The sequence below is a fragment of the Piliocolobus tephrosceles genome, chromosome 9 (genome assembly GCF_002776525.5).
Source record: "Piliocolobus tephrosceles isolate RC106 chromosome 9, ASM277652v3, whole genome shotgun sequence".
In the NCBI taxonomy this organism is placed as follows: Eukaryota; Metazoa; Chordata; class Mammalia; order Primates; family Cercopithecidae; genus Piliocolobus; species Piliocolobus tephrosceles.
In genome coordinates this window covers 10597711-10668563 of record NC_045442.1, presented here as the reverse complement: position 1 = coordinate 10668563, position 70853 = coordinate 10597711, and the positions used below count along the sequence as shown (strand labels likewise).

The 70853-nt window shown below is 46.1% G+C and overlaps 3 protein-coding genes across 5 annotated transcripts; all 3 read left to right on the top strand.

Annotated features, from left to right (window-relative positions):
- Window positions 1-27029: 27029 nt before the first annotated feature.
- Window positions 27030-30458, top strand: HMX3 (H6 family homeobox 3). Its single transcript, XM_023224263.3, has 2 exons — window positions 27030-27504; window positions 28118-30458. Exons 1-2 carry the CDS (start codon window positions 27105-27107, stop codon window positions 28789-28791), a joined length of 1074 nt encoding a protein of 357 aa, XP_023080031.1. The 5' UTR covers window positions 27030-27104; the 3' UTR covers window positions 28792-30458.
- An 8725-nt stretch (window positions 30459-39183) lies between these two features.
- On the top strand, window positions 39184-41747 carry HMX2 (H6 family homeobox 2). Its single transcript, XM_023224262.2, has 2 exons — window positions 39184-39702; window positions 40626-41747. The coding sequence occupies exons 1-2, from the start codon at window positions 39435-39437 to the stop codon at window positions 41177-41179; spliced, it is 822 nt and encodes a 273-aa protein (XP_023080030.2). The 5' UTR covers window positions 39184-39434; the 3' UTR covers window positions 41180-41747.
- A 3573-nt stretch (window positions 41748-45320) lies between these two features.
- On the top strand, window positions 45321-56539 carry BUB3 (BUB3 mitotic checkpoint protein). Of its 3 annotated transcripts, none has more exons than XM_023224261.2 (8): window positions 45321-45562; window positions 45992-46186; window positions 46733-46802; window positions 48930-49081; window positions 51591-51749; window positions 53401-53578; window positions 53773-53989; window positions 56217-56539. In XM_023224261.2, the coding sequence occupies exons 2-8, from the start codon at window positions 45992-45994 to the stop codon at window positions 56224-56226; spliced, it is 981 nt and encodes a 326-aa protein (XP_023080029.1). In that variant the 5' UTR covers window positions 45321-45562; the 3' UTR covers window positions 56227-56539. The 3 variants fall into 3 exon arrangements, with proteins under 3 accessions (XP_023080029.1, XP_023080027.1, XP_023080028.1); XM_023224259.2 differs by having other exon boundaries at window positions 54984-56539; XM_023224260.3 differs by having other exon boundaries at window positions 45423-45524; window positions 54984-56539.
- Window positions 56540-70853: the final 14314 nt, after the last annotated feature.

Genomic DNA, 70853 nt, shown 5'->3' with positions numbered 1-70853 from the left:
TGAGTAGTTGCAATTACAGATTCCTACCACCGTACCTGGCTAATTTTTGTATTTTTAGTAGAGACAGGGTTTCACCATGTTGGCCAGGCTGGTCTCAAACTCCTGACCTCAGGTGATCTGCCTGTCCTGGCCTCCCAAAGTGTTGGGATTACAGGCGTGAGCCAAGGCCCCACCAGGATTTTTTTTGAAAAGCCACTCACTTCTCCACCCCATCCCACAGAGGGAATCACTGTCAACAGTTTCTGGTAATTTCTTCCAGAAAAAAAATAAATGCTTGCAATTGTATCATGTTCTGCTTACAGGTGTCAGAAATGTGAAGCTACCAGCATGTTTTCTCATCAGCAAAATGGTGAGTTTTTTAGAAACTTCACTCCTAGCCCAGCTTCCCTGGGGCAGCTCTCTGGTCTGTTTCACAGGCTGTGGTTCTGTGTATTTGTTTGTGAAGAGAAGTCTCATTGCTAAGGGAAGCAGCTGAGTGATCATTTGCTAGGGTCATTCCAGGCTCAATGCCCACGTTCTAGAAACATAACGTCACCCAAACACAGAGGAGGGCCCTAGCTGCCACTAGAGGAGATGGGGGCAAAAAGGGGGTCTGTGGCCATTGGGGGAGGCTCCAGCCAAGGCCAGATTTGAGCTGGAGCTGCAAATTAGTGAGGGAAGAAGAGTGCGGTAACCGCCAGGAATGAATGTGGTGCAAAGTGACAAAATCACTCTGGAAAGTTCTTTAAATCAACCTCAAGTGCAGATCCCTGCCCTGTTTATTTGCCACGTGGAACACTGACATGTTGTCTCCCAGCAGGCCCACCTCAGGTGTAGAGGATTTTCTTGGGCAGGGGAGCAGAGCACCATCATGAAATAGCTGACATTTAGGGGCTGGGTGGTAGGAAGAAGACAAAACTTGAAATCCAAAAGTCACATTCAACTTCAGTGTGATTCTCACACTCAGAGAGGGCCCCAGAAACAAGGCTTTGGAGGGAAGAACAGGGTCAGGTCCTGGGTCCCACTCTCACCCCAGGGCATACACTCAGACAGAACCAATTTCCCTCACTGTCTGTCTCTTGCAGCATGTACTTACGTTGACCTTATACAAGATGCAATTCCTCTGTGATGGAAAATAACCGCAGGTCATCAGGAGGCTGGGCCTCCTTGGGAGCCATCTACTTGTAACAATTCAGCTTTTACGAATTCTAATGGGTCACCAGATTTGCCATTAGTAATGATGACAATCCTTTGGTGAGCCTACCTAATGCCAGATGTATCCACCTAACTTATTTGCTGTACCAACAACCAGTGAGAAAATGGGGCACATATTCAGAGTTTTCCTTGATGTGTCAGCCACCTAGAAAGGGGGGTTTTCTTAGTTCTGTAGCCATTTCTACTTAAGGTGCTATCTCCTATGTTTGAGATTTACAACTAATTCTGATACAATTTCAGTGGAATTGGGATGGTTATGGCTGTTTTTCTTTGATGGAGAACCAAAACATGTGACTTGAGTGAGTACTTGCCTTTTATTACCCATCCCTGTCTGTAAAATATCTGGTTTATGTGCCAAGGAAAGTATAAACATATGGCACAGTTTTGGTTTTTCAGTAACTTGGCTTAAGCCAGAGGGGGGAAAAATCTCATCTTGACACTATTTATGAAACAATTAATGTTGTCAACAGCCTTTCCACCTGCTGAGTTACACATAGCCTTCTAGACTATGAGGACTCCAAGAAGTGTCAACAATTCTAATATGAACTGTTGAAGCAAATCCATTTGAAAGGACTTATTTCTACGACTTATAAAACCTGATGATAGATAGCCCTTCAACTGTAGAGCACAAAAGATGCCTTATTCTCCAGCAAAATCCCCTCATCATAAAGCTAATATCCAGGTAGCAAGCAATGATGATATGCCATCCATTTCTGCAAATGGTATCTCACTTAATCCTAACAACAGCCAGGTGAGGTAGGTATTGCTATTGTTATCTTCTGTGTTATAGAAGAAGCTAGTTCTCATTGAGGTTAAGTAACCTGTTCAACCTCATGAAAGTACTTAGAGACTGAACAAGGATTTTGGAGCTGATCTTTGGGATCTAAGGGAGTATATGCCCCAAAGGCAGGTCCCCCAGGAGGACCTAGGGTGAACCTCACCTAAATAAATCAGACAGTTCCAAATTTCTTTGTTTAAAACTCAGATTCTAGAATTCAGTGTTTTTAAAGACAAAATACTGTGAAATACTTTCAAAAACTGTTCAACAGTTTCTTATAAATTTAAACGCAACCCTTGATGTAGTTTGGCTGTGTCCCCGCCCAATTCTCATCTGAATTGTAGTTCCCGTAATCTCCACAGGTGGTGGGAGGGACCCAGTGGGAGGTAATTGAACATGGGGGCTTCCCCTTATAAAACCTTCCCCGTGTTTACTTCCCCTTCCACCATGATTCTAAGTTTTCTGAGGCCTCCCCAGCCCCACAGAACTGTAAGTCAACTAAACCTCTTTCCTTTATAAATTACCCAGTCTTGGGTATTTCTTCATAGCAGTGTGAGAATGGACTGATACAACCCTACTGTATGACCCAACAATTTCACTCCTACGTATTAGTCAAGAGAAATGAAAGCATATGTCTACACAAAGACTTGCACAAAAATGTTAACAGTCATCCTAAACAGAGAACAAACCAAGTGTGCATCAACAGATGAGCAGGTGAACAAATAGAGGCACATCCATACAAAGGCATACTAGACTGCAAAAAAAAGGAGTGAACCACTAATACCAGCAACAACTTAGATCACTCCAAAAACATTCTGCTGAGCTAAAGAAGCCAGACACAACAGAGCAGATATCAAATGAGTTCATTTAGATGAAATTCTAGAACGGGCAAAACTAATCTACAGTGACAGAAAACGGGTCAGTGGTTGCTTGAGGCCAGGGGAGAGAGAGAGATAGCAGTGAAGCAGGAACTTTCCAGGGACCAGGAAATGCTCTTTATCTTGATTGTGGTGGTGGTTACAAGGGTATATGCATTTGACAAAACATTGCACTATGTACTTAAAATTGGTACATTTTATGGCATGCAAATTATACTCAATAATGTTGATTTTTTAAAACGCAGGATGGGGCGGTTATGTTGAAAAGTAGCACGATTCTCAAGGTTAGAGGACCTGACTGCATCAGCCTAGCAATTTCTTGGACTGGCTGCTTCATGCCTCTGAGCTCCACCTTCACCTTGCATTAAATAGAGATGAAGATACTAAGGCTGTGCTGGGTAGCATGAATTTTGGCTGCACAGAACAGAAATCCTATAGCAGACTTCCCAGAGGCATTTTCAACACCTCCACTTGTACCTGGTTGGCTAAAATCAAATAGCTTGACAATCCTAGCTGCAAGGAAGGCTGGGATATATAGTTCTTTATTCCAGGCAGAAATGTGCCCTCCTAAAAATTGGAGTTTGTTACAGGGAAGAGGAAAGAGGGTGCTGGGGGAGGCATCCAACAGCCTCTGTCCCAAAGATCTCTTCTTCCCAATTAACCTGAGGATCCAAACGATTTCACTTATCCGTTCTGTGGAGCACAGTGCACATAGTCACCAGGCTGGTTATTGATTAGATATGTATTGATTAGATCTTGTTGATTATTCCTCATCCGTAATGGAATGTTTTCTATGCAAAAGCCGTCGCTTTAGAATTCCACTAAAATAGCACCTTCTTCCACTGCTTTTGCACCAAACTTAATCACTCTCCCAGGAGTCAGAGATCCTGGATCATCCAATTGGTCAAATCTAGGTCTCATCTGCAATAATTATTAAAATAATAATAAATGTTGTAACAATGATCACAGCAGACGTTAATGAGCCCACCCTGTGTGCCCACCCCCCTGTGTGTCAGCCCACAGTGTGCCATCCCCCCATGTGCCAGCCCCCCTTGTGTGCCAGTCCACACTGTGTGCCAAGCACTTCATATGCATGTTCTCACTTAACTTTTTCCACAACACCCAGGTGTTTCGAGGGGACATTTACCACGTTTAGGCCACCTGACATGAGATACAGGGGAATCACGCCATCGCGTGGATCTTGGAGGTGGAGGCAGAGGAAGCTGAAGTGGGGCGAATCTGTTATCTTCCCATTGTTGGTGGCTGGGATGAGGCATATCACCTGGGCTTGATCTATTAGATGCTCCCAGCAGAGACTTTGCACCTTGGGAGAGAGGTGCAGGGATGCAGGCCAGTGGTGGTGTTCCCAGCAGAGGCTGCAGAGGCTGGTGGCCATGCTGGTGAGGGCCTGTGTTGGTGGCTCCCACAGCAGCCATGTCCTAACTGGCAAACCTGTCTGGTGGGCTCTGTGCCTGCTGCTGTCCGGACAGCCTTGTTTCCTGCTTTTTTCTGAGCCAGTTCTCCAGCTGTCCTCTCTCTTCTTGAATGGCCCCATGTCTTTCCAAATAATTTATTGTTGCCTAATCCCACTGCCACTGCTGCGGGTCCCACCGTGAGTATTCTAGGGTCTAAGCCGGGGGTGCTTGAGTCAACTCTATAAAGAGGTGCAAGACTGGTCTCCTTCACCAGTACACCTGAGTCCTACAGCCATGCTGCCTGGGCCCAAAGTCACTCAAATTCTGTGTGTTAACAGCTCTTCATTCTGGACTCAGTCTCTCTCCGTATCAGGCTCCAAGTCAGTCTGTGGAGTTTGGAAGAGTTGGAAGAGTGGGGCAAACACCATGCCATTCCGTGTCTCTTCTCCTCTGATCTCTCCTTCTAGTTGAACAAAAACAAAATAAAACAAAAAAGTCTTACTCCTCTTTGTATCAAAGCCAAAGCTTCCATCCACATCAACTTACTAAATAAGAGACCACCAGGTTGCCAGCTTAAAAAAGAGCACTGGGCACAGTGTAATCCCGGCACTTTGGGAGGCCAAGGTGGGAGGATTACTTGAGCCCAGAAGTTCGAGACCAGTCTGGGCAATATGGTGAGACCTGGTCTCTACAGAAAATACAAAAATTAGCTGGGTGTGGTGGCTTTGTCTATAGTCCCAACTACTTGGGAGGCTGAGGTGGGAGGATTGCTTGAGCCAGGGAGGTAGAGACTGCAGTGAGCTGTGACTGCACCACTGCACGCCAGCCTGGGTGACAGAGTGAGACCCTATTTTAAAATAAAATTAAAAAGAGCTACATTCTAAATCCCATTGTGCACCTAACTAGGAACCACCGTAATAATAAATACACTGTACCCATATGAACACACACTGGTGAGTGCGGTTCTCAGATGGAGTCTTCGGGAATACACACCCCCGCGCTTTGACTGAGCTGGCTGATCTTGTCCTCGCACAACCAGTTTAATTTATTCTTAGGCCGGGCGCGGTGGCTCACGCCTGTAATCCCAGCACTTTGGGAGGCCAAGGTGGGTGGATCACCTGAGGTCAGGAATTCGAGACCAGCCTGGCTCACATGGTGAAACCCTGTCTCTACTAAAAATACAAAATTAGCCTGGCATGGTGGTGCATGCCTATAATCCCAGCTACTTGGGAGGCTGAGGCAGGAGAATCACTTGAACCTGGGAGGCGGAGGTTGCAGTGAGCCGAGATCACGCCTTTGCACTCCAGCCCAGGCAAGAAGAGTGAAACTCCATCTCAAAAAAAAAAAAAAAAAAATTCTTAACCATCAGCTTCACCATTAAGTGACTTTCCAATCTACTATTATTTGTTCAAACTACCATCATTTTGTCCTTAGATTTCAAAGCAAATTGATGCTCAGCAGAAGCCCACACTAGATCTTCTGTGTTCATTTTGTGATTTTATTACAAATAGCATCCATATTTTATCCTCAAATACTTTCCTTTAAATGTTTTATTTCAAATGTACTTTGCTTTTTAAAAAACAGAACATTTTTTTCTGATTACAAAAATACTTGCTTATTGCAGAGAATTGGAAAATTATACAAAGTACTAAGACTAAAATAAAATTACCCATTATCCCATTATAAAAAAAAATCCCGAAAGTTTTATTATATTTTTCAGGTTCCCTGTCCCCTCCCCCAACACACACACACACACACACACACACACACACACACACACACCCCTTCCCTGTCTCTGTCAAACACACATTGACACAGTATTTTTCTTTTTAACTGTGTGAGAACTTTTCCTTGTCATTAAACAGACTTCAAAAATCAGTTCTGATGGCTTACATAACATTCTATTCCACTGTTCGGCTACACCACAGTTTATTTAACCATTTGCTTATTTACATTTTATTGTATTACAAGTAATAGTAGAATATATGTCTGTGTATTGGTAGGTATGAGTGTGTCAAGAATCCAGCTTTTTTTTTTTTTTTAACGATATACTGTATTCTAAAGGGAAACCTCTGGCTCAAAATATTTGGATTTAAGAGCTCTTGATCCGTATTGCCAAATTATTTTCTGGAAAACTTACACTGATTTATTCCCAATTGTGAGGTGTAAATATATCATTTGATTTTCATCCTCACCAGCATTAAGCATTAGTTTCTTTTCTTGGCTTTGCTAATTTAATAACATCACTGATGTTTTAATATGCATTTATTAAATTCATAAAGATTATGATCTGCTCATTATTTCTGTGACTTGCTCCTTATATTCTTTGCCTAGACTTCTACACCTGTTAAATATTTTTGTAATGGCTCATAAATCCTTATTTATGTATTTATTTTGGAGACAGAGTCTCACTCTGTCACCCAGGCTGGAGTACAATGGAGCATTCATAGCTTACTGCAGCCTCAAACTCTTGGGCTCAACCCCTCAGCCTTCTAAGTAGCTAGGACTACAGGTGCGCACCCACTCGGCTAATATGGGAGCTTGCTGTGTTGTCCAGGCTGGTCTCAAAATCCTGGCCTCAAGCAGTCCTCCCACCTTGGCCTCCCAAAGTATTGGGATTACAGATGTGAGCCACCATGCCTAGCCCTATAAATGCGAGATATATATATATATGGACGGAGTTTCACTCTTGTTGCCTAGGCTGGAGTGCAATGGCGTGATCTTGTCTCACTGCAACCTCAACCTCCCCAGATCAAGCAGTTCTCCTGCCTCAGCCTCCCGAGTAGCTGAGATTACAGACATGTGCCACCACACTGGCTAATTTTTTATATTTTTAGTAGAGATGGGGTTTCACCATGTTGGCCAGGCTGGTCTCAAACTCCTGACCTCAGGTGATTCACCCACCTTGGCCTCCCAAAGTGCTGGGATTATAGGTGTGAGCCACTGCACTTGGCCTTGCTTTTTATATATTAAGGATATTGACTCTTTGTCTTATTTGTGGCAAGAAATTTTTCCAATCGTTTTTCTGTATTTATAGGCATATTTTGGTTGCATATTAAGACCATAATTTTTTTGAAAAATTCTAAACTTCCAATTTGATAATAGAAATAAATGCAGAACTTCTGGGCTTGCTATGCAGACTCTCGATTTACAGAATCTATTTCTTTCACAAAGTAGGTACAGGTTTAACTGACAAAGTAGTTCTTCATAGACTAACTTCTGAACTGAAGTGAATCTTTGTGAAAGACGTGGAAGTCAGCTCTATATCTACAATGACCTTCCCTTTTTGGAACTTTCTGTGTGTTTCCCTGTGGTTCTCATGCCTTCCCTCTCCACTGCCTTCCAATGGCCTTTGCTCTTATGTAAACTTCTTCCCATCTCACCTTAGTCTCTGCATTCAAGAAATCGTCCCTGCTTTGGGTGAATATTGTCTCTTATTTTCCTCCCTCTCTGTTAAATATCTGCTGTCAGAAAGGAAAGAGATGGCCCTTGTAGTCAGGCTGACCTGGAGTCAACTCCATGTTTGCTGTGTGACCTCAGACAAGGTCTCTGAGCCTCAGTTGCCCTCTTTGTAAAGCATGATTATTGCAGGGTTTAGAGTTCAAGGAAGTCAGACCAAGCACAGAGCTGGGCTCAGTTAGCAGCTTCTTTTATGAGTTTGGCTTCCTGAGTCCTTTTTCCTTGAATTTTAAAGACCAGGAAATGACATATCTTTTCTCCCAGAATTCCTCCCACTCTTCTGCCCTGTAGCTGTTATTCATTAGCTGGGTAACTTGCCAGAGCACTTAGGGGTACAATGCTTATACTATACTATTAAAAGTGAAGTTTTCTTGTATTATTTAATAATGATTTTTTTTTTTTTTGCCATTTTTAAATAATGGAAAATGTGTGAACTGTGTCTCTCCCCCTTATTGCCAGGTGCTCCAGTACTGTAAATTGAAAAATAACATTTTAGGGAGTAGTATTCCTTCTTCAGGTCATACATCATATATATGTCATCTTCATTGTTTAATTGATGCTTTAATTCCCCCATTAAGATACAAGCAGAAATAAATTTCACTTCCTTCTCTATAGATGCAATTTCATTTCGATCACATGTGTCCGTTGGAGCAATAAAACATCAATTAAACAATGAATTTCTGACAAATACATGGCATTTGATGCATAATTACCTCCCCCACCCAATCTCACTTTCTTCAAGGCAAAGGCTTCCTCAGCCCACTTATGTTCCAGGTTTCACCCCCTAAAATAGAGCATGAGCTTTTCACCTTTCTCCCCACCCACAGGACAGGAATCTTGAATACAGCCCACCAAGGAGGAGCTGGGCTGGCAGGGATCTTCTAATCATCTTGGATCTTCTAATCATCATCTTGTTATTGAGATGAGTCTTAGGAGGCAAAAGCCTTGCATGACCCCACCGCCACCCCACCAGGGTGCAAGCCAAGACTAGAGCTCGAGTGAGCTCACTTTCTGCCTCAGATTCATCCCAAGAAAGGCCAAGAATGCAGGGGATGGGGTGCATCTCGGAGAAGTGAGGCTCCCTGGGAGTCCCAGCACCTGGCTGGGAAGGTGGAGCATAGAAGCCCTTCTCTCCATTCCAAGCTCCCTAATTCATTCCACAAACAGGGTTGAGGGTTCTCTGTGTGTGGGGTTCTGTGTGAGTCCTGGGGACACTGGCTGTGCCTTTGGTGCCATGAGAAATGGATAAACCCAGTGCGGTGAGGGTAGGGGGAGAGGTGGAGCCCAGAGCCTGGGGAGCCAGGGGAAGACCTATGCAGGAACATGGGAAGCACGCCCCATACGGACTGTTGAATGGATTAGGACATTCAAGAGTCAGTGACTGCTTCACCACCAGAGCTGCCATCCAGTGCCTGGACTGGGAGCAGCACTGCAGCAAGTCGGCCACCTGCCCAAGCTGGCAGGCAGGCCCCAAGCTGGACGGCCGGAACCGTAATCCCAAGAATGCTAAATGTTTGGGGACCGAGGCTGCCTCCTGGAACCTAATGGAGGCTCCTTTTTCAGGAAAGGCTGTCATGATTCGACTACAGTGTCTGGTGGAGGGGAGTGGAGGAGGCTGGGGTGGGGGTGGTGAAATGGGCCGTGCCTGAAGTGTCATTTAAGGGGATGTTTAACTTCCACTCCCTGTTTCTGAAGAGTAATTTTCTGCAGAGACGGGAAGAATAATAGGAGGAACTTGGCTCATTTTGGCAAATTGCTCCAATTTTCCCACAATCTCAGCCCCCTGTCTCACCTGCCCCCACCTGTCTATTTGGGCCACTTAATGCCCTGGATTCAGACCTAATAGAGGCTGTTTGTTTGGCCCTGGCTCAAAGGCTAGACTTGTTTTCAGGACAGAAGCTGGAAGAAAAACCAATCTGGACATCTAAATCACAGCCAGGACTCATTACATAAATGATATATTTACACAATTGATCCCTTTTCTACTGGGTAATTAATTCGGCATCGGAACCCTTAACGATTTAATCGTCATATGTTTAAACTGAAATGGTCGCCACAAATTTCCAAAGACAAGATGCAGATTGAGGAGAGGGCCTTCTTTCGTCCTCAGAGTGGGGGTGGCCTCCCTGCTTTCAATATTGCCATCAAAAGGAGAAAAACCTGCTGCTAGCCCCGAAAGGGCTGACACGTCAGGACTGTGTCTGTCTGGGGGCATGCCCGTCTTGCTGGATTAGGCCATTTAAAGGAGGAAGGGGCCAGGTGCGAAGAGAACTGAAATCCAGAAACCGTAGGTGGGGCCCTGCTTCCACACTGGATAGGACAGGCCTGTGCCTACCCAGATGCCCTGAATCCTGCTCACTCCATCCCTCCTCTGCACGCTGGCACTGCTTGCTTCAGGCACTTCGGCTTCCCATGGCAAGCAGCTGTGACTGTTTTGGAGGACAGCTGAAGCCACTTTGCCCCAGTGACCAGAGAGCCAGAGGAGCTTGGGAGCTCACGTCCTCCAGGGCAGCCTTGACCACAGACCGCCTGAGAGCAGGAATAGGAAAGGTCCAGCGCCCGTACCTCTGACAGGGACAACCCTGAGGCATGACTCACCCATCAGAGCTCCCGGAAGGATCAGGATGAATCCCCACAACTGCAAAGCTGTGGCCAGGGGTTGGACAGGTTGGCTTCCCTTCCCTCCCTGCCCCGTGATCCCTGCCCCTTCCCAGTCTTCCTGGGGGCATTTCCTTAATAAACCAATTCTTCCCTCAGGGCCTGCTTTGGGGGAACCCAGCTGAGGACAGCTACTCTCTAGCTGAGAGATGCTGGCAAGGCTCTTACCTTCTCTGTGCCTCGGAGCCATCCTTCCTAACAGGGGGCACTTATGGAGTGTGTGCCAGGAAGCTGGCATGAAGGCACTTTCCACACTTTGTCTCACTTAATCCTCTCAGCAACTGCAAGAGGAAGCTACTTCCATTATCCCCATTTGACAGATGAGGAGGTGAGGAGCAGAGCAGTTAAGCCCTTTGTCCATATTCACACAGCCGGTGTAAGGGCTGAGTGTTTTGCATCCCTCCCCAAATTCATGCGTTGAAATCCTAACCTTCAATGTGATGGTATTAGGAGGTGGTGCCTTTGGGAGGTGATTAGGTCATGAAGATGGAACCCTCATGAATGGGATCAGTGCTTTTACAAAAGGGACCTCAGAGAGCTAGCCAGCCCTCTTCCCACCATGTGAGGACACCACGAGAGGATGGCCATCTGTAAGCCAAGAAGAGGGACCTCACCAGGCACCTGGCACCCTGATCTCAGACTTCCAGGCCCCAGAACTGTAAGAAAGAAAGAAACAAACCACAGGGTCTCTGGTACTGAGTTACAGCAGCCCAAACTGACAAAAACAGCTGGTGAGTGGCAGTGATAGGATTCAACCCCAGGCAATTTGGCTGCAGAGCGTACCATTGACATCCCTCCCTCATGCACAGCACAGCCCACGCAGCAGAGATATGCTGAGGACCAAGAGAGGGTTGTGGAAGCACTGGTGACTTACAGAGGGCCTGGGATCACTCCAGGACAACGGAGGCCCATCTAGCCCCTTCTCACCTTAATCCCTAGAGAAGAAAGGCGAGAGTGTCGAGGTCTCGGGCATATTGCCACTGCCTCGGTGCACACCTCATAGTTCTTCAGAGAAATGAAGTCACATGCCTTCCCCACTTAAGTCCTGCAGCCTCTCCTGCCTCCAGAGATTCCATGACGCATGGACACCTCTCCTCCACACTGCCCCACTCACACACATATACACACACAGCCCCCAGAGTGGCCAAGTTGACCTGCTCTCTTTGTGGATTCAAAACATTTGTGAATAATCAGGAGGCTGAGGTGGGAGGATCACTGGAGTCCAGGTGTTCAACACTAGCCTGGGCAACATAGCCAGACCCCTGTCTCCACAAAAAATTTTTAAAAATTAGCCAGGTGCAGTGATGTGTGCCTGTAGTTTCAGCTACTCTAGAGGCTGAGGTGGGAGGATTACTTGAGCCCAGTTTGAAGCTGCAGTGAGCTATGGTCGCACCACTGCACTCCAGCCTGGGTGACAGAGCAAGACCCCATCTCTAAAACAAAAACAAATACAAAAACAAAAAACAATAACAACAGCAAAAATCATCTGTGCAACATAAGGGAGTAGAAGGTTTGTCCTAATGTCATGACCAACATTTGGTGAGAGAGAGAACAGGCAGGAAGTGTCTGCACCATCTCAGGCTTCTTGGCTGGGTCAGCCAAGGAGGCAGCGGTGGGGATTTGATGGACCAGGGAGCCCTTGGCCAGCTCTATCTTCCTAGATTTTTTGTGACCCTGCAAACCCAGTTAACTGCTGAAGTGAAATATCCCAAGCTTTTGGCTTCATACCTATGGGCATTGTCTACCAGGGATATGGTATAGCACAGGTGTGTCCAATCTTTTGGCTTCTCTGGGCCACACTAGAAGAAAAAGTATTGTCTTGGGCCACACATAAAATACACTAACACTAGCAATAGCTGGTGAGCTAAAAAAAAAATCTCATAATGTTTTAAGAAAGTTTATGCATTTGTGTTGGGCAACGTTCAAAGCCACCCTGGGCCATGGGTTGGACAAACTTGTTAAGTTTTAAGAGCATGGCCTTAAAATCAGATAACGTACATGAAATATTTAGCACCACAACAGGCTCCTGCTATAAAACACACAAGCTACCAACATCCTAAGGGGGTTGTTAGTCATATACACTTTAGTAAGGATCAGTACAACTCTTCCCAAATTGAGATTAAGTTCTTAAACTACCCTAACAAGAAAATGGAAGTTTGAGTAGGTGAGTAGAACCAAGTTCAAGAAAGTCATCAGGGGCAGCCCCCCTAAACTGGACACTTTCTTGCTTCTCTTTCTCCAGACCTACTTTTTCTGCTTCATTATGCATACGGTGAATAAAAGGTGTCCAAACATTTGCAGCCAGTGGGCACTGTCATGTGTTACTGGGGATGAGAGAGAGGGAGAGAGAAGGAAGATCAATTCCCAGGAAAGGAGGTATCTCAACAAATTGAGAGCCATTCATGCTGGAAGTGAGAGCATAGAGGCCATGGGCATGAGGGAAGGCAGTGTGGCTTGCAAACAGAATGCTGTACAATACTTGGAGCTCGTATCCCTGTGCCCTACTCCTCCCCTTATAGCTTTGCTTCCTCGGGCAAATCGGTCAACCTCTGCTTTCCCAGATGCAATCCAGCAGAAATATTAAGATGTAAGAGTACTGAATGAGATCGCATTCATTTAACATGTACCTCACACTACGCCTGCCCTCAGTAGATGCCCAGGACATTTTGATGAAAGAGCGATGAAGGAAAATTTCACTTTTTTGCTTAAGGCTTACCCTGATCAGTAGGCTTAATCTCTAGGTTTGGCAATCTGGAAATAAAATCTATAGTTGAAGTCAAATTATGTGGGAGGCTACACACTAGAATTATTAAATAAGAGAATTGTTCTGTAATAGTACAGTACTTTTACAATTGCCCTTTTAAGAAACAGCATACCATTAATTACCATTATTTTTTCCAAGTCTAAAATCTTGTTCATCTCATTTACTAATTTGTCTTCCCCACCAGAATGTGAATCTCAGGAGATCAGGACCCTCTGTCCTGTCCATCTGTCTCCCAGGGGATGTGCTAGAGCTGGGCACTCAGAAACTACTTGATAAATACGCATTTTAGAGTGTGTGCCCAGGGTTGACTCATAGTGACAGTGGAACACCAAGTGGTGATGCCGTAGTGACCTGGTTGACAAAGTAGGGACCAGGTAGAGCTGGACACAGAAACATCACAAATCCCTACAGTTTTAGGACATTTATATGTTTTAACAGAAAAGAACTGCGTTAGAGTTTTGAAATTACAATTTATATGCACACATATGTATATATATAAACACACCAGCAGGTCATTTGTTCAGCATTATGCTTGAAACTTCAGAGATATTATTAATCTGGAATGGGTCAGGCCAAGAATATTCCAGATAAATTACTGTCCATTCTACACTATTATTTTCTCTTAATCTGATTATTCTCTACTCCACATATTTAAAACCAGATTCATCATGATTACCCTCTCTATCAATCGGCTTGTGCCATGTAACAAACCATCTCAAACTCAGTGGCTTAAAGTAACAACCATTTATAACTACTCTTGTGAGTCAGCTGATCTAAGCTCAGTTCTGCTGCAAGCTGAGTGTCCAACTGGCCTTGGCTCCTTACCAAGGATTGGGCTTAGTTCTGTTCAGTCTGGGGCCCATCCTAAAAGGACAGCAGCTACCCCAGGGAAATTCTCTTCACCACTATTGCACAGAAGGGCAAGGTCCACCATACAAGTACATGTCAAGCCTCTACTTGCAACACGCCTGCCACAATCTCATTGGCCTAAGCAGATCAGATGGCCAAGATTGAAGTCAGGATTGGTCAGATACAATTGCCCATCATTAGACCAAAGCAAGTCCAGGGCCAAGCTTGATATCAAAGGAGTGGGAGGTGCAATCCTCCCATGAGGTGGCGAGTAGGGGGTGTGTGTGACTGTTTTGAATAGCTATTTAACCTGTCATATCCTCAAACCGAGTTTTCCTCTTATGTTCCCCAAACTATTGTGTTTCCTTAGTTCTAAGAATATATGTGCTTTTATATTTAACATTTCTAAAAATGGGATATAAACTACACCTAATATATACGTTTATTGTAGTGGTTTCTTGTTCTTTTTTTCTTTTACCTGAAAACTTGTAATTAAATTGCTGGTGCATTTTAAGACTGATATTGTTTTTAGAAACATAGACATTATTTATTTATTTATTTATTTTAAATTCTATTTGATTGGGGTAGGAACACTTAGTATGAGACCTACTCTTTTAACAAAATTTTAAGCACACAATACAGTATTGATAACTATAGGCATGATATGGTACAGCAGGTCTCTAGAACTGATCTTGCTTAACAGAAATCTTGTGCCCATTGATTAGCAACTTCCCACTGGTCCCTAACCCCAGCCCCTGGAAAAATAAAATAGGGAATGCCATTTTACTCTTTTATTTATTTTTATTTTTATTTTTTGAGTTGGACTCTCACTCTGTCACCCAGGCTGGAGTGCAGTGGCGTGATCTCGGCTCACTGCAACCTCTGCCTCCCAGGTTCAGGCAATTCTCCTGCCTCAGCCTCCCCAGGTAGCTGGGACTACAGGCACACGCCACCACACCCAGCTGATTTTTATATTTTTAGTAGAGACGGGGTTTCACCATGTTGGCCAGGCTTGTCTCGAACTCCTGACCTCAGGTCATCCGCCCGCCTTGGCCTCCCAAAGTGCTGAGATTACTCACGGCGTGAGCCACCATGCCTGGCCTCTATTTCACTATTTGATTCTATGTATTTGACTATTCCGGATACCTCATATAAGTGGAACAATGCTGTATTGGTCTTCTGTGGCTGGCTGGTTTCACTCAGCGTAGTGTCCTCCAGGTTCATCCATGTTGTAGCACGTTGCAGAATTTCCTTCCTTTTTAAGGCTGAGTAATATTCCATTGCAGTATCTACCATGTTTTGTTTATCCATTCATCTATTAATGGATATTTAGGTTGTTAACATATCTTGGCTATTGAGAATAGTGCTGCAATGAACGTGAAAGTCCTAATATCTCTTCAAAATCCTAATTTCAATTCTTTTGGATAAATACCCCAAAGTGGCATTGTTGGATCATATGTAGTTCTACTTTTAATCTTTTGAGGAGCTTGCATATTGTTTTTCTATAATGGCTGCACTATTTTTGTATTCCCACCAACAGTGCATAGGGCTCTGATTTCTCCACATCCTCGCCAGCACTTGTCTTTGTTTTCCTTGAGAATAGACATTCTAACAGGTGTGAGGGGAGATCTCGTCGTGGTTTTCACGTGCATTTTCCTGATAATGAGTGACATTGAGCTTCTTTTCATACATGCGTTGGCATCTGCACATCCTTCTTTGGAGTAATGTCCATTCAAATCCAAATTGGTAATTTACGACCCTCCTCCTGAATGTGTTCATCTCAAGCACCTTCAACTGCTCCCTCTCCCTGACTCCCATGGCTAATTAGTCACAAGTCCTGTGACTCTGCCTTCTCAGTGTCTACCCTCTGATCCAGTTTCCTCTTCCATTCTCAGGGCCATTTTCCTGGCTCATATCCTCATGCACTCTGCTCTGAACTGTAGCCATAACCTCCTGCCTGGTATCCCAGTCACCAGACTCTCCCTGCTCCCCTCTAGCCTCACTCCATGGCAGATTTATCTTCATGAACTACAGCTTTGATCCTGCAGCCCCTTACTTCCACATCTTCTCTGGCTCCCCATTGCCACAAAAATATACCAGCTGCCTATCTTTCTATTAGGATTCTCATGACTTGGAGACAACTTCCATTCTCACTGCCCCTTCTGTCACACAGACTGTGCTCCAAGTACAGGAGAGGGCCAACCCCATTGTGCATTTGCAAGTCTCTGTGTCTCCAAACATGCTGCCCCCTCTGCCTGCTGCCTGGAATACCCTCTCCTCTTTCTCCCATCTGTGCTTATTAAAAGCTCCATCTTAGAGACCTACACCGTATCTCTGTGATAGCACTTATCCTGTTCTGACTTGACATTTTAGCTTTCTGTGGCCCTTATCTGAATCCTGCCCAGACAGTAAAGTCCCAGAGAGCAGAGACTATTCAATTCAATTGAATTCTTGCCCCTTTGCAGGGTTTTAATGCACGGTGGGTGCCTGTACATGTTTACCAAATTAAATTCTATGTTTAGTACTCTAGTCACCCCATATTCCAGAAAAACAACGCACACCCCTGGTGGGGTCAGCATGCAAACCACACAGATCACAGCATCCTGCACATTTAAAGATAATCAGTTTATCTGATTGATCATGACAATCCTTTCATAGTTTTAGAAAACACTTATGTCTTTCAGGGACAGATGTGCAGGGCTAGAGTTGCTCTTGGGCCTCCCATTTAGGGAGAAAATTGGGGCAAACTCTTGTGTTGAAGTGACATCCTCCTTGCTGCCGTTCCTGAGAAGACCAGCCTTATCAAAGGTCAGTTATGAACTGTGAGTATGAGAATGCCGTCCTCTTTCAATTCTGTCCAATCTACTGGAGTTTCTACAGGAAATGAGAAAAGCACACTACAGAATCATAGCACTTTCAGGCTGGATCTATCTGCTGCAGCTTTTCACTTTATGGATGAGGAAACAAGGAAAATTGAGCTCTTCAGAGGCAAAGGATTCAGCCAAGCCACACAGGTGGCCAGTGATGAGCAGGACTAACCCATATTCAGCCTTCAAGCACTTCCCCTGTGTTAGGGACTGAATATTTGTGTCCCCTCTCCCAAAATTCATATGTTGAAATCTAATCCCCAATATGATGGTGTGAGGAGGTGGGGCCTTTGGGAGGTGACTTGGTCATGAGAGTGGAGCCCTCATGAATGAGATTAGTGTCCCTCTAAGAAGAGACACTGAGTGATTATATCTCTCTCTTCACCATGTCAAGTTACAACAAGAAGGTGGCCATCTGCCAAGCAGGAAGAAAGCCCTCACCAAGAAACCAATTGTGCAGGCACCCTGATCTCAGACTTCCAGTTTCCAGAACTCGGAGAAATCAATGTTTGCTGTTTAAGTCACTCAGTCTCTGGTATTTTTGTTATAGCAGCCTACGCTGACTAAGACACACTGTCACTGCCCTCTTGCCATCTGTCCAGCCTTAATGTTTGGTCAGTTGCCATTTACTGAGCATTTATTAGGTGACCGATTCCATGCTTGGCATTCTGCACACACAACCTCACCTCAGCCTCACAACTCCCCTGACAAGTGGCCTGTCATTTAGACAAGGGGCCTGAGACTTAACAGAGGTAAACAGCTTACTAAAATTCACATAACCTGTAAGTGACGGAGATGGAATCTAAAGCAAGCTCTGTCTGATTCTAAAGCATTTATTAGGTAACTGCTTCCCACTTTCCAGCCCAATTCCTATTCCCTGGCAAGTCCATTAGAACCCACACCAGGAAGAGAGAATTTTCTTTCACAACATCTCAGAAAAACTGAACCCTGTGTGAAGACCTCAGCACAATCTGGCAGCCTCTCCACAGCTAAGGGTCTGGTACCAATTTCTAATCAATGGATTTGAGCCAAGTTGTCAGGGAGGGTAAAGTCTTGGCAAACTGGATGAAGGAGAGGATGGCAAGTTGTTTGGCATCCCTGGAGCTTAGTATTTGTTTTTGTTTTGTTTTCTGAAAGGGAATAATAGAGACCCCTGACCACAGAGTCGGGAGGAAGATGTGGGAGACTGAGTGAGAACGTGCTTTTCAAAGTATATGCCTGGCACTTATGTGAGGCACAGCAGGGATGACCTGAGCAGTTCTGGGTGCACCAGGATCCCCTGTGGGATGCTCAGCTTTCACCTTACCCAGGTCCTTGCTTCCTGTTGTCATATGAATCTCTGTCACCTGGTTTTTCCTTGTGTGTGGAAGGGAACAGAAATATATCCTATGGTCCACAATTCTACTCCTGGAGATGCTGAACAGAAATGCACACATATGTTCATTAGAAAATATATATCTATCAGTTGTATGTATAACTGCCCCAAACTAGAAATCGCCAATAGGTCTATCAACAGTAAAATGAATAAATACATTTTGTTGTATTCACCCCATGCAATACGAAATAGCTATGAAAAAAAGGAAAAAACTTAAATTGCGTGAAACAAAATGACTATATCTCACTAAGACAATCTTGAACAAAAGAAACCAGACACAAAAGATAGAAAACTACATATGATTCTATTTATATAAAGTTCAAATGGACCAGGCATGATGGTTCACACCTATAATCCCAGCACTTGGGAGGCCAAGGCGGGTGGATCACTTGAGACCAGGAGTTCGAGACCAGCTTAGAAAACATAGTGAAATCCTGTCTCTATTAAAAATACAAAAAAAAAATCAGCTGGGAGTGGTGGTGCATGCCTGTAATCCCAACTACTTGGGACACTGAGGCACAAGAATCGCTTGAACCTGGGAGGCAGACATTGCAGTGAGCTGAGATTGTGCCACTGCACTCCAGCCTGGGTGACAGAGCAAGACTCTATCTAAATAATAATAATAATAAAATCTTAAAAAATAAAGTTCAAATGCAGGCAAAACTAATCCATGAATTGTGACTATTCTTGTTGGAGATGGGGGCAAGGATGATTGGATGGGAACACAAGGAGGCCTTCTGGGATTCTGGCATGTTTGGTTTCTTAATCTGGGTGCTGGTTTTATGGGAGTATTCAATTTGTTAAAAATTACTGGTAGTTCAGGTCCTCATTAACCACCTCCTAACAAGCCTCCTAGCCTCCTGGTCCTCCCTGCTCTGACAAATCCTTCACTCTGTTTAAATGGTCTTCCTAGAACATAATCTGATCAGGTCCTCTTACTTCCTGGGGCAAATCCTTCATGGCTCCCCATTGCTTAGGTCTTCAAACCCTAATAGGTGTAAGAAATACCTAGAGAACTGTGCTTATTAGTTATTGTCTACTGTTTAACAAATTACTCCAAAACTTAGTGGCTTAAGACATACACATTTATTATCTCACAGTTTCTGTGGGACAGGACCCTCAGCTTCATAGTCTGTTGCAAGCTTCCAATCAAAGTGTTGTCCCAGGGACTGTGTTCTCATCTGAAAGCTTGATTGGAGAAGGATCCACTTTCAAACTCACAGAGTGGTTATTGGCAACATTGAGTTTCTCACAGGCTGTTGAACTTAGGAATTCAGTTTATCACTGGCTGTTGGTATGAGGCCACCCTTGGTTCATGAAAACATATAAACTGAGAAGGGAATAGAGAGAGTCAGCTAATGCACAGAAGTTACAATCTTGTAACCCAGTCATGCAAGTGACATTCCATCACCTTTATTGTATTCTGTTGGTTGCAATCAAGTTACTAGGTCCAGTCTATAATCAAGGGGAGAGAATTACACAAGCACATGAATGCTCAGAGGTGGAGATCACTGTGGGAAGGTGAGTTGAATTGTGTCCTCCAAAAAGACATGCTGAAGTCCTCACTCCCCAGTATCTGTGAACTGACTTTATTTGGATCTTGTTCTACCAGAAGCTGGGAGACAGGTATCCTTCCCTAGAACAAATTCTACTTTGGAAACTCAGAGAGAGCATGGCCTTACTGACTCCTTGATTTTGGACATTTGGCCTCCAGAATTGTGAAACAATAGATTTCCGTTCTTTTAAGTCCTCCAGATTGTGGCACTTAGTTAAGGCAACCCTAGGAAAGTGATACAGGGGTGGTGCTAGAAATCAGCCTACTACATCTAGCAAAATTGCAGATTCCTGAGCCCATGCTCTCCTTACTGCCATCACCATGTGATACGATGGGCTTTATGGAAAGACCTTTTGACTTTGATGCAGGAATTCAAGGGCCCACAATCTCTGATGCAGGAATTCAAGGGAAGCAGTCTCTTTGGCCCAGCTCTGTTCCCCATACTCTAGTTCTCTGTGCACCCACCCTCCCCACCACAAACTCTATGGCTATGCTCTGACATTTCCTCTACCTCTTTGTCCTTCTCCCTTCTCTACCTGATAACACACTCATCAAGACCCTGGTTGATCACCTCCTCCAGGAAGCCTCCACTGGTTACACTGAACCACCAGACTGAATTAGTTGTTTCCTTTTCTGTGATCCCAGATCACTTTGTGCCTAAATGTGCTAAAGGCACTTTGCCTCTCACATTGCATTGCCGTTATTCGCTCCCTTTTCACTTTTCATTTCTAAGCTATGAGCGCCCCAAGAACAGAAGTTGTGACTGATTTAGTTTTGTACCCCCATTATGGAAGTTGTGACTGATTTAGTCTTATATCCCCAGAGCCTGGCACAATGCCTGCCCAGGCGTATTGCTAACTAAGTGAATAAATGAGATGACTCTTCACGGCTGCTCAGGCATTGTTGGGAGGAAGCTTCAGCCACTCCTCGCCTGGCTGTCTTTAGGAGTCATCTTGGCTTATATGACATGACGTTTGATTGTTCTGATTGTGCTACATTTGTGTGGCAGAAGTGGTGGCTCAGGGAGAAAGGGTCATTCCTTAGTCACTGAGGGAAGAAGCACAGAATCAAAGAACATCAGAGCTAGAAGAGAGACATCCTGGATAACAGCCCAATGTGGGCCATGGGGACAGGCTTCGCTCTCGAGGGGCTCAGCTCTGATGTGGCTTGCATGACCTCACTGAGGGCTACATGGGCTAGGCTTCCCCCTATTCTGTGGGGAGAGAGTTTCTCATATACAGGAGGCTGAGCCAATGATCCTTGCATCCCTCACCCCCTGCCCAGCCACCAGCAGAAAGAGGAACTATGTAGGGAAGGTTGGGGGAGCCCCAGCTGGGTCACTGGACCAGCTCCATGGGGCTCTCAAGACAAGCGGCATTGGAAAGCTTGTACCTATGCGTGGTGGCTGGGAGGTGAATATTCTCATAACCACTTTACTGAAATAGCACTAATATATTATACAATCTGCTCACTGAAAGTTTTAGTATAGTCATGGAGTTGGGCAACCACCATCACAACCAATTTTAAAACATTTTCATCACCCCCAAAAAGAAACCCCATACCCGTTTGCAGTCACTCCTCATTCCCCTTATCCCCCTAGCATCTGCTAATCACTTATTTCCTTTCTGTCTCTATGAAGTAGCCTCCTCTGGACATTTCATTTAAATGGAGTTAAACAATATGTGGTCTTTTACAATTGGTATCTTTCAAAGGCTCATCCACATTGTAGCATCTATCAGTGCTGCATTCCTTTGTATTGATGAATAATTTTCCATTGTATGGATAGGCCACATTTTCTTTCTCCATTCATGGGATGTGAAATTTCTTTAGGTTGAGAATCCCATTGGAACTTGATGAATCTAAAGTTGACTTAAATGTAAACCAGATGTGCCATTCTTCTGCTAAAAATACCCTGCACAACAAAACAGATGAATTGCACAGATTCATTGACACAAAGAAGCAGACTCAGAAAGGGTACATACTGGACATGGTTATTTAGATGAACTTCTAGAACCAGAATAACTCATCGTTAATTATAAAAATCAACAGTCGTCTCTTAGGGTGGGGTTTGGGGGAATTGACTGCAAAGGGCCAGGAGAAAACTTTCAGGGTGGGGAAGTACAGTTAAAAATTACTCAGGGGTGTACACTTGTCAAAGTTTATGAAGTTGTATCCTCAAAATTGTGGATTTTATTGCATAGTAAGTTATACTTCTTCTCCCCTAATGAGAACTCTGAGGATAGAGAGCAACCTGCACATAATTGCACTTGAAAGATTCTTGGTTTGGGGAGAAAGACCTTAAAAAAATTTTTTTGTAGAGACAGGGTCTCACTGTGTTGTTTAGGTTGATCTCAAACTCCTACCTTCCAGTGAGGCCCTCCCACCTCAGCTTCCCAAAGTGCTGGGATTACAGATGTGAGCCACTGTGACTCCCTGTAAGAAGAACTTTCAAAGAAGACAAGGGGACCGGGAAGAGAAAGGGGGACATGGGACAGCTGGCTTATTTCTGGATAGAAGAGTAAGGCCTCCTTGAAGTAAAGAAGCAACTCTTGGGGCATCTCTCCATTGTAGAACTGTGTTAGCTTTCTCAAGGCAACACTGCAAGAACAGACTTTGGCCTGTGGGTTCATCTTGAAGAATGAATGAATGAGGAATAATAGCACAATAGCTAGGACTTATATAGCACTTACTGTATGCCAGCCCTGTCCTTGTAACAACCTTATGAGGCTAAATGTTTTAGTACTCTCTCCAGCTCTTCCTTGTCATACTCGGGACCTCAGTTTCCTCATCTATCAATCAGAAATAATAATAGTACTTACCTCACCAAGTTATAATGCCTGGCTTCTAATAAGGATTCAATGACTGTGAGCTGACATTACCTCTGTGTAACTGTTACCCTCACTGTCATGAAAGGGTTAGACATTTAGTCACTCTAAGGACATTGTATGTGATGCAGGAAACATATGTGATCAGGCACAGCTTGGCTATGACCTATTTCCCAGGGCTGTGTATTATCTAAGGGTCAGTCTTTAGCCAGAGGGCGATGTCATTGACAGCATTTCTGGTGGCATCGAGAAAGGTGGGAGAGAACTTTCGAGGGAAGTTCCAGTAAAGAGCTTGTGTAGCACGTGTAGGTAGCACAGTTTCCCCAGGATCACAATTCCAGGCTTTTGTCCATTCTGCCTTCAAAGCAAAGACCTGCACATCAGAAGAGGTGGGTGGTAAAATGAGGCCATCAGGGCCAGGGCAAACTATGTTAATCGTGGAGACCTCCAGCCTGGGAACTTTGCAGCTTTGGCTAGAAGCCTAAGCAGTCACCACCCCCTCCATGGATAAGGAGGTGGGCTGTGCCAGGAAGCTGCTCCAAGGAGAAGGACTGCAGTATGGCTATGGAGGGAAGGAAGCAGCTTCTCTTAGGTGAAGTACTGGAAAATATGGAAATGCTCCCCTACTTTGGGATGCGCCTTGCTTACTGACTTGTGTGTGTGCACAAACGTGTATGTGCTTTGTGTGTGTGGTGGGCCTGGGGCAGGTGAGAATGCCATGCCAAGCACTCCTGTATCAGGCCTCATGCTTTTGTGTAAAAGTTGGGTGTTAATCACTGGCATTCTCCAGGCCCCTTCTGCCCTCTTGGCTCCTTGTCCCAAGGGTGGGTGGTGTGGTGTAGAGACCCACTCTCACAGCCCATCTGCCTGAGATTAGCCTGGGAAAGGTCCCTCAAAGGTCTTATTCCTTGGGCTCCTTTAGGTTTTGTAAAATGCAGCATCAAAAGATCTCAGATTTTCATTAAACTCTTTAAAAACAGCTTTGGGGTGTGATCAGGTTATTTGAAGGTCCCTAATCAAATGCGCCAATTCTCTGTAAGGGAGCTGTGAATCCATCCATCCATCCATCCATCCATCCATCCATTCATTCATTCATTCGTCTCACTCAGGTATTAAGGCATTAACAGAAGCATTTCCTGAGCACAAGCGTTTCGTCCGCTGGTTGGCCGACGGCACTGAGTCCTGGGAAGACGAATGAGGCAAGCCCGTCCCCTCCCCGCGTCCTTCCTGGAGAACACCTAGCTTGAGGTTAGGACTGGCGCCTAACGGATAGAACGAAACTAGGACCACAGAATGGGCCCTGAAACAGAGGCAGGAAAAGCGAGAAGGAGGATGACAGGCAGGCGAGACCACTTCCTGTCGTGGCCAGGCAAAGATCAGCAGAGATCTGAAGGTGATTTCACCCACTTCTTCTCCCGGGATCCAGAGAAAAAATGCTTTTGTTCTCTAACTGCGGCGGCGAAGGGCGAGACCTCAATGGTTTTTAAATGTCTTGCGCCGGGACAGGGGTTTCTCCAGCGGAACCTGCAGGCTTGGTTCAGAGGCTGTCCCACAGAGGGCGCTGTCTGCCTGACTTTGAATGGAGTCGTGAGCGCAAGAACGCTGGCAACACCCCTCGCCAGAGGGCGAGTGAAGGGCTGAGCCCACGCCCAGACCCGACTCCCACCAGCTTTCTCTAAGGGGAAGGGAAAGATCTACCCAATATATCCCGCTGTTCAGCCCAGCAATCCTTAAAACTGAGAGGATGGGCTGAGAGTGCTGACACTGGGGAAGCTCCTCTCCCTGGCCAAACACAAGCACACAACAGCGCCCCTGGGAGGGGAATCAACCGGAGAACTTGGGGAGACAACCGGAAAGCCGGGAACGGGTAGCCGCACAGCAGGGACGTGGGCTGCTGTCCCGGACTCTTCTCCCGCCACACTGGGCTAGACTCCCCATCTGGGTCTAGCCCTGGAGTTGTGACCAGCCACGTGTCCCCCTCCCCAGACAGAATCCTCAGCATTTTCGGCGACGTCTGACGGGGCGCTTCTTTTTCAGGCGAGATGACAAGCTTTTCCACCTGTCCCAGTTTAAAGGCGACTTTCGTGCGTCAGAACTCTAGCCAAGTTTACATGCGTCTGCCCTGAATGGTGGAGCTTCCAAAACACACGGGCACACACGCAGGGGTCTCTCCACACACACTCAGCCGCGTGGCAGGCTGTGTGCAGACGGTGCCCACCCAACCCTCATAGACCTACGTGCATCGAGCTACTTCCGCAGTTGGGGAAAAACGACCTCTGGGTATCCAGCAGCGGTTGGGCGAGCTAGGCCCAGTTTCCTCCTCTCTGGGCGCGGGTTTCCACTTATAAAATCCAAGTATGAGACCCATCCTGCTGGGGTCTCAGGGCAGTGATCCTTTCCAACCCAGATTTTTGGATGGTGTAGCGTTTTGCATTCCAGTAAAGCCCTGTGTAAACTCAAGGGAGTAATAACAGTAATTGTTTATGGAAGCGCCATTTACGTTTCCAGATTTCCAAAGCAAAAATGGGGCTCGCTGCTGTAGATGAATGCAGAAAGAAACATTACATATGCCCGTCGAGATTTGGTGGGAGAGGGTCTGACGCCCCAGGACCGAAAAACAAAATCTACGTCTCAAGTGGGTACCCCACACGGTCACGTCTGCCAATGCAGGGCGGCCTTGAATTAGGCGAGGCTCAATCTAACGAAAAAGAAAGCGGTGGGGAGGTAAAGGGATCCCAAAAAGCCCTTGTGTGCGGGAGCTTCACCGGGGTGGAAGAAGGTGAGGCCAGTTTGTCACCTTTCTCTGATAAGAAAACTGTCTCTCGGGACGGGACCCCACAAACAATTCTGATTTATTTGACGCTTAAATCTAGAGTCTTAAATGGCTGCCCCATGGGCTTCTCGTGCGAACCGGGGAGCTGTTTCTAAAGCCAATGGAATGGAGTGTCCTTGCACTAAGCCGTTCTGCAAAGGTCCAGTGTGGTTCTCTAAGGACTTGGCTGCTGTCGAGCCGCGCAGCGGATGCCTCTGCTTGCCGCGGCGGAGGAAGTTACGCCGCTGCGCCTTCGGTTCACCTTGCCCCTATTAAAGCGTTAGTTAGGCAGCTCCAAACGCCGGCCGGCCGGAGAGACTTCCTGGGAGAAAGTGCTGTCTTCTGGGTCACAGATTCTGAGTTGAGCCGCGAGCCTTGGACACCGGCGGCCAGCGCAGAGGGGTGCCCTTCCGAGAGCAGCCGTCGGTGCCGAGAAGCTGTTGCCCCAGCAGCCCCACCGAGTGACGCGCGGGTTTTGGCCGGGTCAGCGCTCATACGCACACAGGCACACCCACTCCTGGTCCCGGGGGAAGGCTCACTCTTCGATTTTCCAGGGCTAAAGGCCAAGGCCACGCGGATTTCTGAGTCTGAAGACGCAGTGCGAGACTTACACGCGGATTCCCTTACTATCGGCTGGACGATGGGTGGGGAACCCCAATCCCTGTCTTCTTGGCCTCGCCCTTCCTAGCAGGCTTTAGGAAAAATACTGAGGTCGCCGGACCTCAAAGGGTAGGCAAGTGATGAGTTCTTCGCGGGCCGAGGTCACGTCCTGCCTCTTGGGCCGGCGCTGCGTGGCTCTCCAGCCGCGTGGGGGCGGCGGGCCCCTGTCCAGCCCCAGGAGGCGGGGGAGCCGCAGCTGCGAGCGCAGATAACCCGGAGGTGACCCGAGAGGGCCTGGTCCGCCCCTCCCCCCTCCCGCAGGCCTGGCGGCGGGAAGCGGGTCCCTGCGCCGCAGGGGGGAGCGGCAGGCGCGGTCTCCGGGCTCGCGGCTGTCAGTGCGCTTCGGCCAGGGGCGCCGCCTGCTCCGCGTCCCTCGCTCGCCTCCTGCGCTCGCAGGAGCGCTCCGAGTGCCTCTTTAGCGGGAGCCAATATCCTTTTGTGCTAATAGGCTTGTCCTCATTTGCTGCCTAATTGGACTATATAAAGCCAATAACAGGCGGGCTCTTATAGCCCGAAGCCAAAGCGCCAAAATCCGAGGGAAGGCGAGGAGGGGGCGGTGGCGGAGGCGGCTGCGGCGCCGGGGCTCGGCTGAGCCTTCGCCTGCCTAATCCCATTTGCCATTGTACGCGCCCAATCGCCGTATACTCCCTGCATTTAACTTGGATGACATTTTGATTTCATCATTAGCATCCGGCGCCGGATTGACGCAGCCTCGAGCCGGGGACTGCTCTTGCTGCCTCCTCTGCGGGAGCCGCAGCCGCAGCCGAGCCGCCTCGATCCCTCGGTGCCACGGCAGGGCCGCTCCCCGCCCCTCCACACCCCTCCCCCATGCGAGCCCGCCCGACTGGGTCCTCACCCCGCCCTCCCGCCATTGGATTTGCGCCGGGGGCGGCCCCCAACTTTGCGCCCCGTAGTTGAGTTCCGTTTATGGTCTGATTTCCGGCGTCTTGCCTGCTTGCCCCGCCGCCCGCCTGTCCCGCTCCCTCCCTCCCGGGGACCCGGAGGAGAGGGGACCATGCCGGAACCCGGGCCGGACGCTCCCGGCACCGCCAGCGCACAGCCCCCGGCGCCGCCGCCCCCACCACCCGCTCCCAAGGAGTCCCCGTTCTCCATCAAGAACCTGCTCAACGGAGACCACCACCGGCCGCCCCCTAAGCCGCAGCCGCCCCCACGGACGCTCTTCGCGCCGGCCTCGGCTGCCGCCGCCGCCGCCGCTGCAGCCGCCGCAGCGGCCAAGGGGGCCCTGGAGGGCGCCACGGGCTTCGCGCTCTCGCAGGTGGGCGACCTGGCTTTCCCCCGCTTTGAGATCCCGGCGCAGAGGTTTGCCCTGCCCGCGCACTACCTGGAGCGCTCCCCAGCTTGGTGGTACCCCTACACCCTGACCCCCGCCGGCGGCCACCTCTCGCGACCTGAAGGTACCGACCACTCTTTGAACTTTCGTTGTCCCCCTGCGCGCCCGTCCTGTCCCAGCCCCGCGCTGCTTCCCTCCGCAGCTCTGGGACCCCAGCACCCTCAAATCCTGTTTGGTCAGTTTTTTCGGCCCCTGGCCTGCATCTCTTGCCCACGCCCTGGGTTGCGCTGCCCGTGAATCCAATCCCACTTGGTGAGAAAAGAAGTGGAATTGGAGCCCGCGGCACGGAGCTTCCCGGGAAAAGTGGCCTCGGGAGTGAATAGGGAGGCTTCGGACGGCCGGGGCTCGGGACACTGCCTGGAAGGAGGGGGTGATTCCAATGCGCCTAAGCCGAAAGGGAACCGTTCTGCCGGCCCCTGGCGGGGAAGCTGAGGGAAAGGAAGGAGGTGGCTGCGCTGCTGCCATCTGCTCGCCTTTCCTCGGGAGGAGGGGGATCCCAGGACCTGGCGCCCCTTCTCTGGCCCAGCCGGGAAGGAGGTGGCCCGCGGGAATGGTGAGGCCTATTGGCCCGGGACCTGGAGGCCGGCTCGGGTTGAGCCTGCCGTCCCCAGGCGCCGGGCCTCGCTCAAGGCTGTGTCGGTGTGCATGTGTGTGCGTCCGTCTGTCTGTCTCCCCAGCCTCGGAGAAGGCCCTCCTGCGAGACTCCTCCCCCGCCTCGGGCACGGACCGCGACTCTCCGGAGCCACTGCTCAAGGCCGACCCCGACCACAAGGAGCTGGACTCCAAGAGCCCGGACGAGATCATTCTGGAGGAGAGCGACTCCGAGGAAAGCAAGAAGGAAGGCGAAGCGGCGCCAGGCGCAGCCGGGGTGGGCGTAGGGGCGGCGGCGGCGACTCCGGGCGCAGAGGACTGGAAGAAGGGCGCCGAGAGTCCAGAGAAGAAGCCGGCGTGCCGCAAGAAGAAGACGCGCACCGTCTTCTCGCGCAGCCAGGTCTTCCAGCTCGAGTCCACCTTCGACATGAAGCGCTACCTGAGCAGCTCGGAGCGAGCCGGCCTGGCCGCGTCACTGCACCTCACCGAGACGCAGGTCAAGATCTGGTTCCAGAACCGCCGCAACAAGTGGAAGCGGCAGCTGGCGGCGGAGCTGGAGGCGGCCAACCTGAGCCACGCCGCGGCGCAGCGCATCGTGCGGGTGCCCATCCTCTACCACGAGAACTCAGCGGCCGAGGGCGCGGCGGCTGCAGCCGCGGGGGCCCCGGTGCCAGTCAGCCAGCCGCTGCTCACCTTCCCACACCCCGTCTACTACTCGCACCCGGTGGTATCTTCCGTGCCGCTGCTACGGCCAGTCTGAAGCCCCACAGGGGTGGGGGAGGGAGCGCCCGGCCTCCTCGTCCGGACCCCGGAGGAGACTGGGCCGGGCCGAGGGCGCCGAGACGTCCAGCGGCCTTCAGGAACTGGGGCTTCTGCGCGCAGCCTCGGCTTCCCCTCCCCCAGTCGGTAGCGTTTTGTAAGTATTTGCAATGCATTTTCGTGCAATTCATCCCTAATGGATTGGAGGCGCTTCCCCTCTTATTTTTGGTTTTTGGCTTATATTAAGAGAAAGCAGGAACAAGACAAAATTTCTGGGTCAAATATTTCAGCCGATAGTTTTTGTAAAATGTGCAGCCCTCCCCACCAAATTTCCGTTGCGCTGTGGCTTTTTGGTTTTATTTTTATAGAAGGAAAATGAGCGCAAAACCTGAATCCCTCTAGTTTATTCTTTTTTGTTTGTTTCGAGACGGAATCTTGCTCTATCTGTCGCCCAGGCTGGAGTGCAGTGGCGCGATCTCGGCTCACTTCAACCTCCACCTCCCGGGTTCAAGTGTTTCTCCTGTCTCAGCCTCCCGAGTAGCTGGGATTGCAGGTGTGTGCCACCATGTCCGGCTAATTTTTGTATTTTTAGTAGAGACGGGGTTTCACCACATTGGCCAGGCTGGTCTTGAGCTCCTGACCTCGTGATCCGCCCGCCTCAGCCTCCCAAAGTGCTGGGATTACAGGCGTGAGCCCCGCGCCCGGCCTAGTTTATTCATTTTCTATAGAACTGTTTTCAGAATCCAGAGGAGAGAATTCATATGGTAGTACTTTTATTTCTGGATTTCTGGGTGTGTTTCTTCCTCCCAACCCCTAAATCAGTTATCCACCTTAATTTTCAGAATATGAGCAGCCTCTCATAAGAATCCTGACTCAGGCCGCTTTTCTCTTCTGGAGAGATCTGTCGCAATTAGCCTCTTCATCGGTCTTACTTTGTGATGAAAGAATTCTCTAAGTGTTTAAAGAGAAAAGACAGCCAAAAATCAGAACTCTGACTATTGAAACAGCTCTATATCTGGCCTGGTCTAAGTGGTCTTATTTATTAGTAGCATTTATTTTGAGAATTTCATTTGTAAATTATTATTAGTATTACTATCATTACTTTGTTCCCTGTTTTGAGAGAGTAATTTCAGTATTTTTAATATGGTATATTTTCCGCTCTCCTCTTACTTTCCATGTTCTGCAGTAACTGTTGTACGTTGACCTGTGCAATATTGTACAAAATTTCCTGAGAAAGCTGTTTCCTCCTCCACCGAGGGAAACAGACCTTTTCACTGTATAATCGTGGTCGTTCATTTAGAAAGAAAAAATTAGGCAGGGGAAAGAGGGGAAGGAAGAAACAAGCTTAGGTAGTGATGCTCAAAGGAGTAAGTTAGGCATACTGGAGCGCTTTAAGTGAAGGACAATCAATTTAGAAGAATTTTAACTTATTTGATAAGTGTACAGATTTCTTGTAAAGTTCACCCTCTACTCCGCAGGACTCCTGGCTCTGTCACCCAATCTGTTTTCTTTCTGTCGGCTACACCTGTTGTTCTGCGATAGTTTGTTTCCCATCGTCTCCCTCACCTCTGCCTGGGTTGAGTCCCTTTTTAAGAAAAAGAGGAAAAAAATCCACAAAATATTGTTACACTAATGTTGTCGTGACATTGAATTAATTAAAAAGAAAAGCTTTTCGTGTTGCCAGAGTGTGTACTTATGGACGATTTTCCTCAGAGCAAGTGTCTCCAAAACTCTTTTCTGTCTTGCTCGCTGACTGCCTCTGCGCTCCCTAAGGGCAACCTGGACGCACATCCCTGTAATCCGGGAGGCAGTGGAGACAGAGGCGGCTTTGTTCGCGACCAGAGGCACTCTCTCCCCGTACCTTCCGCGGTTTGAAACGCCCAGCGAGCAGGGAAGAATGCTAGGTGGAAGGGGAGTGGACCTAGGCTCATCTAGTTTGCGAAATTGAGCAGAGCGACAGCGCGCGAGGCGAGATACCAGAGACAGGTGGTATTTCCGAACACTGAACTGCAGCCTCGCGTTCTGTTCTTAAACCTTGGTTCCTTCGGGGGCTGAGAGCTTTTGAACAGGGCATCCCTGGGCATTCGTCAGCTGGTTAACTTTGGTGGGCCCTGGTTGGAGGGAAGAAGGAAGTGAGTTCAGAGTTTAGCAGCAGCCGAAGGCCGATTGCAAGTCAGGCTAGGAGAGGCTGGGCCACAAGAGGACAACTCCAGGGACAGCCAGCTCTTGGGACTTGCTCCCACTTTCAGCAGAGGGGAACTTCCGCAGGGCTTGCGGAGCTGAGATTCCCGGGGCGGCTACAGCATGGGCGCGGTCTTGATGTGCCAAATGTGAGGGCACAGAGGCTACCTAGCTGCGGCAGCTGCAACAGAGAAGACCTTGTCTCTTTCGTGCCAGGCTCTTCTCTTTCCCCCGGAGCCCGACACCTTCTGGGCGGCATCTCTAGATCCCCGACCCTGTCCTGGCTGACGCCGGGAAGCGTAGCGCTCACCACGCCCGCGTGCTACTGGGCTCCAGGCCGCCGCGCTCTTGGTGAGCAGCCTGCGGAGGCACAGCGCGCCGGAACCGCCTGGAAGGGTGGGTCCGCCCGACAGAAGCAGGTGCCTGGGCGACACTCGCTGGTCGGGTGTGGCCGCCTGCCTTTAAGCTGAGGTCTGCACGTATGACTCCTGGCGGGGCACCTTTGAAGCTGGGAAGCCGAAAGGGGAAGATGAGGAACCGAGAGGCTGAAAAGATTCCAGAGAGCAGCCATAGGGCGCGACCGCTGGGGAGCGCCTGCACGCCTGCCTTTCCTCTCGCAGTGCGTTGCTAGGTTCCTCAAATTCAATCGACACAATTGATTCTACTGTGGCTGAAACGTCCAGTATAGTTTTCTGTTAATGGAAAACTGCCCTCCAAATAAACCGACATGCGTATTTATGGCAAAATTTTAGCCTGGACCCCAGTGAAGATAGATCTCTCTTTATTTCCCTCTGGTTTGGAATAAAAACGAGGGCATGTGTCATAAATGAAAAATAAACAGAAATTCGGGTCAAAATATGTTGTTCCTTGTGTTACCTACAAACATGGTGATGCCTTTTACTGTTGGCAATACCAACCGCAGGACAGGCCAATAACAGCTCATTAAAAATAATGTTGCAATAGCAAACACGTTCTTAGATTTTTACAGCCAGAACACGATGTTATCAAAGGCAAAGAAAATGCTTCTTTATTTGTGTTTGGATTCTAGAAAACGGTTCTTGACTGACCAGGTCTTTACAAAGTCGGGAAATAACTGGTTCTCCACAAGCACAGTTTATCCTTTGTCCTGCTCCTACAGCCTCCCTTTTCCTCCTGTTGGGGAGCCCCACTGCCATGGACCCCTGAGCATTTCTCCCCCAAACAGTGATGTGTGCCCTGGGGGAGGGAGGTGGTGCCAACTTGGCCTGGGGACTGGTGGCTGTGTGAGCCTAGAAGCTGGTCCAGGTGGGAAATGTCCCCTTCCCTCCTGTCAGGGGTCACCGTATTTATTCCAAGGCAAGAGAGGGGGTTGAGCCAGGGTGTGGGGTTGTGGAGCACAGAAGTCACTCTACACAAAGCATCCTAAGCTCAACTGCAAGTTTTTCTGTGATTTTCAAGCCAGGAGAAGCCAAGAAGGCACTTAGTGGGGCTGTCACATTTCCAGAGCTGGCCGTCTTCTTCCTCCACCCAGAATGCCCCCCTCCCTGCTGCCTCTGCAAAGATTGCTGGGAGCTGCTGGCACCACTCACCAAAAGGGGCCCTTTTTGGGAAAAGTGAAGGTGCCTACACAAAATTCCTCCTGGACATTCCCTAGGGGAAGACAGGGCATCCCATGTCCTCTTTCCTAGGACACAGAACTGGCACTCTCAATTTTGTCTTTTCACCCCTCCTTCAGACTGTGGAGCCCAGTTTCTCTCTGCCAACCCTAGCTTTAGATTCTTCCTCCCCATCTGCACCCCAATTAATCTTCAAGTCAATGCAAATGACTTCAGCTTCCAGGCTAAATCCTTTCTGCACCACCCAAAGAGACACACATGGAAACAACACACAGGATACACTCACATTTGATATAAACACTCACATACACATCCACACACTGTAGACTTCCTAACACCAGTTCCATGGGTTCCTAGCATACAAGTGTGTTTGGCATCACCACCATTGCTGGGGCACAGACGTAATCACACACACCTTGTTCGAAGTGACCCTTTTCTCCGATGGCCTTAGGCTTAGGCAAGCTGGGAAGAATCCTGGGAAAGGATTGGGCAGAGTGAGGTGGCGCTCCCACCTCTGCTGCAGGAAGCCTGAATGAACATCCTTTGGACTGGAATGCCTCGAAATCCCTCCTCAAAAGCCATCTGGGATAAACTAGCGAAGCCTGCCACCATCCCACTGCAGACCCCCATGTTCTTGTAGGCTGGGATCCTACTCAGTGTCCGCCTCTTTACAGTGCCAGGCTCTGCCGCTCTGAGCACCCCCGAGGCCTCTGGACCCTGGGAGACCACAGAGCCAGCATGCGAACTGTTTCTGTTGGCAACACAGATGTATTTCTTTTATTTGGTAGTAAATAGAGTAGGTGTGTGTACATCAAACAACAGCAAGACAGATATAAACTGCCCCCCCCCCACCACCGGGCGCTCATTCTGAGCCGCGACGCCCCCTCAACAGGTTCCTGGCGTCGCAGAGCCAGAGGCCACGCGGTGAGAACCCCAGTGCGTGCGCTCTCCTTGTGTGAGAGGCTGGAGGTAGAGTTGGGAGAAAGGGAGCAGGGGAAAAGATCAGTGGGATCTGCTTTCCCTTCTGCGGCAGAACGCTGGGTCAGCTAGGACTGGGGCCTGCGAGATGGGGACCAGGGTCGGAGGCTTGAGGGCGGGAGGGCGGTGCTGCCGGCTGCTTCCTGCAAGCGCTTTGAAGAGGCCTCGCGTTGTCCAACCGCCTGGGCAAGGGCCACACGCTGCTGCTTTCACCCCCTTGCGCCCGCAGGGCACCTGGACTCCCCTTGACCCTTGAGAGTCCCCGTGGGGCTTGAGCTTCTGCTGAGCGCTACCCTGCCCTCCACGATTCCATTTTGCCCAGTTTATTCGGGTCGTCCACTTCCCGCGGCTCAGTGACCCAGCCAGGGGGCGTCTTCCGCTTAGTGGTCCAAATGTAGACTCCGCAAAGCGGTTAAGAAGACCTGTCTACCGGGGTGCGCGCGATGGGGTCAGGGTGGAAGAACCAGGAACCTCATAGAAACCCCTGCTTGGGGTCCAAAGCGCAGCCGGGCACACCCAGAGGACAACACCCGCCCCCGCATATACATGTGGCCCCGCAGGAGCCCTCCACAGGGCTCCCACTCTTGGCTCCCCGCCCTCTCGCTGACTCCCACCCCCTAACCCGGGCTTTGAGATGTGAGTGATCCCTTGCCTCTGGGCCCAGGACTCTGGAAGTGTGCACGGCCGGTGTGCAGGGTGGATGGTGTTGACCTTTTGACCTGAAAACTATTGGGGGCTGGGGGGTGGGGGAAGGATGGCGGAAGAAAGGAAAGAGCCACGAGGACAACTAGGCAGGATGTACTTTTGAGCCCTGCCAGGTGCCGCCGATCCGGGTCTGGGGTTGAGATTTGGGCTGCACTTGTCCCCGCTGTGTCTCTCCCGCGGAGTACCCTGAAGGTGCACGAGGTGGGGAGCGTAGGCTGAGGAGGGTAATCCGGTCCTGGATAGAAACACCACCCTCGTCCTCACTGGGGCCCATGTTTACGCCTGGGATTCCTCCCCACCCTTCCATCTCCAGGACCCCTAAGGGTATCTATCACTTGAGCGACGGGGCAGTTCCGGAGACCCGAGGGAAGGGATAGCTGGAGACTGCAGCGCGCCTCCTCCGAGAGTCCTCTGGAGGTGCGCACGAGTTGTACTAGCCCAGATCTCTTCCTTGGCTGCTGCTCCCGGCGATGCATCTCCGGGGGAAACTTCCCAAAGTCTGAGTTGCCGGGTTCCAAAAGGATCCCTTTGGGTTTAGGCCTGGGAGAGGTATAGAGCCAGCGAGAGAGCGCGTTGCGCCTATCGCTGAGGCAGGAGCGGTGAGGTGGAGTCACCTGGTGTGCCTCACCCAAGCGCTAATGTCTTAAAGAAATATAAAGAATCCCCTTCTTTCGTGAGCTCCTTCACCGCCCTCGCCCCCCTTGGTGATGGAGTGCACGCATCAGATTTTCATCAAAGTTCTATTAAGTGAAACATAGGTTGCAGGGCACCCTTTGATTGAAACAGTTTAAATTTTAATTGTGTTTTTAATTTGACATATAGTTGCAGAAAGGAATGACACTGCGTCGCCAAGGGGCGGTCGATTTTCTTAATTTCTCCCAGAGGAATTGATGAGTCTATCAGGCCACTAGATTGGAAACCCATTAAAGCTCTCTGGTTAGGCTGTTAATTGGAACTTGATGGATGTGGGGGTGGGGGGGAGTGTCGGGACTCGGCTATGCTGATCCAATCTTCATGACTTTCTGTTTTCCAATAAATTACACAATTCATTTTCCAGCCGCAGATTACATAAATTGTACACCTCTGGGGCTCTCTTTTTCAAATAGGGAGCCCTTTTCCCCAAAAGCCTATTGTGAGATGTCATTTGCACCAAAGAACGAACAGCAGAGGCCCTTGAATGAAAATCGAAACATAATCAACGTTTATACTTAGAAAATTTATTGAGATCATTTTCTCTGGTATTTCCTTATTTTAAAGTTTGGACGCGCCATATATCATAATCCACTCGCGTGGGGGGGCAGACTGTGTTTAATATTTATCGAAGCTTGATTCCAAGATCAAACTTGTTTATGACTTCATCTGTCATTTCGGAGGGAGCCTTCTTCTACTATTACCAGGCTCAGCCAGCCTATTTCCCAACTGCCGCAGAGCAGAGAGGATCAATTTTTATTAGGCTCCTCGGCAAGTTTGCTCTGGGCCGCTTTAATATTGAGCAGTGGCATAATCTCGGGACCTAAACTTTAAGCGGTCTTTCAGTCTCAGAAAGTTTATCATTCCTTGGAACCTGGTTATGCCTCATTCCTAGGAGACCGAGACAGGGGGTCGATCCCAGAGATGCAGAGGGGCCATCCTCCAAGGTGTGGGTATTAAAATGAGTAGGATTGGGCGGAGCTATCCCAAGGCTAGGGGGGTGGGCGGGGTGTGCAATAGTACTGAATTGAAGGATTGCCACTCGTTAGGGGAGAGACATGAGGTGTCTGTGGGTGGTGGTTCCAGGAACTGAGTGTTCCTGGGAGTGAGTTTTGCAGCTACAATGGGCCCAGGAGAGGGCGTCTGGGCCTCCGTGCTCCAGGTGAAGATCCCCGTATGCTAGAAGGGGGTGGCAAGCAAGGTTGCTTCTTGTCCCTCCGGTCCTTGCGGTGTGACGGCTGTAGACGCTGGAGGGGCGGGAGGTCCCTCGGGCGATCAATCCAGAAGAACTCAGGGGAGCTGCAGTCAGTCAGGCTGCAGAGTTGGGTCTCCACCACAGCCTTCCTTGCCCCAGCCCTGTGACCACCACCATCTCTTCCCTGGTTAAGTGCAGTGTGGGTGTGACGTGTACACACTAGTAGGAGCTCAATGAACGTTTGCTGAATGAATGTGTGAGCGTCCATAGGCGTTTATGCAAGTGCCTTCATGCGAATTAATGAGTCCTTTGCCGGATGTGGCAGCAGAGGAAGTGCCTTGGTGAAGATTAGACCCTCGAAGCGATTAAAGGGACGAGGCAGAGGAAATACAAGGCAAGATGGATCTTTTTGACTTCCCAAACTATCCCTAGGTGGAGGAGAGATAGGGACACAAGGCTTCATAACTTCCTTGTTTAGAGTCCGCAAGCCAGGCTCCTTGCAAGGGTCGATTCCCTAGTCTCTCACTGTTTCAGGGCCTGGGAGCTGCTTTTCTGAGGCCCACCTCGAGGTCCTTTGCCTTGACAGAGATCACTCCTTGGGCTCTGGCCTCAGCCATATACCCGCCCCCGCCATCCCGAGTCAGCGGGATCCTCACAGCCTCCCCTGCAGCCATGCTCCAAGCTCAATACCAGTTTCTGCTCCTCTCTCCCTCCTCCCAAGTGCGATGTATTGGCAGTGGAACAACCTTGAGCACGAATCTTGCTTTCTCTGCCTGGGCTAGTCTCTTGTTTTCTTGAACCTCAGTTTCCTGGCCTGTACATTGAGTGAATAGATCTGTGTCACTTGTTTGCCATCAGGATTAAAGTGAAGAATGATGGGGAATTCCCAGCATGTTCCCGGCACGAAGTATTTACAGTTCAGGAAGGTTCGACCAACTCCCCCTACCTGCCCCCAGCTTTCTTCCCCAGCGGGGTGGCTGGCACTGCTCCCCGAGTTGGAGTTCCCCTCGGGGTGCCTTGACCCTGGCTCCGGAGGTAGACCCCAGCTTAGGATGTCCGCGGGAAGCGGATGGCTAGTGAGAATCGGACGATTCTTTCCCTGAACCCCTCGTGTACCCCCCAACAGCGCGGGAGCACGCGGGACCCGCTGCGACGTGGCGTGGCCCGGGAGCCTGCGCCGCCGCGGCGCAGAGGAGAACGCACAAATTGTATTTCAGCGCCAGGTCCTTCCGGGTTAATGAGCTGACACCATGATTAAAGCTGACCATTTGTAATGTGTCTCGACCCTGCCGCCGAGCCCTGAAGAGGTTAATGCGGTAACGGAGGCCGGCACCTGCCCCTCGCTGGCCTCCTGGGCCGCGGCGCGCAACCCCTGGCCTCCGCCCCCTCGCCTGCTCCTGCCCCGGCTGCACGGCCGACTCCTAATCAATTAGCCCATTAACGAGCCCTTCGAGGAGTTAAGTAGGGAGAGTTCTGCCACGGGCAGGGCCGCAGTCGGTAACTCACCGCGGCTAATGATATTATAAGCGCTTTACTTAATAACCCGGGCGCGGCGCGGGCGAGGAAGGAACTGCACCGTCATGGTGCAGCTTCTGGACATTTGTGGGGACTGATTCCAGAGTCTCCACTCACCCTTGGCTGCACTTGGGGGGCCCCCTAAAGACAGGGTTCCCGGAATCTCTTGGTCAAGGGGTCTGGAGGCCACAGCTTGAGGGGTGGGGTTGCCTGAGCACTTCGGGCCTTGCCTCACTTCATTTTCCAGGAAGCTTGTGCAGAGGACTGTGGCCCCAAACCGCTTCGCTTGGCTGGGCTAATTCTAGCTCAGGTAACAGCTGGTCTAGGAATTAAAGGGGCGAGAGCCAGGGCACAGAAGGGGGCTATGGGAACATAAAGAGAATCACTATTTACTGGGCCCCACGGTGTGCCAGGCTCGGTGCTGGGTAGTTTGACCTTACAACAGCCTCTGCGAGGGAGGCACTGCTTCCTCCAATTTTAGGAATAAAGAAATCAAGGCTCAGAATTTCCAAGTATCTTCCCCAAGATCACCCAGCCGAGATTTGAATCGACGCTGCCCAATTCTAAAACTGAGTCCTGTTACCAGCTCCTTCTCTTCTTCCTGGGAGCAAAGCATCTATTTCTGCAGCCGTTCCGAAACCTTCAATATTTACAAAACAAAAACAAAAACACAGATTCCCTTAAAACACAGGCGGGCTGTGGGCTACCCCGCCAGGTTTATGGAGTACCTACTATGCGATGCTAGTGCTTCGAGGCTTTCCATCCCTACCTGAGGCAATCCGAAAAGTTATTTTCGACTACGAGGGCAGAGAGGCTTTAATCGGTATCAGAGTTGTGCAAGTTCACTCAGTGTGTAAATAGTTATGCCGGGATTTGAACCCAGATCTCAACTAGAGGTCTTAGGACTTCTTCCCTCCCACAAAAGATCCTGTAGTTCCGTAGGACCTGTGACAGGGATGAGATCTACAGAAGGGGAAGGGGACTGTCTGCTCCAAGGGCTACTGGCCATGCTGGAGAGAATGAGCGTCCTCCTGGAGACACCTGCTCCTAACCCACCTCACCCCCACGCAGGGCGCCACGGTCCCGGGAGTGCCGGCTCGGCCCGCCCACTGGGGCTAGAAGGGGTGGAGGGCTGGGGGAGGATCGTGGAGCAGCCTGTATAAGCCCCTGGGAGCCGCGGAGACACGTCGCCTGCGGAGGTGTCGAGCCACTCCAGCTCCGAGTCCCGCACCGCCCCTGACTCTGGAGAGAGGGGTCCAAGGGATCCAACGGGTCGGAGTCGCCGCAGCCGTCAGCAACTCGGGCTAGAATCTACGCTGCTTTCAGCCCTGGCTACCCCTGGTTAGATGCCGCTGATGCCCGCCCGGCCCTCGGCGCGCTCTGGGGGCGCACCGGCGCTGTATGCCTGGCCGGAGCGTTTTGAAATTTTCCGGGGCCTCTCGGCGGCGCTGCGATTGGCCGCGTTCGGGTAACCTCTATGCAAATGAGGCCGCGCCGCCTCCGCGCCGCCGGAGACCCGGCGAGCTGGCGGGCGAGGAAGGGGCATTTGCACCGGGGCTGGGCGGGCGCACCCAGAGCCGGGCGGGCAGGAACCCCCGCGCAGCCGTCCGGTGCCCGCGCGTCCCTCGCGCGGAAGGGACGCCTCACCAGCCTCGGCGCCCCCTCCCCCTAGATTCCCTCCCCGCCCCTCCCTGCTGCCTGCCTGCTGCACCACCTTCCACCCAGATCACCCAGATCGTCTCTAAAAGGAGTTCTTGGTTTCCTCCAATTTCTTATGAACCCAGGATGGGCAGCAAAGAAGATGCGGGCAAGGGTTGTCCGGCGGCCAGTGGCGTCTCCAGCTTCACCATCCAGTCCATCCTGGGCGGGGGCCCCTCGGAGGCACCGCGGGAGCCCGTCGTCTGGCCAGCAAGGAAGCGCAGCCTATCCGTGTCCTCGGAGGAGGAGGAGCCGGACGACGGCTGGAAGGCGCCCGCCTGCTTCTGCCCAGATCCGCACGGCCCCAAGGAGCAGGGCCCCAAGCACCATCCCCCCATCCCTTTTCCTTGCCTGGGTAAGGATCGCACGTCGCCAGTGTGGCAGCCAGCAAGCGCGAGGGGAGGGAGGCTGAGAGCCCCGCCAAGACTCCCGCGCCTGGCCCCCTCTGGCCAGAGCTGCGGCAGCCTGGGGTTCGGGACCGCGAGGAAAGGGGCGCGCACTGTGGTGCCTCCTCCGCCCGGTAGGCCCTCGGGAGGAGGCGAACGCAAACCAGTGTGGGCTCGGGCTTCTTGGGGAAGGTTGAGTTGTTAAAGAGAGTGGACCACAGCGAGAGGGACACGCAGCCTGCCGTACGCCCGGCTGTCCTCAATCACTTTGCACATCTGGTGCTTTCTTTCCGGACACGAGGTGGAGATCTGCAAGTCAGGTCTGGGCAGCCTGTCTCTACCGTAATCTCTTTCTGCGTCTTCCTCACTCGCTCCGTATCTCTGCCTTTCTCTCTCTCTCTCCTCCTTGGAATGATTAGCACTCCAAGATGATTGACAATGGTGCGTTTCAGAGACGGCTCCTCTTTACAACATTTGACGAAGGGGAGCCCTGCGTTAGTCCTTAGCGTGATTTCCAAACAAATGGCCTGTGAAATGATGCCACCCTATAAAGCTCGAGGAACTCTTCCAGCTCAGTTGCTACAAGGCAAATTCGCCTTTTAAAACCATGTTAACGTTTCCCCCTCTAGACCTCCTCTCCCTGTTGCCCCTGGCCCGTTCATAAAGGTGGGAGCACAGAGACCCCATACTCCAACTAGCTGGATCCTTCTCTTGTCGCTTTTAAGGGACGGGGTGCTGGGTTTGGGGAGCCAGTGAGGGATAAGAGGAGGGGATTGGTAAGGTGGGACCAAGGCGGCAGGCGCTTGCCAACTGCATGGTCCCAGGGAGAGCTGGCGGTCTCCAAGGCTCCCCAACCAACTCCATGGCCTTCCTGTCTGCTCTCGCTTCTCAGGTACCCCCAAGGGCAGCGGAGGCTCGGGCCCGGGCGGCTTGGAGCGCACGCCTTTCCTCTCTCCTTCGCACTCGGACTTTAAAGAAGAGAAAGAGAGGCTCCTGCCCGCGGCCTCGCCCTCGCCGGGGTCCGAGCGGCCGCGGGACGGCGGCGCTGAGCGGCAGGCTGGCGCGGCCAAGAAGAAGACGCGCACAGTCTTCTCGCGCAGCCAGGTGTACCAGCTCGAGTCCACCTTCGACATGAAGCGCTACCTGAGCAGCTCGGAGCGCGCCTGCCTCGCCTCCAGCCTGCAGCTCACGGAGACCCAGGTCAAGACTTGGTTCCAGAACCGCCGCAACAAGTGGAAGCGGCAGCTCTCGGCAGAGCTGGAGGCGGCCAACATGGCGCACGCGTCGGCTCAGACTCTGGTGGGCATGCCGCTGGTGTTCCGGGACAGCTCGCTGCTGCGCGTGCCGGTGCCGCGCTCGCTCGCCTTTCCCGCGCCGCTCTACTACCCGGGCAGCAACCTCTCGGCCTTACCTCTCTACAACCTCTACAACAAGCTCGACTACTGACCCGCCCGCCTCCCCGCGCCGCCAGCCTGCGACCCGGGCCGCCTCCAGCTGCCCGCAGAGCCGGGCGCGGACTGCACTGTAAGCAGGGCTCCGGAGCAAGGCGGCGTGTTTCCAGAAATATGAAGAAATACACCATGTGTATTCATTAGCTCTTATTTATGGCCTCTGCCCTACTTTTTGTTTTGATTGTTTCGGGTATTTATCGGCATTCCCTAAGTAAGAGAGCCTGCTTTCTACCTAGACCCAACCAGTACGCTTTGAAAACCATTCGGAGTGGGATGTTCTCGGGTGGTGGTGGGAAAGGGAGTTTTGGCCAGACAGGCTCTGGTTCGTAGGAAAAAAAATCAGGCAAACACCTACAAAACCAGGTACACTCCTCCCCCATATATACACCTGTATATATGTACATGCATACACGCTCGGCCAAGCCAGGTCTTCAGAGGCTTTGGACAATTACCTAATTGCTTCTTTTCGTTTCCCTCATCCCGAGGATGGGTAGAGACGAAAAGGGGAGAGTTCAGATCTGTAAATATTTTTAAAGAGAAAAAAATAAAACATTTTAAACATCTTCGCTAACTTTGGTGGGATTAATTGCCCGGCATAATAACGCACGGAAGGTTTTCAGGTTTTTCGGTGGAAAGACTTGCATGCATCTCTCTGCAGAAGTCTGGCTCGCGCCACGTGGAGGGTGGGACTGGGGTCAGGGGTTAAAGGTCGGGACCTTGGCACCGCCCAGACTGCACGTGGCTGGAGCTGCCCGCCCACTCTCCCTCCTTCGCCCAGAATCGTCGCGCCGGCTGGGGTGCACTGCGGCTGGACTCCAGCTCCTGAGCCCGCGCGGAGAAAGACAAAGACAGGGAGGCAGGCCTCGCCACTTAAGTGATTGCTTTCCGGGAACGAGCGAGCCGGGTGCTCAGCGGCATATTCCCAGCACTGGGCTCGCCTTGAGCTTGGCCACAGCAGGTCACGCTACGACGTCCCCTGTGCCGCGCACTTCCTCTCCAGGGGTATAAAGCAGGCGATGGCGCTGCTTGTACCTGGTAAAGCCTCCACTTTGCTAGCCGCGAGTTTGGCGCTACGAGCTTGTCGCTGCGCCCAGCTACCCGGCGGGTGGCGGAGTTATGTGTGCCACGCGGAGAGGAAACTGGGGGCGGTGAGGCAGTACTTCGGCTCAGGAGAGATCCGAGAACCGGTACCAGGCAAGGAAGGCGAGGGAGGCAAAGGCGCTTCCCTACACTCTTTTGTTGTTAATAGTTTGCATTGGTTCAGCGTGTGGCTGGATCACCGGCTAGCACGCGGCGCTTGCTCTGAATGGAACCGTAACGCGCGGCGGGGCCGCCCACGGACTTCCTCGCCCTGACACCTGCGGCCGCGCAGGGGGTGGGAAGGGCGCTGCATCGAGAGAATAGCCGCGGGAGTGTCATGCAAATTGCAGATTCTCGCTCCCGTTAGATTGCAGCCACCTGTTCTTGGCAAAACGTCGGAAAAGGAAGCCTGAGCTTGGAGGAAGCCGGTGGTTCAGCACCACCTGGGGCGAGCTCCTCCGTCCGCCGGCCTCTGACCTCTGGCTCCGCAGAGCAGATGCAAAGGAACCTGGAGTCCGCAGCGCTGAGGCCCTATCTCATCCGCTAGAAGGAAAACATTTGCGTGTGAGAGTTGACTCTGAGCTGCAAGGCATCGAAATTATCTACATTTTGTGAATATATACGGGATATCTGTAAACGTCTACGTAACTCGCAGTGTTTTTTGTAAACTGGCCAAAAATACTCTATCTGATGTTGTCCATTTTGAGTTCATGTTTTTTCTCCTCGCGTTAGATTTCATAAAAATCACCATCTATTCCAAGGTGATATCAGAAGGATGTTACCCAAGAACACATCTGCTGACACTAGGTTAGTTCAATTACATTTATTTCAACTGAGTTTACATCAGTAAATATTTACTGGGCCCTAGTACATGCTGGGAAACTATGCTATTGGGTAGTCAGATAAAAGAGACAGTGGATCCGTTTTCTTGTGATTTATCATACACATATACTTCATTTCAATGAAATTCTTTTGCTCCAGATGACTTTTAAAATTTTTCTAATGTTCTTTGAATATTCCACGAAAAAAACAAACTGCGTCCAAAGAACTGCTTCTATAGGAATATTCCATCCATATCATTTCTGTTTGCATTTCAACAGATTACAGTTTTTACAAGAGATCATGGTTTTAACAGTGTTGGGCCACTGTATCCTCCGTAGATTTCCCTTATAGGAAACGGTTTCTTATAACCATTGCAGTCACTTAATGACAGTGATCTGTTCCCTTAAAATTTTAGGGAATGATCCTTTTCCAGTCTGTCATGATGTGTATATTTCATTCTTTTTACTAATCCAGAAACTAGCTGTCAACCGTGATCCAACAGTATAATTAGTTTTTAGAAATTCCTCTCTTACAGATAACTAAGTTTTACACACACACACACACACACACACACACACACACACACTGCATTTGGATTTAAATGTTGTTCAGGACTCCATTGTTGCCAGATTTCCTGTCTCAAGACTATCAATTCATTTGAATAATCAGCAAAATCATCAGCCTCCTTTCAGCCTCTAAACTGGATTTAAAAGATTGACGTTTTTGAAAACTCAAATCGAGTTGGGCTGCAACTGCATGCCCAGAGGGACCTGAATCATACACACACTGGATAATGAAATACACTTAGATTTTATTAGTGGGTAATTCATGCTCAGAATCTTGGAACAATAATATAATTAAATAAACAACTGGGAGAAGGAACCAGATAAGTCAAGAGGTAAAATTATTTAGCTAAAGTTAGAATGGAAGTAAGGAACTGCATTTAAAAATTTTGAATTCAGCCATTAACTTGTGGAAAGAGAAGAGATAGAGAACTAAGTACCAGACTGGCAAGGAAGGAGGGCAAGAGTCTTTCAGCAGTAATATCATCAATGCAGTAGGCAGAAAGGTTGCTGTTGTGTGTTTATTGTGTCAGGAATCATACAAAGATGTGCATCCAGTTCAGGGTGTGTGAATGCATAAAGATCACCAACACTTTCTCATTAATGTCCCTTAAAAGTTAATCACTTTAACCCCAACAATTTTCTCTCACTTCGTACAAAATCAAATAAAACAATATATATTTTTCTTTTACAAAAGGCAGTGAAAAAGCGGTTAAAGCATCGAATAAATTGAAATTTTTCAGTGAACCTTTGACATTCAAGAATCACTCAGTCACTTCATTCTACTGACTAAGTATTGCTTTTCTTTCATGGAGATAAAATAATTTCTCATTACTCAAGCAACCTTCTTGATCCTCGTTTCTAGAGGATTCTAGAAAACAGTAAATGGAGCATACTGAGCCTGCAACTTTGGGGAGTGGCAGGACAGAGTGGAAGGGGATAGGCTTGTAGCTGTCGTTTTAGGATCCTTCAGTAAGCAGCTCTAAATGAAGCTGTGGGAGCTTTAACACATTGCAGAGTACCGTTTCCCAGGCTGTTCACCCTTCTGAAGGGGGGTTCCTCCAGGGCAAAGGCTGGTCTGATTACATGCATCTTTCCAGAGCCTCTCACCAGGCCTGGCACCAGCGGAGGCTCAATAAATGTTTGTGGAAAGATGGGGTGGAGAGAGAAAGCATAATATAAATATGAACGGGTTTCTTCAGTAGAACTTGAGACAATGGGAAATGAGAGACCCTGGTTTATAGGTGGAAATTCCAAAAAATGAGAAAAAAAAAAATCAAGGCAAAATAATGCAGTTAATTAGAGCAAATATTTCCTTCTCTACATCAACTTTTCGTTAGCTTCACGGGCGTGTGCACATCCAGGGATAGGAAGAAAACTTTAGCACTATGGAAGTATTGATCAAAATGGGATTCTTGTGTTTCAGAGACTAACTTAAAGGGGAGGGCGCCACGGACAGAGCTGTAAAGATCTTTCCCGCTTTCTACTCAGAGGGCGGGCAGAGCGTCAGCCCCCCCACCAGAAAACTACATTTCCCAGAATGCCATACGCGGGCGGGAGAGGGCGTGAACAGAACCTTGGCGCGATGGTCCTTGGGAGTTGTAGTTTCCACGCGTCCAGCTCGAACGCCGGTGCCTCAGTGGTAAAATTAGCCCACGTGATCGGAAAAGCAGCGGTTTCCCTTTGAGCCGGAACAGGATGACTGGGTTGACCGATGCTGGGCAGCTGAGCGGACCAATCGGCCGCCTAGACTGAGTCGTTGGCGTTTGAAATCAGCCAATGGCAGGTCTACGCTGGAGCTTCCTCTGCGCCTCCTTCGCCTAGCCTGCGAGTGCTCTGAGGGAAGCAAGCAGGCGGCGGCGGCGGTGGCGAGAGGCGAGTAGTGGAAACGTTGCTTCTGAGGGGAGCCCAAGGTAGGGAGGCGAGGCGACGGTGTGCGGAAGCGGACTCTCCAGTGACTTCTCGGGTCTGCAACTGGCAGGGCCGTTCCTTTCGCAGGGGATCCCGTTTCATTTCTATTGTTTTCCCTTTATTTTTAGGAGTGCCCGGGGCGACGGGACCCGGGAGAAGGGAAAGGGAACGGTCTAGGGTCCGGGCATCGCTGCAAGCCGGGCTGGGTTTAGGGGGACTGCGGTGCCTGCCGGGCCGGTTTGGGCGCGGCGACGGCCGGAGGAGGGGACGAGTTCCGACCTTGGCGGGCTAGTGCTCGGCGCAGGCGCAGAGACTCCTCGCGGTCGTCGGCTCGGCCCCTCCCTCTGGGGGGTTCCCCACAGCCAGGCTGTCGGTGCGCAGCCCCAGCCCGCGGGACCCTTGGGGACTCTGACTGGGCCCCTGTTCTGCAGATGACCGGTTCTAACGAGTTCAAGCTAAACCAGCCACCCGAGGATGGCATCTCCTCGGTGAAGTTCAGCCCCAACACCTCCCAGTTCCTGCTTGTCTCCTCCTGGGACACGTCCGTGCGCCTCTACGATGTGCCGGCCAACTCCATGCGGCTCAAGTACCAGCACACCGGCGCTGTCCTGGACTGCGCCTTCTACGTAGGTGCCCTCCCGCCCCGCTCCGGCCCTCTTCCTGTGTTAGGATTCTCCACGTTAGGAGCGTTTCTTTTCCAGTGTTGGGTAGAGGCGTCTGTCGGTGGGGTTATTTAGACAGTTCTTTAGCTTTTCAGGAGCACCTGCCTTGAGCCGGTACCGTTTTAGGTTGGGGATATGCAGACGTTGGAAACTCCGTTTCCCCTTCCATTAAAGGCTTGTGGAGTAACTCTGTAAACTTTCTGAACATAAATGATCATTGTATTTGCAACAATACTGTTTTGGCTGCCGTATTGAACGAAACCATTTAGGGGAAATGTATGTTTACCCCCAGCGAGCGTGTTGGCTAGAATAAAGCAGCCCTCCTTTAATTTCTTGACACAGGAGCTTAGTGACCACTTGCTTTTTTATGCTGTGTTTTGGTTTGTTTACCATGAATAGTTGAGCCCAGTGCATATCCTCAGCATACACTGAACACTTACTTGTAGAAATAAGAAAGTTGAAACCCTTTCAAAAGTTCTAGTTTTTAAATGGTTCAAAACTGTTTTATAGGATCCAACGCATGCCTGGAGTGGAGGACTAGATCATCAATTGAAAATGCATGATTTGAACACTGATCAAGGTAATGTGACAATATCTTTACCAGTTTGTTTTCTTGACTAGTGTTCTAAAGTATAAATGTTTATGTAGGAAGAGTAGTTCCTAAATTGCTTAGTTGCCAAGTTGCTTAAGCTTGAATTTAGGATTTTTTTGTTTAAATGATAACCATTGAGTTACTGATTACAGAACATTATGCATATATTTTTGCAGGAAAACCAGTTGTGGTCACCATTGTCAGTGTTTACATAAATTGACACTTAAGTATTTGGCCTTTATTTTGTTCTTAGAAGTGGGCTGGATCCCAGACTGGCCAGCGTTTCATTAGGATTTTCCACTACAATGCTGATGTTTTGAGAGTTCAGTTTTCAGAAACTAATTTAGTTTTCAGAAGCTAAAGGTAGATTTAAAACCTGACAAAAAATTGGCAATCATGTCTATATTAATTGTGTTTGTTATAGTTATTTAGCAAAATATGTTTCAGTTGCAGTTTTTGAATGAGTAACTAGATGATACATTTCCTTTCAGTTAAGTAGTTTCTTAGAGGTCCAGATACGAAATGACTTATTCAAATTTTTTTGGTGACATTGGGATGGTGTAGAGATTGGAATGGAACCCACATGCATAGAGCTGTCTAGCTGAGCATTTGTTTCCATGTATCTTCATTAGACAGAGATATCCTAAGGAGATAGGTTGGTACGGAGATAGGACTAGATAGAAGATGAGTTGAGCAAGGGGAGAATGGTTGGAGGATGGCCACATTTTGTTGAAAAAACTAAGCACCCAGTTAGAAGAGGCTTTTGCATGAAAGTTACTTTCGTCTGTAACTTATACTGCAGGTATTTGGTTTTGTTTGCCAGTAGCTTACCCTGTGTAATAAGTAAGCTTGAAGATCTAGATTCTATTTGTTCAGAAACTTGTGGGGGTAGGGAGAAACACTGAAAAGCAAACTTCTCGATTTTCAGTGTTACATAGAGAATTAGCTGTTTATTCTGTGAAAGTCACTGCCAAACTTCATGAAATCCTTCCTTCCTTCCTTCCTTCCTTCCTTCCTTCCTTCCTTCCTTCCTTCCTTCCTTCTTTCCTTCCTTCCTTCCTTCCTTCCTCTCTTTCTTTCTCTCTCTCTCGCTTTCTTTCTCTCTTTCTCTCTGTCTTTCTTTCTGGCTTTCTTGTCTTTCTTTCTTTCTTTCTTGATGGAGTCTCGCTCTGTTGCCCAGGCTGGAGTGTCGTGGTGTGATCTTGGCTCACCACAGCCTCTGCCTCCTGCATTCAGGCAATTCTCCTGCTTCAGCCGCCCAAGTAACTGGGATTATAGGTGCGTGCCACCATGCTCGGCTATTTTTTGTATTTTTTAGTAGAGGCGAGGTTTCACTATGTTGACCAGGATAGTCTTGAACTCTTGATCTTGTGATCCGCCCACCTTGGCCTCCCAAAGTGCTGGGATTAACCTTACTGTTTGAAGGTCAGGACCATATATTGTTCCTTCCTATATCCTTAGCAGTTGGCACAGATTCTGGTGTGTAGTAGATGTTAGTTGAAGGAATAAATGAGATATGGTGGGAAGGTTCAGAAGGAAAATGTCTAATTGAAAATTTGAACCACAGTGGAACCAGGTAGAATAATGAGAAGACTTCACTCTCAGTTCTCATAACCCTTTAGCCTTGTAAATAAGTTTCCTAGCAGCATTGGCTTCATGTTCAACATAAATGTTGTTGATCCAGAAGACCAGAGTTCTCCATTCATTTGTTCATTCAACAGATGTTTCTTGAGCACCTAGCCTGTACCAGAGCTTGCACTAGGTACTGGCAGAGATCACAGAGTTAAACGCAGTTCCTGATAGGAAATCTAGAATCAAGTGAGGAAGATAACAGACATGCCACTGTTTTAATGTAATCTGAAATTCAAGACAGTCTTTGGTATGTGCTATACTAGTGAGTCATGTGAAGTGTGCACTGTAAGGTGAACAGAGAGGGATGGATAACTTTGTAGTCATGGAGAGATTTTTCTGTCTGTAGACATTTCCATGGGGTTGGATGAGGCAAGTTGATTACAGTTGAATGAATGCCTCTTTTAATTGTTTATTTTAGGAATCTTTAGTAAAGGTAGTAAGCTAGATGTTGGGGATTCCTCCCCCCCTTTTTGTTTCCTATAGAAAATCTTGTTGGGACCCATGATGCCCCTATCAGATGTGTTGAATACTGTCCAGAAGTGAATGTGATGGTCACTGGAAGTTGGGATCAGACAGTTAAATTGTGGGATCCCAGAACTCCTTGTAATGCCGGGACCTTCTCTCAGCCTGAAAAGGTAGGCTCTTTATATTCATTGCAGGAGTTGATGGTTTTGGGGTGATTTTTGTCTTGATGCATGATTGCTGACTATGTTGGTTGAATTTAAAGGTGAAAAGTCAAGATGGGGGGAAAAAGTTGACAGTCAATTTTATAAATCCAACTACATAGAAATGCTTTAATGCAAAAGAAAATTAACTTTGGGATTTGGGGCCAGCTTTTATTTGTCAGTTGTTATATTTGCTTCCATGTATTGTTAATGCTTTAAATCGCAGAATTGAGAAGCAACTCACTGCCTTTTCAGAGAAGTCATTTAGCAGACTGTTCGATTGTCTTAAATTGACGCTCCATCCCAAACCAGAAAATTGGATGGAGCATCACTTATTTTCATTTGTTATCTGAGGTTTCTTTTGAGTTGACTGTTGAGAGGGCAAAATTGGTTATCATTTCAAGTTCAGTGAGAAAGGTGTTTTATGTTCCCTGGCTTCTACTGTTTGTATATTTATTTTTTAATACTGATAGATGTAGTTTCAAGGCTCTTAGCGAACAAAGCTTTTTAAAACCGAAACTTTGTGTATTATTCTAACCTTTTGATCTGTATGATAAAAGTGTAATTGAGCATTCCTTCTGTATCCTCATCAGACTTTATCAGGTGGTAGTTAATTTTAAAGATTGATTGTTTTAGCAGTTTAAAGGCATCCCTCACTTGAGTCTATTTCCTCAGCGTAAATATACTATTCAGTTCCTGTTAGCCATCATTATATACAATAGTGCATCCAAAAAGCCATTATTTTTGTCACATCACAGTCGAATCTACTCCTGGCAAGACCTTTGTTCAGAATAAAATAATTGCATTGTTTCTAGTTTTGATTTATGGTTGTATGTAACATGTTAAGAACTGTGATAAATTGCTGACAGAATATCATATAATGGACAGCCACACTGAATCAAGCTGCTTATTGGTTCAGCAAGGTTCATTATGTCACTTTTTTTAATACTTTCTTTGATAAATGTATATACCTAGTCAGTAGCATGACAGTGGTTTCACTTGATTTATGATCAGTGGGGATAGAAAGCACTATTAGAAGCTTGTGTGTCACCTATATAGTAAAGATTTAAGATAAAATTCCCAGTATGATTGTACCATTATAAATCGATCTCTTTCTGGATTCTCTATTTTTAAAGTTTGGTACTTTATACATCTTAGATTAATTTTCATTTCACTGCAAACATTTTGTTTTCTGAGTAAGCTATGATAAATCTTAACAACATTTCTCACATTTAAATCTGCTTATATTAAATCTGTTGTTTTGAATCTTAATTTTAATTCCTTATTTTTCCCTCAGTCACATTAATTGTTGAATTTTAGGGCCGGATTCTAGAGAGGGGTGGGGCATGGCATTGTTACAGCTGGTAACTTGATTCTTCTTCAGCTGATGGTATGTGGTTAACATACTAGTGATTATTAACAACATATGGCTTAAGTATTGAATGTTGAATAGACATCTTACCTTGCCATGGGGCCTCTACATTTTTTATGGCAGTTCTTCAGGTTTGAAAATGCTAAGTCAGATTAGAGTTTCTTATTAATTGAAAATCATAGAGCACAGTTGTGAATCGCAAGTCTAGATTTTTTAAAAGTGACTGAACATGATCAGGAGAATATTTTTTTGCCACCTTTTTAATGAGTTGGCTACCTCTGTTTTGTTTCCAAGTAACATTATATTTGCAAATAAACCACTAAATGTTCGCTTGTAGGAAATTCTATGGTTTATTATAAAGGGATTTTTGTGGAAAGTTTAATATTGAAGAAAGGCATTATGAGGGGAAAAAGAGGGGATACACTACTTTTAAAAATTTTCCCTAATGTTGAACTTCTATCTTGAATGTGTAGTATTACGTCAGGGCACAAGAATTGCTTTGTTGTATGTCAGACCACTGTCTTGTCTTTTAATTTTGAGTTTGTATGCCGCTAGTGGTGGCTCCCTCACACTTCCTGGAAAGGCCTATTTATTCCATGGAACAACTGGGGGGAAAAAATCAAGATTTTTAGAGTTGCAAAATAAAATATTCTAAAAGGTGATTATAGAAAAATAATTTTGAAAATGATTGTTTTATGAAAAGCCAGAAACCCATTAAACTCTACCTTGAATTATTTTATGGCTTTATTATCTCCTTCTTGAATTTTTTTTACACTTTTATGTTGTCTCTAAATGAAACGTGAAGGCTGGGAAAAATAGTTTAATTTGTTTTAGTAATGGAGAGAATTAAGACTTCAAAAGCTCTTTTACAGAATTACTTAGAATGTACATTATATGATGCTTGGTGAAGTATGAAGAGCATCATGGGTTTGCTATTTTGTGCAAACTTGGTTTAAATAATTGCAGTATCTAAAATTGTTACTTGTGATTGGGGAATTCAGTCAGCTAATTTTTTATGGTTTTATGATCAGATGACTTTATTTTAGGGCAAAATGCCATTTTCAGGCAAGTAGGTGATTTTTAGCAAGTTTTGATCTTTTTTAAAAGGTATATACCCTCTCAGTCTCTGGAGACCGGCTGATTGTGGGAACAGCAGGCCGCAGAGTGTTGGTGTGGGACTTACGGAACATGGGTTACGTGCAGCAGCGCAGGGAGTCCAGCCTGAAATACCAGACTCGCTGCATACGAGCGTTTCCAAACAAGCAGGTACTGAACTATAGTCCCTCTTCTTTCTGGAATTTGAAAATAATGTGATCTTATAGTATAATGATTTGGCCACTATCCCCTAAAGCCTTCTTTTTTTTTTTTTTTTTTCAGTAATGATTTAGAATTTGCTGTTAGGTGTATGCCTTGATATTTTTGACAGCCATGTGTTAAAAGGAAGTGTGTTAACCCCCATTTTAGAGATGACCTTGATGTTCAGAGAGACCAAGTAATCTGCTCAGGAAGTGGTTTGAATAGAGGAGGTCTTCTGATCTTTTGTTGATCCTGGTCCAGGATGCTTCATAGGTATACAGAATCAAAGAGGGCTTTGCAGATATTTCAGTTTACAAAATGCTGAATTAAAATTTATATCTGGATTTTAAGCTTACGGAATTTGCTGTTTTCTTTTTGCCTTTTTGTAATCCTAATGCTTATAGAGTTCTTTCCCCAGTTTGACAATAGAACTTTGTGTTTTTTTTTCTTAAACTCAACTGAGGTTAGAGAGGCAGGGCCCCTCTTATGACGGATGTACAGGGTGCCCTTCCATCGCTAAATAAGATTAGCCTGTTTATTAGTGATCTCCCTCCTCCCTCAAGTCCTTAAAGTTTTAAGAGGAGATGGTGGTGTGGTCAGTTGCAATAGAAATTTTGCAAGAGGAAAAGTCATTAAAAACAGAAGGTGTCTTTGATATCTTATGGCTGTCCTTTGGTGGTTGTAGAACTTGAAGCAGCTATGTTACTCTCTTGGCTTTTTAACCTGCAAAGGCCAGTACCTCAAATGGTGATCACAGTTCCTTTTTTTAGGAAATTGGAAGTTTCCATTGAAGATAAAGAATTGCAGTTATGTGAAACTTTAGAGATTTAAATATGTGATTAAAATATGCTTTCATTGTGAACATTATTTTAATGCCATTATATCTAATATTTTCTATAAGATTATTTCTACTTTGTAATGGTAGTTAAAAAGTCAGATTTTACTGACTTATTTATTTATTCATAAACAGTTTTCAGGAATAAATCTTTTTCATACCTTGAAGGATTAAAAAATCATAGATTTTGTATTTGGTGTGTTCTCTCTTATTTTTTAAGATATTGTCATTTCAAGGAAAGATGAGAAAACGTTTGAAATTATAAACCACTTTTGAATGTCCCTGAAAGTCTTTGTGCACACCTGACTTACTGTACTAAATGTAAGAAGTAGCATGACTGAGATGGAAGACTGGTGTTCCAGTTTATTGATACCCCCAATGAAGGAAACACAATTCTTAACAGTTGTTCGTGATGAAGAGGCACAGAACATAGTAGAATGTATTTTAACTGAGGGAACAAATTTGAGTCTGCTGGGCAGGACAATAGGACAACAAATAAGCGACACTAAAACACTAAATGTTGTTTAGGTTTGATGAAATAACTAGACATTTTTTATTGTAATGTGCAAGGCCCTGGTACCTGTGAGGAAAGCAAGTGATGCCAGTCTTATTTTCTTTTTAAAGTCATCATAACTATGTTAGTACAGCCTAAACACTTCATTAAAGCCTGCTGTCCTTCTCATTTCTGAAATAATCACTCTTTAGTGTGGGTTGAATTTGGGAATTAGCACCTTGTTTTTGGAAGCTGGAATTTACCATTTTTTCCCTCTGGTTCTCTCTTGGCAGGGTTATGTATTAAGCTCTATTGAAGGCCGAGTGGCAGTTGAGTATTTGGACCCAAGCCCTGAGGTACAGAAGAAGAAGTATGCCTTCAAATGTCACAGACTAAAAGAAAATAATATTGAGCAGATTTACCCAGTCAATGCCATTTCTTTTCACAATATCCACAATACATTTGCCACAGGTAAAGTATGGCATGCTGACCTATATTTATTATATTATTTGGTGCTTGCTTTTTATGGTATTTAGTGAGAAAAAATCTATATAATGCTTTATGGAAATGTAATTTCCATGACCTTAAACATTAACTGTTAAGATAATGGTTATTTCTGTATCTGGTGTTAAGAACCATTTTAACTATTTTGAAATTACTTCCAGGTGGTTCTGATGGCTTTGTAAATATTTGGGATCCATTTAACAAAAAGCGACTGTGCCAATTCCATCGGTACCCCACGAGCATCGCATCACTTGCCTTCAGTAATGATGGGACTACGCTTGCAATAGCATCATCATATATGTATGAAATGGATGACACGGAACATCCTGAAGATGGTATCTTCATTCGCCAAGTGACAGATGCAGAAACAAAACCCAAGTGAGTATGCTTCACCTGTATTTGAGCCTTTTCTTGCATTCAACCCAGGATTTATTAATTTTTCTAAATTCATGAATAGCATTGTTGATGCTTGCTCGATATTACAGCTGACTGTAGGGTTGGAGTTGATGTTATCATGTTCTCCCAAGCTTTCAATATCCGTAGGTTGATAGACGTCTGATGGATAAAATTGTGCCTAGTTGTTTTGTACAGAAGAATGTCAAACTCTCATTCTTCTTGAATAGGCTCTATTATTTGAATCTCTGGAGTTATTACCAGCTCATTGCTTCAAAATTAAGTTGAGGAATTCAAGAATAATTTATTTTAGTAAATTCTATTTAAGATGTTTAAGAATTTGAACTGCCAAAAATCTTTCCTCTCCACAGAGGTTGTTTCTTTAATATTAACACAAAGTAAGTGACCTTCAGGTCTTATTGGAAACCCAGAGTAATATGGCCTTGCCTGGAATTGCAAATTTCCTTAGTTTTGAAATTTTCGTAGACGTCTTTGGTTCTTGGTTGTAACTGTTGACTGAGAAGAGCCATTTACATTTTTTGATACCAACAGGGCAAAGCTTTTTACTTAATTACCTCCACCAGGCTTAAGGGAAATCTGATACTTCAGCATGTGTTAAACTGTAAAATATCTACCCCAAGTGTCTTTGCCCAGTAGTTCCTTGTCCCCTCTCCGCAGGCCCTTAAAGGAAGTTCTTGATACATATTTGTGGAATAACTGAATGTTTTCAGGATTCTTATACTTTGCTGAGTTAAATTGGGTGTGGTACCTTTGCTGATTGGTTGAGCCTCTGAGAGGGGGCAGAGTATTAAATATTCCATATAGATATGCTTTTATAGGTTTGACTTTAGAAAAGTCTTAGCATGTGAAGCCTGTTGGATAAAGGGCTGTGTTTGCATTTAATCTGTCACTTTTGTATCTCCTGTCCTGGCTGGCCATTTTGATCTCATGCTGTTCTTTTTTTCTTTTGAACTTGTAGGTCACCATGTACTTGACAAGATTTCATTTACTTAAGTGCCATGTTGATGATAATAAAACAATTCGTACTCCCCAATGGTGGATTTATTACTATTAAAGAAACCAGGGAAAATGCTAATTTTAATATTATAACAACCTGAAAATAATGGAAAAAAAGGTTTTTGAATTTTTTTTTTTTTAAATAAACACTTTCTTAAGTGCATGAGATGGTTTGATGGTTTGCTGCATTAAAGGTATTTGGGCAAACAAAATTGGAGGGCAGTGACTGCAATTTTGAGAATTAGTTTTGACCTTGATGATTTTTTGTTTCCACTGTGGAAATAAATGTTTGTAAATAAATGTAATCAAAATCCCTTTGCATTCTTTCTGGACCTTAAATGGTAGAGAAAAACGCTCATGAGCCATTTGTTTCTTTTGCTGGTTATAGTTGCTAATTCTAAAGCTGCTTCAGACTGCTTCATGAGGAGGTTAATCTACAATTAAACAATATTTCCTCTTGGCCGTCCATTATTTTCTGAAGCAGATGGTTCATCATTTCCTGGGCTGTTAAACAAAGCGAGGTTAAGGTTAGACTCTTGGGAATCAGCTAGTTTTCAATCTTATTAGGGTGCAGAAGGAAAACTAATAAGAAAACCTCCTAATATCATTTTGTGACTGTACACAATTATTTATTAGCAAACAATTGATCCCAGAAGGGCAAATTGTTTGAGTCAGTAATGAGCTGAGAAAAGACAGAGCATATCTGTGTATTTGGAAAAATAATTGTAACGTAATTGCAGTGCATTTAGACAGGCATCTATTTGGACCTGTTTCTATCCCTAAATGAATTTTTGGAAACATTAATGAGGTTTACATATTTCTCTGACATTTATATAGTTCTCATGTCCATTTCAGTTGACCAGCCGCTGGTGATTAAGGTTAAAAAGAAAAAAATTATAGTGAGAATGAGATTCATTTCAATGTAATGCACTAAAGCAGAACACGAACTTAGCTTGGCCTATTCTAGGTAGTTCCAAGTAATATTTTTGTTGTCAAACTTTAAAATTTATATTAATTTGCAAATGTATGTCTCTGAATAGGACTTGGACCTTTCCTGACATTTGTTTTATCCGTGATGTATTTTTTAAAAATTCTTTTGATACAGAGAAGGGTCTTTTTTTTTAAAAAAAGTATTTCAGTGAAAACTTGGTGTAAGTCTGAACCCATCTTTTGAAATGTATTTTCTTCATTGCAGGTCCACCTAATCATCCTGTGAAAGTGGTTTCTCTATGGAAAGCTTTGTTTGCTTCCTACAAATACATGCTTATTCCTTAAGGGATGTGTTAGAGTTACTGTGGATTTCTCTGTTTTCTGTCTTACAAGAAACTTGTCTATGTACCTTAATACTTTGTTTAGGATGAGGAGTCTTTGTGTCCCTGTACAGTAGTCTGAAGAATTCCCCCTTCTGTCTCCTAGCAAGCCCCGTTGCTGTATCTGAACAGTTTGAGCTCTTTTTGTAATATAATCTAGACCTGTTATTTCTGTGCTATCTAATAAACGAGATTCAGAACCCTTGAATGTTGGATGTTTTTGGATGTTGGTAATTAATATAATTTACTTAAAAAGGCTTGTGTAAAGCAAAACTCGTCATCACAGGCATGTTGGGGATGACATTTTACCTTTAAGTCCACTCTGCCTCGTTTAATTGTCTCCTCTGATGTGTGTTGGGGATTCAGTCCTGCATAAAGTGATTTGTTGGAGTTCAGCCATTTCCCTCATGCCCCCTTGTGCCCTCTTGGTGGATCAGCAGGGCCTTTGAGCCAAGTGTACAGCTTCACTCAGGATGGGCAGAGACTATGTGGCAGCCGCTGGGGACCTTTTGGCTCAGTGCTCTCCTACTAGTGCTGGTGCAGTGGTGCTCAGGTAGCTTGTACATCCCTGTGTTGATGTAGTCATAGTCCACACACAGCCAAATGACAGACCCTTCTGTACTTAGCCATCAAATACCAAATCACAGTGAAGCCCTTGGGATGGTAAATAATGTAATAGCCAGGGACTAACGGATGATATTAGTTCTTTAGTGTGATTATGTGCTTCTAAAAGTCCCTGACCACTTGGTTGAGGACAGACCATAAGTTTAAAACATTGTATAAGTGAAAGAATTAATATAGTATTGTTATAGGTAACCAAATTAAAGTAATGTGGACTTGTTTTTGAGGTGCTGAGGGAGGGCTTATTTTATGGTTCCATGTGGATGCCCTCTTGTCTCTGGATATCAAATGTGCCTCCCTCCATCTCTACATACCCCTTAACCAGCTCTTCATGGTTTGCTTGTTTATGGTTATAGCTACCTTTTCCCCAGATTACCCAGATGTAGTTACCTTGGCCTCATTGGTTTCCCTTACCCACATTCTTTAAGTGTCTCTTCTGTTTATCTTTTCTTCCTACTGCTACCATCCCATGGCCTTCTGGGTGAATGTGGCAGCCTCCAGTTTCTGCCTTAAGTCCTCCATCTAATAGAGCAGTGACTTTTGAACATTGTAGTTGTGACCCAAGTAAGAAATACATTTTGAACTACAGTTCAGAACAGAGAGATCAGTATAGTATGCATGACAGACAGAAGGGTCCTGAAACACGACTTGCCCTTCCTGCATGTGATGTATCTGGTGCATGCGTGCATTTTTTTTCTTTGCTTTTTAAGAAATCCTGGTTATGGCACCTTGAATTGGTTTTACAACAAATGCCTGTCACCTGTAATTTGGAAAACCTCGATCCGATTTCTAAAAATTTTCTAGAAGATTTTTAAAAAATGTATTCTTGTGTCGTACTTGGAATCCTCCACTGCTTCTTGTTGCTCATAGTCACCCTTCAGCGATTTCATAAGGAGGTGTGCTGCTTCCCAAGCTTCCAGATCATCAGGAAGGGGCTGCGGGCTGTAAGGTGCTCTCAGAAGATAGGACTAACTAACCCTTGTTGGGAATATAAATAAGTGGGTGGGATGGGAATGTTAAAGTGATAGCAGTATCTGGTTCTGAGTTCTGTTGTGTAAAAACTTAAAGGTATATTGGCAGGTTAGCCTTTGTTCTGTGGGAAATCCAGGCCTTGTTAGAAGGATCAAGGCCAGAATGCCCAGTTTAGCGCTGGCATTCAAACCCTTCATTGTTTTTCCTCCATTATCTGTTAAACTCCTGCTTTGCCAAAGGTATTTTCTATACCCTAATAACTCTAGCTTCCTTCCCTCAGTGGTGACTCAACGCACATTCGCCTACTGAGAGCTTAGATCACTATAACGAATCCTTGTAAATTTGTTTAACTCAGTTTTCCCCAAATTCGTTTGAGCCGGTTGGTTCTACTTTTTCTGGTCTTGTTCCCACAATCATTTTACCTTTTACCACTCCTGCAGGAAACATGGGGGTTCTTTTGTTAGCTGAGAGCCAGGTTACTTTCTTCACTGTCACTCTGACGCTTGTGTTGATTCCCAAATCTCAGTTTGCCCAGGGGCATTCTCTTTCTGAATTGCTCTTTCAGGATTTAATTTGAATCCTGCAAAGTCCTGTTCAAAACCCCCTTTTCCATGAAGCCCTTCTTCCTTGTTGCAGCTCACAAATAAGTATGCCCTTTCTCAAAACATGTATGAAACACCTCCCGCTTGTATACCTTTAGCAGCAGTTACTCATATTGCCTGGCATTTAAACATTTTTGTATGCATACATCTTGCTTTCCTACTTACAGCAAGAGCAGGATCACATCTTTTTGTGTGCTCTGGTACATGCCTGTTGGACCACTTTGATATTGCTAAATTATATAGACTCCTTTTAAAATCATTTGAAATATAATTTTGGAGTATAGACATCTTGTCCAGTGCATTAGACAGGTGACCGTTGGCTTTGTTCATTAAGCATTTAGTAAGTCTCTTAGAAGTGATATGTTTACTGTAGAAAAATTCAGATAACATGCAAAAAATGAAACATACTGTCACAATCCTATGATATAACTTAAAAATTCCTTTCCAGCTTCATAGAGATATTTGATGAAAATTGTATATATTTAAGGTATACAATGTGATGTTTTGATACATGTATACATTGTGAAATGATGATTACCACAACCAGGCTAATAAACATCTCCATCACTTTGTTAAATTGAGTTAAACAAATTTACACGTTGACAAGTTACATTTACAAATTTATGTAATTTTTTTTTTTTTTTTTGAGGCGGAGTCTGGCTCTGTCGCCCGGACTAGAGTGCAGTGGCTGGATCTCAGCTCACTGCAAGCTCCGCCTCCCGGGTTTACGCCATTCTCCTGCCTCAGCCTCCCGAGTAGCTGGGACTACAGGCGCCCGCCACCTCGCCCGGCTAGTTTTTGTATTTTTAGTAGAGACGGGGTTTCACCGTGTTAGCCAGGATGGTCTCGATCTCCTGACTTCGTGATCCGCCCGTCTCGGCCTCCCAAAGTGCTGGGATTACAGGCTTGAGCCACTGCGCCCGGCCTTATGTAATTTTTTTATCATAAGGTGAGAATACTTACGATATAATCTCAGCAAATTTCAAGTATACAATACATTATTACTAATGATAGCCACCACACTGTGTGTCAGGGCTCCAGAACTTACTCATCTCAGAGGAGGTAGCTACTTTTAACATTTTTGGTATATATCCATCCTTCAGGATTTTCTGTATATTTCTCTAACAGTAAAGTTTTTGTTAGCCGCATCATGTGAAATGCCTGGGTAGACAAATTTAAAGATGTTACTTGGGATGGTGTGACTTGTACAAGCCACATAGCCTGCATGGTGTCCACTTTGAGGGGGATGCCCATAGCTATACTTAGAAGTCATCCCCTAGAGCAAGCTTGTCCAATTTGTTGTCCATGGGCCACATGCTACCCAGGATGACTTTGAAGGTGACCCAAAACAAATTAATAAACTTGTAAAATATGAGAATTTTTTTTTTTTTTTTTTTTTTTTGAGACAGTCTCGTTCTGTCGCCCAGGCTGGTGTGCAAGTGGCATGATCTCCGCTCACTGCAAGCTCCGCCTCTCGGGTTCAAGCGAGTCTCCTGCCTCAGCCACCCAAGTTGCTGGGATTATAGGCACCCACCATCATGCCCAGCTGATTTTTGTATTTTTTTTTAGTAGAGACAGGGTTTCACCATGTTGACCAGGTTGGTCTCGAACTCCTGACCTCAGGTGATCTGCCCTCCTTGGTCTCCTAAAGTGCTGGGATTACAGGCACGAGCGACTACACCCGCCTGTGATTTTTTTGTTGTTTTTTCAGCTCATCAGCTATTGTTAGTGTATTTTATGTGTAGCTCAAGACAATTCTTCCAATGTGGACCAGGGAAGCCAAAAGATTGGACAACCCTGCCCTAGAGCATCTGAAGCCTGGATACAAAAGAGCCTGTGGCTATGACTGACAGGATTCTGGCCATTAGGAATTCTGTGACATGGAGGGAAAATGGCAACTTCAAATTTGCACCCCCAGGTATCATGTGGGCAGGTGCTCCCTGTGGCTGGCGATAGTTGTGAGTGAGCCTTGCACGGACTTTCCCTCTATTGGCTGTTCCAGAGTGAGGGGCTGCAGGTGTCTACTTATGTACCTATGGCTAAGATGCTCCTGAGCAAATGGGGGCCAGTTAGTACATAATAATTACAAAATTTGGATCATGTTACATAAATATCTTGCTTCATGCACTTCATATGAAATTTTGCCCATGATTTATTTTTTACCTTATTTTTAAGGGCCACCTAGTTAGTATTTGATTATTTGAACAACTATGTAGTGCCTGCGATGTGCCAGCCACTGCTAGATTCTGGGGTTCAAAACACTGACAGACGCTGTGATACCACAGCGTGGCCACATTTTGTTTTCAAGACCTTGGCCAACCTTTGGTCCTCACAGCCACTGCCCTGGTAGTAAGGGACTTAGTTAAGTTTGGTGACTGCTTGAAGTCTAAGATCAGCAAAGTGGCTAATGCAGGCACTGTGACAGTCTGAGCACTAGGAAAAGCAGTGTGGGTAGAAATTCCCTGTTTGAGAGCCTTCTGGTTATACTTTAAAAATAAGGGAGCCTAGCATCTTGTCAAATCGTTGAGCTCACTCACTTGAAGGGCCTGTCACTCATCCAGAATTGAATCTGCTAGTTTAACAGGTCAGGCAGTGTGATGTGACAGCGTGAATCTTAGAGTCCAGCCTTTGAACATGGCTTTGAATCCTGACTTTACTGCCTATTCAGGGGGCCACTAGCTAAGTTAATTTGTGAGCCTGGGCAACATGGCGAAACCCATCTCTAGAAAAGATACAAAAATTAGCTGGATGTGGTGGTGCATGCCTGTAGTTCATAGCTACTCTGGAGGCTGAGGCAGGAGGATAACCTCAGCCTAGGAGATTGAGGTTGCAGTGAGCTGAAGCTGCACTACTGCACTCCAGCCTAGGTAACAGAGCAAGACCTTGTCTTGCTGAAAGGAAACACTACTGCACTCCAGCCTAGGTAACAGAGCAAGACCCTGTCTTGCTGAAAGGAAACTGCTGTAACTAGTCTTAATAGCATAAATCAGTACTTTCCCAAGTGAAAGATGGGCTACCCAGAGATATTTTAAAGACTGAGGTGGGGAAGTCAAAGCAGAGAAGAATCATGAAACTGGCGCTGTGTTTGCTCCCCAGATGTCAACCTTGTCTTAATCTAAAAAATAAAATTTCTGAGCTGTAGTTTCCTCATCTGTAAAATGAAGATAATACCTAGATCATGGAGTTATGAACAAGTATGTTAAATATTTATCAGAGTGTGCCTGACACAGTGAGTAGAAAATATCTGCTCTCTTTGGATGAAAAATATTTAACACTTCACTCTCAGATATAATTATTAGCTGACTTTTTAGATTCTTTTTTCTTTTTCATAAGTTAATGTAGTTCTCAGATATCTATGGGATTTCTAGTTCTTAAATATGCCAGTATTTTTTTCTGTTAAAATGTTGGTGAACTATTTTAAACATTCAGAAAAACTCGAGATCATACCCGTAAACCCACTGTCCAGATTTTAAAATGTTTAATGTTTTTCCATATTTTATCTCTTCATTTTAAAATAAAGTTTTTCAAATGCTTGAAGCCTCATTTGTACCCCTCCCTTGCCCCATTTCCATTTTCCACTTTTCTTCAGTGTTGTACCCATTTATTGCTTTTTTTTGCTTACGCAGTAGCCATGTAAAATACGGGCTTTGTGTTTTTGCAAGTTTGTAGAAATGGTAACTGGTAACCGTTTCTATCCCAGAATAAGCCCACCCCCATTTAACATCCAGTGTGGTTAATAAGATATAGGAAAGGGAAAGGGACAAAGCTACAGTCCATCACTGACCAGGAAACAACTTAGCAGCAGCAAGGTTGGGCAGGGGAGTGGCGGAGCTGAGCGCCCCCTCATCTGAGGTCAGCCACCATTTTTGTAGTGGAATGGCATTTGTCTCTGACTTGGTGAAAACTGCATAATCCCACAGAAGTTGTTCTTTTCCTCAGGAAACTATGTGAGCGTGTTAGTATTCAATAGATGAGGTGGATTAAAAACAACATCTGTGTTGACATCTGGGGAGCAAACACAGCGCTAGTTTCATGGTTCTTCTCTCCTTTGACTTCCCCACCTCAGTCTTTGAAATGTCTCTGGGTAGCCCATCTTTCACTTGGGAAAGTACTGATTTATGCTATTAAGACTAGTTACAGCAGTTTCCTTTCAGAATGGCACCCGGCTATGTTGCCTTTGGAACTAGCAGTAAGAGAAATGAAAGAAAGCTGCTGTACCGGTGGCTGCAAATACCAATTGGACCATTGAGTACAAAGGCACTTTCCCCTTGATCAGTGGTGTGTTGTAACGCTGCTTTCATTTTCGAAGGATGCCACGGCACTTGTCCTGGGGTGGTTGTAGGGCACTTAGTTGGGAATCATTTTGTGTCCTGATGAAAAAAAATGGGAAGGTAAAAGCTAGACTGTACTGTGATTTATAGAGGGCTGTAATTGGGAGAACATGACGTGAGTTGGCCAGCCCATTTAATATAACTCATGATTTGGCAAATGATCTTCCGACTTATTTTAAATGAAAAGCAATTGGTTTTATTTTGTTGTTTTGCTTTCCTTAAATACACCACTGGTATAACTTTCCAAATCACCTGACTTGAGTAGAAAAAAAGGAAATGAAATGTTTTACTGAGCTTGATTTTAGCAGGTGTCACATTTCAGTAATTGAAGGTTCTTTTCCGATGGTTTACTTGATTAACTAATTTCCCAAGAAATATTCTTTCACCTCTGACCATATTAGCCAACTCTGTGCAGTTAACACAAACCTGAAGAAGCCATACAAATTACACCTACTGGTCTCAGAAGCACCTAAGTTTGCTTTTCCAATGTTGTAACGAAGTACCTTTCATCCCCTTTATAGGACTCTGTTATAGGCTATTGCAGTAATTTAAAACCTATGTACCTAGACTCCTGACCTTGTTATAACATCACTTTATAATTCTCAAAATACTTGGCTCTTGAAGATTTTCTTAGCACCAGCCATGTATTCTTAAAGAGCCCAGACAATTTGTCTTCAGTGTTATATTACCCTCCTCAGCTGCTAAGACCTAACATTCTCATTGAATTGTCTGACAAAAAATCCCTCAGTTCCTTCATCATTTCACAGGCTAACATGGCATTCAGTTATTAGCATTCTCCAGGTAAAGAAATACCCTTGCACGGAATAGTAGCAATGTATGCCTTCATCAAGCTTTGGATATAGAAGCAGCTCTCTTGCTGGGTTCACAGTTCATCAAAATTGCTGGTGATGTGGAGAAACACAGCTTTCCATATGTGACTCTAGCATAAAGGTGATCATGGAAACGGAGGACAAGTATACCAATAAGCTTCTCAACACAATACCTTTTGCTGCTCCTGTTCATCAGGTGAACATTGACCTCAGTTGCTAGTAGATGTCTAGAATGGGCATTGTTTGTTGAGAGCTTGTTACTTGGTAGCTTGGCTTTCTGGTCCCTTTAGTTATACTAATAGAATATATATTGTTAATTGTGTACTGTTAGAATGTGGAATTCACCTTTGCATTGCTTAACTTTGCAATAGGACATGCTATCTCCAAACATCCTGTACTTGTGTTGCCAACCATTACCCAGGGTTTTGCTTTTGTTTGTTTGTTTGTTTGTTTGTTTATTTTTGAGACAGAGTCTTGCTCTGTCGCCCAGGCTGGAGTGCAATGGCACGATCTTGGCTCACTGCAAGCTCCGCCTCTCAGGTTCTTGCCATTCTCTTGCCTCAGCCTCCTGAGTAGCTGGGACTATAGGCACCTGCCATCACGCCCGGCTAACTTTTTGCTTTTTAAGTAGAGACAGGGTTTCACCATGTTAGCCGGGCTGGTCTCGATCTTCTGACCTCGTGATCCACCCACCTCGGCCTCCCAAAGTGCTGGGATTACAGACATGAGCCATGGCGCCCGGCCCAGGGTTTTGCTTTTGACTGAACTCTAAAGCTATTTAAAAGTTAGATCAATTGCATTTATTTGGACTCCATTGATACAGAATATGATAAATTGACATGATAGGAAAAAAATCAAATGAGATTACAGAGGATATCCTAACTCCTAAATTGTGAATTCTTTATAGATTTTAACACATTGTTAATAATAGTTGTGATATTTGACCTGTATATTGAACAAGACCTCTGTGTGGAAGCACTTGACTAGCTGTCTGCATTACTGAGGTTGGACACATTTAATATTTCTAAGAAAACACTTTTTGGCTGAAAACAATAAATCAGTTTGATTTACCCAAGACCTCCCTTTCAGAATAACCCTATGGAAACACGCAGGGAAACTAACCTATGCGGATGAACTGGGAAATAATTGGAGTAATGCAAAATTTAAATTTGAACTTTTAATTGGGTCCAGACAAAATTTTAATTTGGCCACTAGTCAAAACTTTAGCAAAGGTTTTCTTATTCACTTTTGACTCCAAAACAAATAGAACTCAAGAAAAAGGTTTCTCTTTTGGGCCGTGTTTAGATTTCTTTGGCCAACATTCCTGATCAATTTCATCTTTTTAATCTAAACTGGCTTCTCCCTGATTAGAGCTTAGTAAAATGGATGAGAAGAAAAAATAAGATTAAGGGAAGTTGTTTTTAATACCTGTTGCTATAAGCATCTAGTTATTGATTTGGAATTACAAGGACAGATATGCTTGTAAAAGGTCGTGATTTTGGACAACTCAGGAGAACCTGGTAAGAGAAGGAAGAGGACTTGCTGGGCAGATTGACAGCTGTGCCAGAGTATGAGCCGATAAGATTTGTGGGTGGAATTGTCATTGCTTTTGTGAGACAGGGATTAATCTTTGTTTTTATTAGCTCTCCAAAAATAGAGATAAAGGTCAGGAATTGGAAACTGAAGAAATCAGTTTGAAACAGGCCTCCTCTGAGCTATTTTGAAACCTGCTGAATGTGGTTCTCTCAACCCTTTGGACATCCAGGAATTGATATCTAAAAAGCTTCTTAAGGCTCAGCCTCTTAACTGGATGCTGAGGGCCTCTGAGAAAACATGGAGTCATGGCTGTTCTAATGGAGTCATCCATCACTGCCAACTGCTTGCTGGAAAAAATAGGGGTCTTTCACAAGAGCCTCATAACCTTCAGGGATTAGAAGCCTGTGCCAGGCTGAATGTTACAGTGGCATGCCATTGAAGGTCTTCTCTTGACCTTACAGGTAATCATGAAGGTCTGTAATTCAGGGCGTATGGTGTCTTTTCTTTTTTGCTCTGTTTCTCTCTCACTTCTTTGTTTGTGTCTCCTTTCCTTCTTCAATCAATAAACAGTAAAAGGCATTTGTGCACAGTTTGACTTAGGAAAATGTGGCTGGTGGGGTTTTGAAATAGTTGTTTGCTACTCCATTATGCCATTTGGTCCAGGTGGTGGTGGGTGGCAATGGATAAATGAGCCTGTTGGCATGCCCATAAGCCCAAGAGTTGGATCTGATCTAGCATGCATATGCCATGAAGGAATTGTGTCTTTTGAAGGCATGGTGACACAGCCCATTTTACTTACAGTGCAGTGAAACCTTGAAACACACGTATTGTGGAGAGAATCTTCCAGGCAGCAGCTTAGGACATGCGCTTATCCTCACTTGTAGGCCCAGCTCAGGTTTATCTGAACATGGAGTTTCAGAAGATAGTAGGTATTTGGGGACACCACCAGGTGTTAAAATTGCATATTAATCAGGTGGTTATTGGGATACTGTATAGATTTTTCAAGTCTAGTAATTTTGGAGGGAAGAAGATGGGAAAATATTGTGAGTTTGTTCTTGAAATTTCCATTCTGAAATAAGACTTCATAAGAGAATGTAGGGTAGTGATAATAGCTTTGGGCTAGTTGTTAGGAGACATGTGGCTTGGGAGATCATGCTTGAAGACCTTGAGTTACCTTCTGACCATATCTCAGTCATGATTTTAATCACATCCTCAGCCATTTGAATTATTTAGTATCTTTTTGAGATTACATATTTTACTCCTAATTATATGACAAAGATATATACCATGAAATATTTATCATGTAATTATGATTAAAATGTGCAGTCTCCCCAAAGATGTGAATAATCACTTTAAGTATTCTATATTTAATTAAAGGAGTCTGGTGGACTGTGCTGGGTCAACTTGGTTAAGCTGAGAACTACATTTCCCAGCGTCCCCTTCCCTTTATGCTTCCGAGTTAGAGCTGGCCAAAAGGGGAACACAGGGAAGGGAAGGCTGAAGAAACATGGTGGCCATTTATCTTTGGGGTTTCTTGGCTGTCAGGTGCAGTGATGGATGGTTGCAGAGGTGCCTGATAGAGTTTAGCTTCTCTTTACTCGTTGGCTTTGCCCAAGGGCCTGCCACCAGATGCTTGGCTGCAGACCCACAGGACATTAGCTACACAGCCTTTCCTCAGATCCTTTTTGCAGTTCTGTGGTGGCTAAATGTGCCTGACCTCTCTGACTGTTTGTGCTTGCCGAACCTCCAGCACCCCATCCAGACCTTCATGCCTCCCCCACAGCTCCTCCCACAACTACAAGGTCAGATTCCTATAATAAAGCCCTATTCCATGAGCTCCTGGAACTCTGCTTCCCTGTCTGAACCCTGACTGGATACAAGGAGTAAGAGAGTTACAGGCAAGTGTGAACGAAGTCTGTTCAAAAGGGCTTTCATTCTTTCAAAGCCTTTTGCTTTTAAAGTTGTTGTGAAGGGCAAATGTTTAGAGGTGGATGAAGGTGCTAAAACCCTTCAGCTCCTGTGGTCTCTAGAACATAATGAGAGTCTTTTTCATATGAAGATCCTTCTGACCTTCCACCATTTCTGAAGGTGGATTTGTGCTAATCAGACAAATTCAGATTTGTGAAACCTAGAACAGAATGAATACTCACCGCACATCTATTTCTCGCCTTCATCCCTTTGTCTCTCTTTCCCTCTCATATGACCCTTATGCTTTTAGGACTTGCGGTGGGGATTTTTTATTAGAGGTGCAGGTTTTAGCTAGACCAGGAATACAGGAAATCCAAGCCCTTGACCTCACTCAGGAACATGCCTTAATGTGCTTAGCTCATCAACCACCACAGTATCCACTTTGTGGATCACATTTTGTTTTCCTAAAAGATTCATTCATTTGTCCGTCTATCCATCCATCCATCCATCCATCCATCCATCCATCCATCCATCCATCATCCATTCACCCATCCACCCATTCATTCATCTCTTGAACCTAACATTTCTGACTTAGTCTTGGACATAGCATTGAGTTTAGGAAGCTGGGCTCTATAGTAGACCTATCAGGCTTGAATGCAGGTGCTGTAACTCCCTAGCTATGGGATTTGGGATCATTATTTAACTTCTGAGCCTTGCGTTCTTATTCTTTAAGTCGTGATAACAACAGTGCCTATTGCATAGGGTTGTTATATGCATTAGGTGAGATAGCAGATATAAAGTGATTAACCCTATGCACAATGTTAATTGCTGTTATTGTTATTATTCAAAGATGAATCACATGTGACCTTTGCCTTCAAGAAACATATAGTTTACTGGGATGGGACAGGCATATAAATCAGCCAAGTGGCCTGAGGCTTAGAGGAAGGAGGCATCAATTAGTGCCACTTAGAAAGAAGCCCTCTTTTCCTGACCTTGAAAGGGATGTGAATAAGCAAACACATTAGAATAAGTTCCAAAGTCACCCAAAGTCATTTCCAGTTCCCTCATATGTCATTTCCTTTGAGTTGTCATACATTTTTGTATTTGCTTCTTCCCCTTTATGTAAGCAGGCATTTTCTCTCTTAAGCCTAGAGATACTGGAGTTTTAGTGGATGAACATTATGTAGATACATATAAAATGTAAATACTTTGCATAATCATTGTGAAAATCATTGTTAAGGAAAAAGTTTCCCAAGCTATCGCTTTGCCACCACAATCTCTGCACTGGGGCTCTTTCAGTCCTGGACTAAGCCCCTTTTTGGGGATGGTACCCAAAGCCACAGAACTATGTACATGACCCCTCTCCACCCCCAACACCTCCCTAATATATTTAAGTGGACACCAGATGGATACTTGACTCAAGGGCATTTGATTTCCTGGTTGGCCTGAAGATAGTGACCTTGGACTTTTGTTGTCCTTCTCAAGAAAGGTGAGCTGGATCAACTGGAATTCATTCCTAGGGCACTAAAGAGACTGAACCCATTGGTGGTGGTCTTTGCAGCTAGGTGGAGGATCCTGTGGATATGGGGGCTGGGGAAGCCACTTCTTGTCCACATGCAAGCAGGTGAGAAAGTTGAGAAGGGAGCAGAGGTGTGCATTGAGCAGAGACCATGAGGCCCCTGAGAAATGGAGGTCTTACCTTCACTGAGACTTGGTCTAGAGACATGTTTTGTAATAGCATCTAGGCTATATTTTCTAGTACACATCCTGCATACCTAACTTTGTTGGGTATACAGAAACATACCCTTTGTTGGGAAACATACTTTTGGTTGGGTATGCAGATCCTGTAGAACTGGGATACAATTCTACAGGATCACCTGTAGGGCTATTTTCTCTTCTGCATCGTAGTTAAAGATCAATTGACTAAAAATTGACAAATGTGATCTAATTAAACTGAAGAGCTCTGCACAACAAAAGAAACTATCATCAGTGAACAGGCAACCTACAGAATGGGAGAAAATTTTTGCCATCTATCCATCTGACAAAGGGCTAATATCCGGACTCTACAAAGAACTTAAACAAATTTACAAGAAAAAGCAACCCCATCAAAAAGTAGGTGAAGGATGTGAACAGACACTTCTCAAAAGAAGATATTTATGAGGCCAAAAAACATGTGGAAAAAAGCTCATCATCACTGGTCATTAGAGAAATGCAAATCAAAACCACAATGAGATACCATCTCATGCCAATTAGAATGGCAATCATTGAACAGTCAGGAAACAACAGGTGCTGGAGAGGATGTGGAGAAATAGGAACGCTTTTACACTGTTGGTGGGAGTGTAAATTTGCTCAACCATTGTGGAAGATAGTATGGCAATTCCTCAAGGATCTAGAACCAGAAATGCCATTTGACCCAGCAATCCTGTTACTGGATATATACCCAAAGGATTATATATCATTCTACTATAAAGACATATGCACATGTATGTTTATTGTGGTACTGTTTGCAATAGCAAAGACTTGAAATCAACCCAGATGCCCATCAATGATAGACTAGATAAAGAAAATGTGGCACATATATACCATGGAATATTATGCAGCCATAAAAAAGGATGAATTCATGTCCTTTGCAGGGACATGGATGAAGCTGGAAACCATCATTCTCAGCAAACTAACACAGGAACAGAAAACCAAACACCACATTTTCTCACTCATAAGTGGGAGTTGAACAATGAGAACACATGGACACAGGGAGGGGAACATCACACACCAGGGCTTGTTGAGGGGTGGGAGTTAGGGGAGGGATAGCATTAGGAGAAATACCTAATGTAGATGATGGGTTGATGGGTGCAGCAAACCACCATGGCACACGTATACCTGTGTAACAAATCTGCATGTTTTGCACATGTATCCCAGAACTTAAAGTATAAAAATAATAAAAAATTAATTGGCTATTAGTCACCAGATATATGCTATTCCATTTAAGTTTTGGAGCTTTATTTTTGGAGGTACAAACCCTACCCAATTTTCTGGTGAGTTTGTAAGGCAATCCAATCTTGCACCTTCAGCATTTAATGTGTGCCACAGTTCAAAGAGGACCAGTTGGGTGTGTGCTCTGCATGGTTCCCACTGGGAGAAGAATTTTGTCAATAACTGGGAAGCAACAAGTTCATGTGAGAACTGCAGCATGGCTTATGAAGACCCTCTTCAGGGAAGCTCCCATTTTCTGAAGCATGTGGGTGCTGTCTTAGTGAGCAAAGTGGAGCTTGCACTGAGGTTTTACCAGAAAGAAAATCAAAGCAGCACAAAGAACATCTTGAAGTCGTATGACTTATAGAATGGAAAATTCCCAATCAGGCAGCCCATGGCTCGAATCTTAGCTTTGCCAGTGATTAGCTATGTTTTCCTTGGCAAATTTTCTAAGTCCTAGGCTCCAGCTGCCTCATTTGTTAAAGAAAACCCAAAATGTTGTTAGGAGGATTAAATGAAAATGTAACATATTTAATCCAGTGCCTGGCATATAGTGATAACTCAATACAGGCTAATTATTGATACATTAAATATATGTAAATAGATATTAATTTATGTATAATACTAGCCATTATTTGTTTTCAAATAATATATATGGCATATATATATCTTCAAAAGGAATATATATGTTTTGTATGTATATATCTTCAAAAGCAGTATATATATTTTATAGGTGTGTATATATATACATA

Coding starts and splice junctions, on each gene's coding strand:
- HMX3 (XM_023224263.3), top strand. CDS start 27,105: ATGCCGGAACCCGGGCCGGACGCTCCCGGCACCGCCAGCGCACAGCCC. Junction 27,505..28,117: donor CCACCTCTCGCGACCTGAAG/GTACCGACCACT, acceptor CTGTCTCCCCAG/CCTCGGAGAAGGCCCTCCTG.
- HMX2 (XM_023224262.2), top strand. CDS start 39,435: ATGGGCAGCAAAGAAGATGCGGGCAAGGGTTGTCCGGCGGCCAGTGGC. Junction 39,703..40,625: donor CATCCCTTTTCCTTGCCTGG/GTAAGGATCGCA, acceptor CTCGCTTCTCAG/GTACCCCCAAGGGCAGCGGA.
- BUB3 (XM_023224259.2), top strand. CDS start 45,992: ATGACCGGTTCTAACGAGTTCAAGCTAAACCAGCCACCCGAGGATGGC. Junction 51,750..53,400: donor GAGCGTTTCCAAACAAGCAG/GTACTGAACTAT, acceptor CTCTCTTGGCAG/GGTTATGTATTAAGCTCTAT. Junction 53,579..53,772: donor CCACAATACATTTGCCACAG/GTAAAGTATGGC, acceptor AATTACTTCCAG/GTGGTTCTGATGGCTTTGTA.